Raw genomic sequence first — 72,089 nt, forward strand, 5'->3', positions numbered from 1 at the left:
GTACGTTTTAAGGTAGAAAGGTCAGTGGGCTAGGCCCAACTCGGGCCCAACCGGGTTAGGCCCATGACCCATGTTATATAAGTGATATTTTAGGCCTTCCCTCCTCATTTTAAGATCTGGAACAACCAGAAAATTCTGGAGAGAGATAGAGAAAAAGCCTTGGAGAAGAAAAACTAATTTTGACCAAAATCCGAGCCCCGAATCCCGAAGCCCATGAAGGGAAAAGTGTTGTACGCTGCGTTGTCTTCAATTTGAGCTAAAAATCAACCAAGGAGGAGGATGATAACGTGGTGGCTGAATGATTAAGGTATGGATAAGGTTATTTTTCATTGCTAATAAGTTTATTTAAAGTTTTAACGGATTAGAACGGGGAAAATAGCGATATAAATTCGTCCGTTGGCATTGTGAATTATGGGATGAAATTTGAAGAGAATTTTGGATGAAAATAAATGTAGTTAACTTGTAGAATGTGGAGGATGTTGTTATTGATGTTGTTCATATGAATTTCGACTCCTTTACGGAAATAAAATTATTATATAAGCATAACGCAAATTTGGTGGGTTGAGAAATCTAGAAAATAGTGTGCGGGCTATTTTATGGCATACGTTGGTGTTGGAAATGGTATTAATACTATTGTTATTATTGTTGTTGTTGATTGGTTGCTGAATTATAATTTTGGGCTAGGCATATAAACGGGGGAGATGCTGCCGAAATTTCGGCAGATCATAAGTGAATTTATTTGAAAGACTAAGACAAGTGTGTGTGGAAATGAATCTAATGATTGTGTCGATCTTCTTGAATGTAGACTAACAAGTTGGACGAATAAGCGTAGCTAGTAAGGCGCGACACAGGTATGTTAAGGCTCGTCCCTTTTCTTTTAAAGGCATGATCCTTAGGTTGTAATTTCATAAATATTTCCATGTTTTCCTTATTTTCAAAAGTTAGAAGCTTGTGAGTCTATGGCATGATTTGCTTTCTAATAACCCGTAAGCGTTTTCCAAAATGTCTTTACTTTCCTAAAACAAAGGCTCATGACTTTGTAAACTTTTATGGTTACAACGATGAATATGCTTTTGTAATGATAACGATGATGTCAAAAAAAGAATATGTCTAGGATGGTTATGACAAGAATGATTTCATGTCTAAAAGTCTTAAGTTAAGGAGCCAATACGAATATAAGAACAAAGAGCTAGTCTTGATTTTAATTCTATTCCTTATTATGACTCTATTTTCTAAAGACTCCAAAGGGTATAAATTGATGTTTTATGAGGCTTATGACCTTACTCTACGTGTTCTCTTGACGCTATTCTTCATTGATAGTCTCGCCTTATAATACTAGTCCCTTCAAGGCGAGACATGATGATCCTGATTATTCCATAATGTAATCGGAGGTTACCGACCTTACGTCACTCCGATAGTTATATGACTTTCTTTGGGCTCTCCTGCGTGCTACTATATGATATATGTATACGTATATGTATATTGGGAAAGAGGGGAGAAAGGGTCAGAGCGCTATAGACGCTGATATATGTATATGTATACGTATATGGGGAAGATGGGAAAAAGGGCAGAGCGTTATATACGCGTAGCCACCTGATCAGTTGGTATGATATGATATCGTCCCGGACGCGGGATATGTGGTTAAATGGATCGGCTGCCGACGCCTCGGCAATATGATATGATATGTTCTATTTTCTATATATATATGAAAAAGGAATGAATGTTTTTCAAATAAAGTAAAGTATGATATATATATATATATATATATATATGTGGGGTTAAATGGATCGGAGCCGACGCCTCGGCAATATGACATACCAAGCATGCAGGGTATCCGCCTAAGCGGCACTCAGATGTACAGGTTACTCTTTTACTTCATGATATGCCCTATGTTTCCGTTTTGTTACTGTTCATATTTATATTCCTTACTTTGTTACTATTCATGCCTTACATACTCAGTACATTGCTCGTACTGACCCCTCTTCTTCGGGGGCTGCGTTTCATGCCGCGCAGTTACACCCAGACGAGCAGAAGCTAGTATAGAAGAGGTTCCAGCGAAGTTGGTAGACCCCACTTGTTCCTGGGAATGCTGCCGAGTCAGAGCCTGTATGCTAGGATTTCTGGATTGATGTTAGAGACTTTGCAGACAGAGTCGTGGGTATAGAATGTCGGTATTGTAATCGGCTCCACCAGTCGATATGTCATTTTGTGTTATGTATCAAAGTCCATGAGATTACAGATTCTATTTGAGTTGAGTACGATGGAAAAGAAAGAAAAAAAATTCTGAAAGCTTTATTATGTTTTTCATTTCTTATTGAGGTAAGAGTCTAAGGAGATTAAGTAGGTAATAAGAGTCAGCGGGTTCGTTCGGCTCCGAATATGGGGTCGGGTGCCCATCACACCCTAGTAAGGTCGGGGTGTGACATAGGGTTTATACCCAAAATTAGGGGTTTTACTTGAAATTCGAAATTAGGTGAATCCTTGAGTTAATTAGCAATTAGTTGTTGGGTTATAGTCACCTAGTGCTTAATTTGCTATTTCATTCCCGAATATCCCGTTTTGACCTTGCGCGCCTCGTTTTCCCAAATTCTAGGGTTGGATTTGACCTAAATTGAATGATAGTAATATTAGTATCGTTCTTCATGATTTCTAATCCAGATTTCAAATATGCCTAGACTTCTTTGATCTTGAGGCTCAGCGGAAGGGCAAGGCAAAAGAGTGATTGATTGGTGTTCACTGTTCGGCCATCCAGATAGGTTATGGCTTACCCTTGGTGAGACTTCGTGTAGCGAAACATATATTTAGAAGATATTGTTGACTTACCCTTGGTGAGACTTCATGGCATTAGATTGCATTCATACATTATTGCATTGCATTGCATCATGGGTTATATTGAGATGATTTGGTGTTTTACTTGTGATGTTGGTTTCGGATTGGACATATTGAGACTTGACACAATTGGGTTTAGATGCTCTATTTAGATGATGACGTGTACTTGGTTCTGATTATGTTAGGCTTATACTTGTCAATATGTTAGGCTTATACTTGTCGATTTATCTGCCTATCTTGCTTTATTGTCTGAATTAAGTTACCTATACTTAGTCGGCCGATGATACCTACCAGTACCGTTGTTTGGTACTGACCTACGTTTGTTGCATTTTTTATGGATGCAAAGTATTAGACAGGTTCCACTCGTCCCCTCGTGGCTGATTAATGAGGCTATTGTCGAGTCATTCCAGGGTGAGCACGATGACGGCATGTTCTTTCCTTTACCTACTTGTCTTACTCTTATTTCGAGACAGTTGTATTATGAGACTTTATCATCTTTCAGACTTGTAGTATTTAGTTAGTGCTCTTGTATGAACTAGACCAGATCCGTTGTTCCGCACTTTATCTTGTATGGATGATTTGAGACTTATTCTATATTTATTTCTTCCGCTAATACTTAAATTGGTTATATTGGGATAAGGGTTCGTCTATCGCGGTGGTAATGATAGGTGCCTGCACGACCTAGTAAAATGGGTTGTGACAATCCCATGTTAGTTCATTATAGAGATACGTCTCATCATAAGGAAAAGTCACCATTCGAGATTCCTGCAGATGGAGTTCTTAGATATTGAGGCTGACTATGTGTTCTTGATGTAGCGAGGTTACGTCGCCAGATTTTGGGAGAAGCTCATTGTTCCCGTTATGCTGTTCATCCGGGAGCGACGAAGATGTATCATGATACTAAGTCAATTTATTGGTGGGATGGAATGAAGAAAGACATAGCAGAGTTCATAGCTCAATGTCCTAACTGTCAGCAGGTAAAGATCGAGCATAAGACTCCTGGTGGATTGTTACATGCTATGGAGATTCTGACTTGGAAATGGGAAGTAATTAATATGGATTTCATTACAGGCTTTTCTCGTTCTCAGCGTAAGTATGATTCCATATGGGTAATTGTGGATAGACTTACAAAATCAGCTAATTTCCCGCCTGTCAGAACTACATACTCAGGTGAAGATTATGCAAAGCTCTATATCAAAGAGATAGTACGACTCCATGGTGTTCCAGTATCCATTATCTCCAATAGAGGTGCGCAGTTTACAGCTAATTTCTAGAAGTCTTTCCAAAATGGCTTGGGGACTCAGGTGAGCCTTAGCACAACATTTCATCCCCAGACTGATAGACAGGCTATGCGTACTATTCAGACCCTCAAATATATGTTAAGAGCATGTGTGTTAGACTTCAGAGGCAGCTGGGATGATCATTTTCCACTTATTGAATTTGCATACAACAATAGTTATTATTCCAGTATTCAGATGGCCCCGTATGAAGCTTTATATAAGCGGTAGTGTAGATCATTAATTGGATGGTTCAAAGTGGGTGAGACTAAATTAGTAGGGCTAGATTTTATCCAGCAAGTAGTGGAGAAGGTCAAGCTTGTTCAGGACCGATTATTAACAGCCCAAAGTCGACAGAAGTCTTATGCAGACAATCGTCGACGAGATTTAGAATTCCAAGTCAATGACTAGGTATTCTTGAAGGTGTCACCGATGAAGGGTGTTATGAGATTTGGTAAGAAGGGTAAGCTTAGCCCTCGATACATTGGACCCTACAGGATTGTATGCAAAGTGGTCCAGGTAGCCTATGAGTTAGATCTACCTTCAGACTTCTAGACAGTTCACCCAGTTTTCCAAGTATCAATGCTTCACAAGTGTATTGGAGATCCTTCCAGAGTTGTATCTGTAGATGATGTTAAGGTTACCGAGCAATTATCTTATGAAGAGGTTCCCACTGCTATCCTAGATAGACAAGTTCAGAGATTAAGGACTAAAGATGCAGCTTCAATTAAAGTTTTATGGAGAAACAGGAATAAGAAAGAAATGACTTGGGAAGCTGAAGAACATATGAAGTCCAGGTATCCACACTTGTTTCCACTACCAGAGGAGGTTCAGACAGAGACATTATTGTCTTCAGGTGCGTAGTGCTTTCTTTTTGTGATTTCTTGGTCGTGTGGGGCCATTATTATTCTTGTTGTATTAGCACTGTGAGGCATTGTATATTTTGGGTTGTTGTGATAGGATGGCAGGGGTATAGTTACAAGGGAAACTCTGGCGAAATTTTGTAAAAATCCCTAAGAGTTTAACATTTAGGGACGAATGTTCTTAAGGGGGGAGAATGTTATAGCCCATATTTTATACGCTGAGTTTCGCCGTAAGATAGCTGATGTGAGGATAGTAAGTGAGGTTGTTGTCAAGGTTATAAGAGATTCTACATGATTATTTCACGTATGCGGGAGTTTAAGTTATGTGCAACAGGTATCGGGGAGATTAGAGGCAGAGTGAACCAGAAAAACTGAGTATGGCAGCTGAGCAACTCGACAATTGCAAGTCGACGGATAGTCAAATGGTCAACGGACCGTTAACATGCACCGTCGAATAGCTCTCTGAGAATCAGAGGCTGCCGCCATTCGACGGTTGCGAATCGACGGATCGTTGACTGGTCGACGGACCGTCGACCTTGCCGTCGAATTGTAGGCAGTGGAAATTTTCTGTCTCCTATAAATTAAAAGGGCCACGACTTGGGATCATTATTTACACCAAAAATAAGAATTCTCTAGACTCTTCAAGCTCTCTCTACCCTCTCTACCTATCCATACACATCCTAAGACAAATCAAGTGAGAATCAAGCTTTAAAAACCCTAAGCTAGCTCATAGATGATGATGGTCTTTGCTTTTAGCTAAAGTTGTTATAGTTTTGGTTGCAAACAAGGTTGGATGAGTTAGATTTCTTCAAGATTAAGGTATGTTCTCCCTTTAGTTCTTATATTGAGTTGATTTGGAGATTAGTAAGTCATACAGGTGAAGGAAATTGTGGTAGGAAAAGCTATAAGACATTGTGTTGTAGTTGTTGATTATGAATGGAATTCGGAAGGACGTTTAGGATTGTTTTAGGTGTAAATTGTATATAATTTCTTAAATATGGAATTGTTGACATTGTTGTTGGTATTTGGATGTTGTTATTGTTGTTTGGGAGTTATTTTGGAATTTGGAGGAAGTCGATAAAATAGGGGAAGTGCTGCCCAAATTCTGCTAGCCCATTAGTTACTCTACTTTGAACTTATGAGTGTTTTCAAAACTTAACCTTAGTATGAATCCTCTTAAATGTAGATTTGCAAGCTTGGGAGGAGAACGTTAAGTAGTTAAGGAGCTAAAGGTATGTTAAGGCAGTCCCTTTCTTTCTTATGGCATGATCCTTTGATACAAACCCATTCACATGATGTCCATAATATCCTTATTCCTAAAAATGCTAGAAGCTCATGATTCTCAAGATTCTTATGATATTATTGACAAATGTTCTTCACGATGATGATGATTCTATTTCTAAAGATACTGAAGCTTATAGTTCTTAACGTTCTCATGATATTATTGAGCTGTTCCATGATTATTGATTTTATTTGTTGTTGTTGATCTCATATTATGGTAGTTGTTCTTTCAAGGTGAGACATAGCGATGATGATGATGATTCCACTATGACACATCAGAGGTTTACCGACCTTACGTTACTCCGATTGAGTTGTAACGTTTTATTTGAGCTTTCACGCATGCTTTATATATATATATATATATACACACACCGATCCATGCTATAGTCGGTCGGGTACGGTACGTAGATGTGCACACCACTGCAGTGGATACGTTATGATGTTACCCCAGACGCGGGATGATATGATTTATGAATCAGGCTGCACGTTCCTCAGCACTACCACTTATACTATATATGTATGGGAATGTTTTTTTTAAAAGGCTAAGCACGCATGATATCCGCCTTAAAAAGCAATCAAATGTACAAGTTATTTCTCCTGTCTCATGTTTCTTCAATATTTTCATTATGTTGTTATTCATGCCTTACATACTCAGTACATTATTCGTATTGACGTCCTTTTATTTATGGACGCTCCATTCATGCCCGTAGGTAGGCAGGGAGACGGACCAAACCCCTAGGCTGCTTCATCAGCGATTACATGGGAGTGCTCCATTTGTTCTGAAGCTACTGTTTAGCTGGTACTATTCTTTTGTATACATATGTGCATGGCGGGGTCCCGTCCCATCCTTATGATTCCATGCACTTCATGTAGAGGCTTGTAGACAGGTGTATATAGCTAGATGTTCTATAATCTCATCGGTTTATATTTTTGTATATCATTTTAGTAGCCTTGCTGGCTTGCTTATATGGGTATAGTTGATGATGATTATATAGATGTGTTTATATCTTCTAGACTCATGTCCCTTGCAGATTATGATATTTATGAGTTATCTTGTGATCCACCTAGATATGGTTATGAGATATAAGTTAAGAGGTGCTTGGTAGGTTAGCTCCGGGTACCCGTCATGACCCTCCGGTTGGGTCATGAAAACTCTTGCTACATCCTTTGGGTGTAGATGTGTTTTCAGGTTATTGCTTGAAGGTTTCATAGTGGCGGACATCTTCCTACAACTTTTGTGCATCTCGTTCCAAGGCAGAAGTTGTGTCATTTTATATTAAATTTATTCCTCTGTATTGTGGAAGCTCTTGTACACGTCTAGACTATGTCCAGGGGAAATTGTAAGCTCTAATTTTATAAAGAGTGTCATTCCTATTTTCTCACCTAATGTTTATGATTATTAGTTATTGAATGAAAAAATGAGTGTTAATAATGGGTTGGTTGGTGAGGGTTTGCCTACTAGGAGGTAATCAGGTAGGTGCCCGCACGATCTGTAATTTGGGTCGTGACAATATTACATGTAAGTTCGATCCTGGTTATTTGATTCCGCTATTTATGTCTGTATTCCATCATATAGATCTTTTGATAATTCGGGTAAGATATGCATATATCTTCTTAATTCTTTTATGTGCTTTCAGTTTTATACGGATGTTAAGGCTAAGACATTTAGGATAGTACGAGATAGATTTTACAAAGTTAGAAGCTTCAATGTTAGAATCGATCTAATTAATGCGAACAAGAAGCATTGAAGCTATTTTGATGGTCGGAGATTCTGGACATTCTAAATGTGCCGAAGATATTATTATTGAAACCTAATTTGAATATTTGGTAAGATAAAAGAACTGAATGCTGTTTATTTAGATATGTTTGATGCTTTAGTTTCTTTATATGGTGAAGATATGTGATTCTTTGATTTATTTAATTCCATTTAATGCTATGTTCACATGCGTACCGTCCCTTTTTTTTTTTCTTTTTTAACACCTTTTCGATAATAGGCAGTTTAGGTGGTTAACTGGTGTATGCCATATTATTGTTATATAAAAAAGAAACAAATTAAGAATTAAAATAACAAAAGGAGAAAGATGAGAACTGTCTAACAAATTAAAAAAAGCAATGTAAAATTTTCAGCCTCGGGTATGGTGGAAGCTTGAAAGAGGGAGAAACTATAACACAACGAGATAGAAATTTACTTACACTTATATTTATATTAAGTAGGTGTTTGGCCATGAAAACTAAATATTTTTCACTTTTGTTTTTTTGAATTTTGAAATTGGAGTTGAAAGTGGAATTGTGTTTGGTTATAGTTTTTGCAAAGAGTATTTGGTTGTTTGAATGTAGTGAAAGTGAAGAAAATGAAAACAAGGTTTTAGGTGTTTTCCAAATTCCAAATACTTTTAAGTTGTATTTGGAATTTTCATGGCCAAACACTGATTTCCAAATAAAATAAAATAAAATAATTAGGAAAAAAGTGAAAATTCTCATGGCGAAACGGATCCAAAATTTATGAAAGTATGTAAAAGTGTGTGTGGTGGCAAGGGCATCAAACCAAATGGCAAATAAATAAAATGTTGTTTAACATATTTTGATAATGTCAATAATCAATGTTATACCAAGATGATAATCAAGATTCTCTTAAAGCAATATAATCTAATTTGCAATGACTAATATTCTGTAATATTGGCCGCACGATCTAGTAAAAAGAAAGACGACAAAGTGTAGGAAATCAATCCGTGATCTGTATTGATGTATGAAAGTCATTATATACAAAGTAGGTATCTCACTAGGAGCATAATACTAGGCTAAATTATAGGACCTAATTACTATACATAAGGAAGAGAATATTTACAATATTTACGTAGACTTATTACATAGTATATCACACCCCCGCAGTCGAAGCGGGAGGTTGTCGTACGCTTAGACTGTCCCTGAAATCATCAAAGAGCACGCGCGGAAGACCTTTAGTGAAGATGTTTGCGATCTGGTAACGGGACGGGACGTGAAGAACACGGACTTCTCCACGGGCAACTTTCTCACGTACGAAATGTATGTCCCTCTCAATATGTTTAGTGCGTTGGTGCTGAACTGGGTTACCTGATAGGTATATGGCACTAACATTATCACAATAAACCAATGTAGCTGTCCGGATGGGACAACGGAGCTCCAACAGAAGGTTGCGAAGCCAACAGGACTCAGAGACGACATTAGCGACGCCACGGTATTCGGCCTCGGCACTGGACTTAGACATAGTAGGTTGCCGTTTCGATGACCATGAGAGGAGATTATCGCCAAGGAAAACACAGTAACCGGATGTGGATCGGTGAGTGTACGGACAACCACCCCAATCTGCATCTGTATAAGAAACCAGAGAGGCAATGGAGGATTTGTACAGATGGAGACCAAACTCAATAGTACCTTGAATGTATCGGATTATGCGTTTAAGAGCATGCATATGTGCAACCTTTGGATCATGCATGTGAAGGCATACTTGTTGAACCGCATAGGAGATATCTGGTCTTGTGAATATAAGGTATTGCAACGCGCCGGCCAACTTGCGATATTGTGTGGGATCATCACAAAAAGGTTCAGCCGTGGCACCAAGTTTGGCTTTGGTGTCGACCGGTGTCTGACTCGGCTTATAGGCAGTCTTGCCCGCACGCTCTATAATATCTGCTACATAATTTTTCTGAGAGAGAAACATGTCGTGTGAAGTCCGGGTAACAGCAATACCCAGAAAATATCTTAAAGGACCCAAATCCTTCATAGCAAATTCGGCACTAAGCAGAGACATGATGGATTTTCTGAGGGCATCTGAAGAAGCTGTGAGAATAATATCATCAACATATAGCAGAATGTAAGAAGTGTCAGAACCTCGACAATAAATAAAGAGAGAGTAATCAGATCGGCTAGGTGAAAAACCAATAGTAGAGACATAGTCTGCAAAGCGTTGGAACCATGCACAGGGAGCTTGCTTAAGTCCGTACAGCGATTTCTTCAAAAGACAGACATGATGGGGATGCTTTGGATCCTTAAACCCAATAGGCTGATGCATATAAACAGTCTCATTAAGATTACCATGTAAGAAGGCATTCTTGACGTCCAACTGATGAATGGGCCAAAAGTGTGCGAGTGTAATGCTCAAGACAGCGCGAATAGTAGCCAGTTTGACAACCGGACTGAAAGTCTCATCGCAATCAACTCCAACCTGTTGAGACCTGCCATCACAGACAAGATGGGCTTTGTGCCTCTCAAAAGAACCATCAGATTTCTTTTTATGACGAAAAATCCACATAGAACGAATCAAATTCACATCATGGGACGTGGAACCAACTCCCACGTCTTATTTTTAATTAGAGCATTATATTCATCAACCATGGCAGCTTTCCAATTATGGTCATTTAAAGCACTTATAGGATTTCGTGGGATAGGCGAGATAGTGGCAGTGTTTAAGTTAAATGGTTGTTTGGGCTTGAAAATCCCATGTTGGCTTCTAGTGACCATGCGGGTGGGCTGCTGGGCAGTGGCCGTGCGGGTGGACTGCTGGGCAGTGGGGGGGGGGCTGCTGAGTAGTCACGGGTGGAGCAGGAGGGGGGAGGAGCTGCTGGGCAGTGGGGGGGGGGGGTCGGGTTGTACCGAAGGAATGACGGGTGGAGTAGGCTGCGACAGAAAATGCAGGGTGTATGGATAAATCCCATGGTCCAAAAAATCATAAGAAGTTTGGATTGGGGAGTGCAACTTTGAGAAGGGAAATTGAGTTTCCTCAAAGGTGACATGCCTTGATATAATGATTTTGTTGGTGGATAAATCATAACATTTATATCCTCTATGATTCAACGGATAGCCCAAAAATACACACGGGGTGGATCTTGCTTGCAACTTATGAATTGTTGTAGATGGGAAAAGTGGATAGCATAGACACCCAAAAACCCGAAGATGAGAATAGGAGGGGTTTCGTTGATAGAGAACTTGCGTTGGTGATTTATACCCAAGGACTTTGGTGGGAAGGACATTAAGGAGGTATGTGGCCATTTAGAGAGCATGATGCCAAAAGGAGGGGGGCATGGAGGAGTGGACAAGAAGAGTGCGCACTATGTTGTTAATGGATTTAATTTTTCTTTCCGCTTTGCCGTTTTGAGGAGAGGTATGGGGGCAAGAAAATCGGAAATTTAAACCATTGGAGGCGCAAAATGATTGAAAATGCCCATTGGCGAACTCCCGCCCATTGTCACATTGAATGTTTTTAATGTCTCTTTCGAATTGAGTCTGTATTAATGCCTTAAAAGATAGAACCGTGGAATAGACTTGGGACTTGTTAAAAATTGGAAAAGTCCAAAGAAAATTACTATAATCATCAAGAAAGAAAATATAATAGCGGTGCCCATTAGAACTTAAAACAAGAGATGTCCATAAATCACTATGAATGATATCAAATGGCATAGTAGTAGATGACAATGAATCATAAAATGGCAATTTAACATGTTTCCCCAAAGGACAAGAGGTACAAAAGGAAGTTCGGGCCCTATTACATTCAATTAAGGCATTACTACGAAAGGGAACTAAGGATAGCATTTCCCGGATGGCCGAGTCGGGAATACCACAAACTAGGTGATGCGGCAATGAAGGTGGATGGTGGAGTGGTCCGTTTTGTGGCAGTGATAGGATACAATTCCCCGGTGCTCTCACATCTCATTAGGTGGCTCCCCGTCGATAAATCCTTCACAGAAAACCCAAGAGGATCAAACTCAACAGAAACATTATTGTCCTTAGTGAATTTACGTATGGAAATAAGGTTTTTAATGAGTTTTGGAGCATGCAAGACATGTTGGAGACGTAATTGGGGATTAGGTGGGGGTAGAGATGTATGACCATAGCCACGAATTGGAATAGTGCTACCATTACCAACAATGATTCCAGAATTATTTCTCAAATTAAAATAAGACGTGAGAGTACCTAAGTTGGCAGTCATGTGAGAAGTCACTCCGGTGTCCATGTACCAATTATCATCCGGTTGATGCATGGACAGAGTGTGCATGGCTGCCTCCACGTCTGTTGGAGTGTACCCAGAATACGTCGGACCATGCATGGAATAGGCCTGCTGAGGCCGTGGACCCGCACCGAGAATGCCGCTGCCAGGCCGCGGTGTGGTGGGACGCTGCTGCCACGGTCTGGTCGGATACGGGCAGGGGGGCAGTGGCCACTGCTGGGGCGACCAGGCTGGCCAATAGTATCCCCCTGCCGGTGGCTGTCCTGTCGGCCACTGACCGTGACTGGTCTGTCCGCCGCCACCGCAGCTGGATTTCCCGCGATTGGTGTTGTTGTTGTTCCCCTTTCCCTTGTTCTTGTTGGAATTCCTGCCACGATTATTATCACGAAGGTTAGTTGAATTAGTGTTGCCGCCAGGTGGCGGGGAGGGAGTATCATTATCAACAAGCAGAGCCGCGGGACTAGAATCGCGGGCATGTTTCTTGGCTGCGGCGTCTTCGAGCTTGAGTCTGGAGCACACTTCAGAGAAAGAGGGCAACACATCCTTCTGCTGGATGGTGGTGACAAAGTGTGCATATGTCTCCGGTAAGCCTGCAAGGAGGCACAAGACCAGACGTTGGTCGGACACCGAAGACCCCACGTTGGCAAGCTGATCCGCGAGAGACTTGAGCCTATTATAATAGGCCATAACTGAGCCGAAGTCGGCCATTTTTGTGGTGGTTAACTCGATTTCAAGGTACGCTGCCCTTGAGTGCTTGTTGTCTTGGAAAAGTTGAGCAACTCGATTCCAAGCCTTCTCCGCAACATCATTTGCCAACGAGAATAGAGGTAAGAATATCATGGGATACGATGGCGTATATCCATTGAAGGACCACCGCATCTAGCCGTTTCCAGAGCGGAATATTAGCCGCCTTCGTTGCGTTGTACGCGGTGAGTTCAGTGGTGTCAGTTGGTGGTATGATGTGCTCAAGTACGGAGTGGACACGGGCTAGAACTTTGAATAGTGTCGCCCATTCGTGATAATGGCCAGTTTCCATGTCTAGAGTGATTGGGATTAAAGATTTCACATTCGTGACGGTTAAAGCAGAATGAAAATTTTTGTTGTCAGCCATTGAACAGAGAAGAGGGAAGAGAAAGGAGGAGGGGGGGGGGGGGGGGGGGGGGGGGGGGGGGGAGGGGGGCGGCTACGGCTAGGAGAGAGGGAGGTGGACGGCTAGGGTTTTGGATGCTAGGGTTTTTAGGAGAAACATAGTCTGATACCATGTAGGAAATCAATCCGTGATCTGTATTGATGTATGAAAGTCATTATATACAAAGTAGGTATCTCACTAGGAGCGTAATACTAGGCTAAATTATAGGACTTAATTACTATACATAAGGAAGAGAATATTTACAATATTTACGTAGACTTATTACATAGTCTATCACAAAGAAATTGAGCTTGCGCGCTGAAGAGTTGGCTTGCAAAGCAAAATGGGTTGATCCCTCGCCCCTCATCCCATGCACAAGAAACATACAAGGCCAGATTCAAACTACCTTTTGGGACATTTTTTTTAAACAACCTATTATTTCATTTTGCCTTACCTTGATAAGCTATTTGTTAAGAGTCGCACATCGGTCGGTTAAAGGGTAGATAGTCTTATTATATGGATTTAGGCAATCCTCCCCTTACGAGCTAACTTTTGGTATTGAGTTAGGCTCAAGATCCATTCTTTACATAGTATTAGAGTCATACCCGCCTAATTCATATTTCCAATGTTGGGCCACAATATTAAATATTGCCCTCACACCAGATGTCCTACCAGGCTCTTACTGTTGTTACCTATATATAAAGAGTTCTATTGTATTCATGAGAACTCAACATAAAAATACCTATACACCGATCTTTTTAGAGGTAATAATTTTCATGTCTTTTAGTATCATATTTTCCTACAATTGTATGTGCGAATGTGATGGTTAATAAATTTGCCCACATATTCATTAGCTTTAATTTTTGTTTGTACTTATGCATGCTAGCAAGGGATATGTGTTGATTTAAAGTTTCAAAGGGCGCAGGAATATAATGTCCATTCTCGATCTTCTTTCTTGATTGTTTGTTCATGGGTTTTTTCTTATTCCTTATAGTTGAGGTTGTTTCTAAGCTAATTTCATTTATTTGTCACAAAAGGAGAAGATTTGAAAAGAAAGATATAAATTGACTAATTAGTGGAGAATAGTTCTCGACTTCTCAGTAATGTACTTGTCTTTAGACAATTTTGAGTTTATTTGTTAAGTTATCCCATATATTCTGGATTTCTTCTTTATATAAATATTCAAATATCGGATTTACGAATTATCATACTACAAAACTAGAAGTTTTTTGTTATGATATGAACAACTATGTTTATATTATCCGTATTCCATCAAAGACCAGTAAGAATAAATCAAGGAATTACAATTATTAACAATGTGAAACATCGTCAAAATTAGTCAAGAAATTTGCTCCAAACGAATTCTAATTTGATTTCACAAACTTTATGCCTTTTTATGATGATTTTCTTAAGGAGCGTTAAAGAAGAACTTTTCCGTTTGATAAATATATTTATTTTGAGAGAGGAGAAGAGAAAATGGCTAGTTGAGAAGATCTTGAAGAAGTTCGACTTCTGTGGCGAAATTTGATCAAGCCCACCATTTAGTTATTTGTGAGATGATCTTTGAATATGTTTTCCTTATTTTTATTTCTTCCACCGGATAGGATCAGTCCACAAGAGTAGTAATCAATAAGAAAAGTGTTAAAAATCAAAATAAACAGTTACATTGTTTAATCTAATGAGTATTTATTCCAATGCAAAAGGGAAAGGTCTTATGAAATTTAGGAATTGATCTTTCTTCCTCTGATGTTGAAAAGATAATATAGGACGCATATAACTTGAAAATATGAAATTACTTTCCCTCACATATAAAGTTAAATTCTTTCAGGGTAACAACCAAATATGTCTCATTGAACAATCTGACGTAAAGATGCCATCTTAATGATTCGGTGTGTAAAATGTGGATACAATAAAATTATGGTTTACATTATATTTACTTTTAACTTAAATAGGTTTAAGTTAGAAATTGGAACAAACAATCCAATTCTCTTTGCAAGTTTTGAGCATCTTTTCTTTCATTGCGAATTCCGAAGATCTCTAAAGCACTTGGCCCGGGATAGTTCTTTTCGACTTTTCCCAATAATTTTGTTTAATATTTATTTGGTAGCGTTATTTCATTGAAGGTAAAGAACTAATTCAAAAAAAGAAAAAAAAAGAAAAGATAAGCAATATTTTTTAACCTAATAAAAAAAGATGATTATAGATCCACATCAATGTGAAGGGCAGTTTCGTAAATTTTAAGTAGATTTAGAAGACACATTTTGCAAAATAATAATAGGATAAAATCATACAGTTATTAATATCCCGTTGGTTTTTATTATTTTAGGTGGTTTTCGCCAAAAATTTAATACCCCTTTGGTTTTTATTTTGGGGAAATTTCAATAATGTATAATCTAGGATACGAAATTACATTTGCGTAGCCATATTTTTAAATTACATTTGCGTAGCCATATTTTTAAATTACATTTGCGTAGCCACTTTTTCACAATAGACAACAATGCATAACTTATACATCTGGAGTAGACAATGTATCAAACGTATATAAAAGTGTATAATAATGTATAAAATGGATAATAATATATAAGAGGTGTTTATATCCAGGAAAATTCAATTGTATACAACAATATACAACATTTTTTCAATTGTATTATCACTTTTGTTATATCCAAGGTATCCCCACCCTGATGGAATCATATTTACATGCTTTTGAAGCGAGGGTACAAATTGAACCATTTCGGTTAATATTTTAAACATGGGCTATTTCGGGTAATTATTTTTTCTAAATAGTCATAGAGGGTTATTTCCCCATTTATTATTTTAGGTGGTTTTCACCCAAAATTTAATTTACTATTTCTGTAAAGTTTTATGACCCATTTGATTGATAAAAATGACTATTTAAAACATTTGCAAGGCCAACTTGAATAAAATTCAGCAACTTCAGCTTTTAAAGAATTTTTTATAGAATAACGTCTCTAGAAACTGTTCAATAGATATAATTAAAACAACTATATGAAATTTAATTTTTCCCATGTCAATTGCTTTATAATATTGATGGCTGAAGTGGTTAAAAGACCCCTAAACTTGACGCAGATTATTTCTTCAGTCCCGAAATATGGCTAGTCTTAGAAACACCCCTAAGCTTGGCTAAATGAATTTTAATACACCCCCGAGCTCAAACACCTTAGTGAGTGTAGTTACTCGCGGTTCGACTGGAATTTCTCCACGTGGATAATTTAAAAGCCAAATAATAAAGGAAAAAGACTAACCTACCAAAACACCCAACCCAATAACCCACCTGATTAAATAAATGACCCAACCCATTAAAACCCTCTAGAAATCCCCCTTTCTCTCAGATTCTCTCAAATCGATAAACCCATATCCTTTTATTTCCATAGAAATCTTAGTGTTTTAGCCAAGAAATCTCGATAAACATTGGTCTTAAGGGTCGTATTGTATTGGTTCTTGGGTTATTATGTGTGAATGGTTTCAAGTTCGTGAATTAATTAGCCATTATATAACTTGTCTTCTTCAAATACCCAATTCAAACTTTTTCTTCTCAACTGTATCACTTGTAGAACTTTTGAAGTTTTTTGCAGTCCCCTTCAATGGCTAGAGTTTTAATCAGCTCTTAGACGCATCTACTTCACCCTTTTCAATTGGACCATCTTTTTTGGATAGTAACTTTATACCCACCTCTTTTTTTCCTGCTATCCTAAACTTTAGTATTTATTAAGATAATTGAGAGAGAAACCTACAAATATAACTAAGAACTTTAGTAATTAGAGAAGAAGTTCAAGAAAAAATTGATTTGAACTTGGGTGTGTTGATGGAGTAGCATTTAAATAAAGAAGAAAGGGCCTTTTTAGCTTTTGGGTTGGGATTAAAAATACAGCGTAATGTAAAAAAATGAGTTTTTTTTTTTTTTTTTTTTTTTTATCATTTTGGCTGACTTATCTAGCATGTTATTTATGCTCTCACGCGCGTAGAAGAGACTTAAATCACTTGTTATGCCATGTGGTAGCTTGGTGGTGTTTTTAAACTCACTTAGCCAAGTTTAGGGGCGTTTTTAATACTAGACATAGTTCGGGAACTAAAGCAATAATCCACGCCAAGTTTAGGGGTGTTTTAACCACTACTGGCTTTCAACATATCTATCGTATATGATTTTTCCTAAATTAAGTTTGTTGGTCCTTCATATAAAAAAAATACCTTAACATTTACGTGCAAAGCACGTATATTGATGTTGGTAGATGAAAATATCCCTAAATATTTAATATACTAGATGACCCCTGACCGTGCGATGCACGAGCCGTTTTATAAAAGAGCTCTGACACTAGGAAAGGTAGTCTCACACTTAGTTTAATCATTTTGTAGGATCAGCTAAAACAAAGGAAGCAATACCACTATAAAGTGGAAGGGTGATATTGTACACCTCGAGGTAGACTTATTTCGTATCTTAAGACTCAAAAAATAAACTCAAAGGGGTGTAGTTACCATCTAGTTGCCGTTAATGACACTCAGGCCGTAATACCCTCACTTATTTCTTATCCCAGGTATGTGTTGAACCTTCTGGTTATCAAATTCTCGCGAAAGTGTAGATTAAAGGTATGAATTCCTCCTTTTATGTTTAAGCTTGAATGATGTAGTCCTGGAGGGAATTCTTGTAAGGACAATGTCATTTTATTTGGGTGGTGTTATGTTGTCTTTGGAGTAGATCGTCTTTCAAAAGAACTCTAGAAATTCTGAAAATTGGAGGTTTAGTGAAAATCTTAGGCCATGACTTTCATTCGGGGACGAATGATCCTGAAAGGGGGATAACGTAACACTCCGTAAATCCGAGTTAGGTGTGAATGTGTAGAACGTGTGATATTTTAGCTATATGAATCCCTTCGGGAGGAATTTAGGTGAAAGATAGACGTTATCTGAGCTATATCCCCCCGAGCCAAGTGGAGCAAAGTCAAACCAAATAGTGAAGTTCGTAAGAGTTCTTAATTTCGTCTTAGTGTGGGGTAGTCCTCACTTATGCCCAGTTTTCGGGTAGTTACGTTAGGAATTTGAGAAAACTCAAAAAGGTGCAAGTTGTAAGTCTTTGAAATACCTTTGCAACCATATATGGTGGAGCTCAAATGAAGCTCTGTGCTAGAAGTTATGCACATTTTACTGAACGTCATTAATGTAGTGGAAAATTTAGGCGTGCCCGTCTAGGGGCGCAGCGTACCCGGTAAAATTTTCATAAAACTCAAAAGTTCGACATCGTCGAAAAATATACTGTGTGCAGCGTGGGCTGCGACACCCCACGCGCCGCGCCAGGCCATTGTATACCTGAAGCGATTTTTCCCGAATTTTATAAAAGCCTAACTTTCTAAAACCTTTTCCCACTTTGTTTTGGACGACTTTTTGGAGAGAAAATGCCTTAGGGCTTCCCCAAAACATCTAAGGTAAGTTCTAGATCTATTATGATCATTATTACCTCAATCTAACGAAGATTAATACCAGAAACCTCATCTATTCATAGATTGTGAGAATTCGATTAAAGAGAAGTTGAAGAGGATTGTAGGGAAATCGTCGTGAGGTAAGTTCTCAAATTTACGAATAGTTATGGGGATTGTTTTGGGTTTATATATCACTTAGATACCATTAGAATCCATGGGTGAATCTCATGAAAAAACAAGAGCATGAAATTGACTTAAAAACCCTATATTTCAAAAAGGGTGAAAATTCTAGGGAATGGTGTAAAGTTCTAATCTTTCTCCTCTAAATCAATTGTAGAGTGATCGGAAAACATGTTTGGTAGTGTTATAGAGGCAATTGAGGTATGTCTCTTTTGAAACCTTCTTTTGAAGTATGTCTCTTTTGAAAACCTTCATTTGAAGTATGTCTATTTTTGAAATCTTCTTAAAGTATGTCTCTTTTCCAAACCTACTCTTCAACCTTTAACAAAAAAATGGTTTCTTTGGCAAGGTTTCATGTGTGTGAGGGACAAGCCCTCATGGAACCTTAGGTGTATTATACTATACATTACATTCATGATTTCCTTATCAAAGGGTTATTAGAACTGAATTATAAAGTTTTGGTAACGACCCGGTCGGTCGTTTTGAGAACTGGTGCTGTAGTTTGTGTGTCGTCTATTCCAGAAGCTCAGTTATAATTATTTTGACTTGCTAACCAAATTTGAAGTCAAACGAATATCATTTGGTTCACTCCGAGAGAAGGTTTCACTTTGAAAATTTCGGCATTCAATTATTTGGATAAATTGCTTACTTTGGGAAAACATGCTCTAATTGTCTTTCTAGAGATTCCGTTGGAGTTGAAATATTAGTTATGATATGTGGAAATTGGCGGGGCTAATTTTAGAGTTCGTCTTGTTGGTTTTTGACAATTGAGGTGGTTAATGATTAATATGCCTATTTATGGTGAACAGATGGTCACGGGAAGAAATTAGACTTGGATCTGAGATTTGTTGTTTTTGTTAGCTTTGTTGTAATGTTTATGACTTGTGGGGATAGGTGATCGAATGAGAATCGAAGAAGAAAGTCAAAGTTTTAGAATTTTGAAGGCTTAAGTTTGAGAAGTTTGACCAAAAGTTGACCTTGGAGTAAACGTGCCCGTAATCGAATTCCGACAGTTCTATTAGGTCCAGAATATCATCTATGACCTAGTCGAGTCATTGATTCGGTTCCCGTGAGGTTCGGGTGTGATTTGGGTGGTTGGTTGGGAAACTAGTTTTTGGTATGATTTGGAGTTGACCTCGGTCAACATCGGGTCAAGACGGTCCCGTTTGAATGTTTTGAGAGTTCGAGCAGGTTCGTATGATTGTAGATTTTGGACTTGTCCACAAATTTTGGTTAGATTCTGATGAGCTTCGGATGTGCATGGTGTTTATTTTTGGTTTCAACGCCATTTTGAGCAAAAAGGATACCATAATGAGCAAACAAGCTTTGATTTGTGTTTCGATTGAACTGTTAGATCCGTATCATAATTTCAGACTGTAGCAGCAAGAATTGTGGCGTTTCGCTATCCTATGAGGGAGATATGGGCCTTTTACTAAAATTTTGCTGTGCAGATTTTTCTAGTGAGGTTTTTGTTGAAATTTTATGAAATTGCCATTGAGATTGTCCTTTAAATTTCTGGCTTCTTCCAAAAATTAAAACCACCATAACTCACTCATTTTAAGACCAAATGAGTTGATTCAAAAGCCTAACTTGAGTGAAATTTCGCAAGGAATCTATTGGATTTATCAAAAGTTAGCTTTGGGATTAATAATTTGACCTTATTGAACTCGATATTATTAAGAAATGACCATTTTGTCCCTTGAGGTTGGGAATGGGTTTTGAACTAACTTTTTTATCCGAAATTCTTCTAAAACTATTATGGGTATCCTTCGAATTCCCTCATTTTCCCCATTCCATGAGTTAGGGTTTGGGACTTGATTAGAAATATGGTTGATTGGGTATTTTATTCTTGATTCTAATTTTATATCTGGATATGTTTAGACTTTCATTATCTCGAGGATCAATGGAAAGGGAAGACTAAGGTTTGATTTTGGAGACTTTTGATGTTTGGCTCTCCAAGTAGGTTACGGTGAGACTTCAATTAGCTAAGCATATATTTAGACGATATTGTCGGAGAATGCATGTAAACCTTCGGGTATGAAGTTGAGTTGGATATTGCCTTAGGTTGGGCCTTGTTATATGATTTGGGGCTAGCCACCCCATTGTGTTGTGACTTATCTTGTTCTATTTGTTGTTGGCTCGTTGCCACGTGGAGATAGTAGCTATTGGTGACTAGTGATATATCTTGATGATGATATTGTAGCACCTTTATTGTTTTGAGATGAGGATTGTGATACTATTGTGGCTTATTGTGTAACCTTTTTATTGATATTGTTGGTGTGCCCATGTGTGGTACTGTTGAGATTGATTTGATTATTGACATTGAGCTCATACATTGCAAGCATTCTCATCCTTCATGATATATTATTGATACATTGATGATATACAAGGAAACACTGTTATGAGCTGGGCTCAGTTGGATGAGAGTGACGAGAGAACCGGTGTCCGATATTTATCCCAGAATCGAGGTATGAGTGCTGGTAGCAATTGCCAAGGTCTTTGCCTGAATCGTGAGGAATGGTACATGAACTTTGCGGGTCCCCCATGGATTGTGCTGCCGAGATGTGATGTTCCATCATCGGAGTACATGTGTATCAGTACATATACATTGCATCCATATTGTTGACACCTAATTTTCACCTCATAAACCGCGTATTTTAATTTTCAAAATTTTCAAGTCCAAGACGGAGTAAGGATGCCCTTAAAAAAAATTTAAAATTTAAAAATCCCAAGAAAATTGCAAAAGTTGACGTATAATTATTATTTCATAAAAATTAGAGATTACAAGAAATTACGAGTTATTTAATTTCACAATTTACTTTCACAAACATGATTTGAAAAGAAGATATATATCCCGCTCCGTCTAACCCGGGAAAATTATTAATTAAAACGACGTATGAATTACGGTTCATTTTTTTACCACATTTTTCACATTTTTAAATATTACTCAGAAGTATATCAATATTGGGCTCGTATTTTAAAACAACATATTATAATTTTTATTTTGTCAAAATATTATTTTACGAGAGGCATATTAGACTAATTAACCCAAAACTATATAAAAACTATGCTACAATTTTATAAAAAATAAGAAGGAGATTTTATCCATTTGTACCTTTGTTGGTACTATTCGGATAAGGTCTTTTTGGGGAGGGGGGGGGGGGGGGGGGGGGAAGTACGGGCAAGTAGCCTATTTTTGTCCATAGAATTCTAAATGCTTAGTTGGATGATTTTCAAAATTTGAATAAGGATTTTGGGGGAAAAAGTACGGCCAAGTGGCCTATTTTTGTCCATAGAATTTTAAATGCTTAGTTGGATGATTTTGAAAAAATTGAATAAGGATTTTGTGGGGAAAAGTACGGCCAAGTGGCCTATGTTTTTCCGTACAATTCTAATTGCTTAGTTGGATGATTTTTGAAAATTTGAATAAGGATTTTGGGGGGAAAAGCTATGGCCACATGGCTTATTTTCGTCCATGGAATTCTAAATTGGCTTGCCTACAAATAGAAGGGATGGACATTAAAAAAGGGAGACATTTGTTTTTTTGGGAGATCATTTTTTTTTTTGGGGGAAACGTTTTTGAGAGAGAAAAAAAGGGGAATCTTCTTCTTCTATTTTTGGGAAAAAGAGAAAAAAAAACGAAAGAAAAAGATAAAAAGAGAAAAAAAAAAGAGTTCAAAATTTGGCATCCTAATAGCTAAAGTTTGATTTACATATTCAAAGCTTAGCAACAAAAGATACAAATATAATAGCGTAAGGCATGCCTTAGGCGAATCCCACATCGGTTTAGGCGAATCCCACATCGGTTGGGGAGGAGAACGAAGAGTGCTTTATAAGTGCTTGGATACCTCTCCCATGTAGACGCGTTTTAAAACCGTGAGGGGCAAAGGCTCCAAAGCGGACAATTTCTATATGCGGTGGCCTGGGCTGTTACAATTGGTATCAGAGCCAGTGCCGGGCCGGTGGTGGGGCAAACCTCAGCGAAGACGCCGAGTCCCAAGGAGGGTTAGTGTAAGGCTTGCCTTAGGCGAGACCCACATTAGTTTAGGTGAATCCCACATCGGTTGGGGAGGAGAACGAAGAGTCTTTATAAGTGCTTGGATACCTCTCCCTTGTAGACGCGTTTTAAAACCGTGAGGGGAAAAGGCTCCAAAGCGGAGAATTTCTACATGCGGTGGCCTGGGCTGTTACAATGAACCCGTAGGTCAACCGTAATTTACGAATCCTTAATACTAGGGTGCCTAACACCTTCCCCGGGAGATCACCAGAACCCTTACACGAACTTTTGTTAGATTAGGTTTGTTTTAAAATTTAACCGTTTTGAATGAACCCTTTTCGAACTGGTTTTCCTAATTTCCTAAAAATAAGGTGGCGACTCTAAAATAAAGTCCATTTAGAGCACCATTACGTAGAGGTATATTTTTCCTTTTTTCCGGTACGATTGACAACTGTACTTCCCCGGGACACTTTTCTTTTTAAATGAGGCAAGTGCAAATACGAATTGGAAAAAATGTCGAACCGCTACAGATGGCGACTCCGTTGGGGAAAATTTAAGGTTCTAACCATAAGGGTTTCAATAATTTGTGTGTTTGTATGATATAAATTGTTGATGTGTTTAAATTTTCGCAAAATATAGCTGTCATTTATGCATGCATACTCTGCCACTCCTGGCATTTTATTTTACATTTTTTCAAGGGTGACGACGCGGGATGATCTGTGGTTATTCCTTCACTAAAAACCCTTTGCTATATTCTTTGGAAGTCTCTAAGGTCGAGTGGGCATGCGGTCATCCCACAGCCTTAGAGAGACCACCCCCAGCTTGTCCGCTCGGGTAACCTGTGTCATTTGCTTGAAAAACCACTCTAGAATAACTAGTGTAGAGCGAAGCCAAATCCCTACTGTTATAGCGCATACAGACCATAGACCAGTTTGGGTATCTCAGACTTACCTGAATCAGACAGGAAGACCGCCCGCATCCAACTATGTGAAAAATTGAAGGATGTACATGCAGTTATATGAACCGTTTGCCCATGGGTTGGGTTTTTACTTTTTAGTTTAGGAGTTGTACCCTTGCGCGGGACCGATATTCTGTATACCCCGTTCCCTTATTATGTATTGCCATTCGATATTTATCAATGTTGTATATAAGTCTTAACGGTACCTGCATCCTTCAAACGATAGTATACTTTTGTTGATATATTGATTACATGATATTTATATTGTTTAAATGCTACTTGCTATATACTCTGCTTTGCCATGCCTATTTTTGATTTACGCGTATAAAGACATCTGTTTTGCTTCAAACACGAATAGTCCATAGTTCGGTTCCCAAAATCTTAGAATGTCGTCAAAACGCACCCCAAAGTAACATCTCGAAAACACCACATCAAAAGTCAAGTTGTCTAAAACATCTAAAACATTGTTCGATCATGATCCAATCCACGTGAACCACGTCATTTCTAAAAGCACATTCTTTGCACTCAATATTTCTAAGAGCCACACCCCTGGGTCCTCGCAACCTCTAAAGTTTTAAGACAAATTGCCCAGCCGTCGCAAATTGTCGACAACTACTTCATTCCTAAAAAATCATTCTTATCAGACCCAAAATATCGTTAAGGTCATACTTTGCCCTTTCAAAGTCCAAACACTTCAAGTACAAAATGGTCGAGTCATCATCTAATACTTGTTGACCGTGTCATCCTCAAAGATCACTGTCACATACAAAGATTACCAAAGTCGCACAAAAATCAGTCGAATGGGCAAAATCCTGTCCATCCGGATCATTTCCAAAAATCTCTATGTGAGCCGAAGTTTGGACAATATGTTTCAAGTAAAACAGATGTTACATGTCTTATTATGATTAACGAACTAACACGTTTACCTCTTGAGTTTTTCTTCTTGTTGCTCCCAAACGCACACGCAAGTATACGTGGTCGTACAAGTAATATAGACTGTTAAGTCCAGATATCGATCCCACAGAGACTTAGATTCTACTGTTAAACTAATTCAAATTTGAATGAAACTATTCAAGAAAGTGAAAATCAAGATTGTTTGTGGTACTAACTGAAACTGAAAAGTAAATAATTTGTGATGGGTTTTTTTTATGACTGGGACTACGTTGACAAAGATTGTAAGAAATTTTAGATGAGAGAAAGATTTAGTGTTATGGCTTTCGACAATCCAGATGATCTTCAGACAATTCCACCTATTTTATTTCCTGGGTTACTAGTTGACGGGTTAATTATGCTTTATGATATTCTCTCGAACTACTCACAAGCATGTAGATGTTACTTTAATGCCTATATATCTATGGTCATCAGATGTAACAAGAACGCCTTTATTTTACCGTATTCAACTAAGTAGGGCTAAAGGGTATATCTCTATCCTCAGTAGCGAAACGATTAAATCGAACAAACTCTATTTATTCTTATTACATACGTGAATCCCCTTTCTCAAGTTCAATCCACGCACCACAGATAGTGTCTAACTATTGGCCAGATAATCAAACAATTAAAACCAAGAATAAATAAGCAACCCACAATATGGAAAATCAATAGATAATAATTGTCATCACATCAACTTTCAAGTCTTTCGCCATAACCCTAGAATTAGGAGATTAGCTACTCATGGTTCGATCATAGACAAAAGAAGCCATGAATAAACTAGGGTTGAAGAAAGATGAAAAAGAAAATAAACCTAGAGAGAGAAAAAGGAGAACGGTGGCTTACAAATCCTTCTGTTTTTTAGAATCCCGTTCTCAGCTTATAAAAACGTGTATATATAGGCTAGGGTAAAAATAATAAATAAGGAATCCAAATCCTAGTCTAATCGGGAAAACATCCGCAGATCCCCGCTTTCCTTCCGCATCGCGGAAGGATCGCGCAATGGTCTGAAGGTTCTTGCCTTCTTCACGCGATGCGCCTCGATGGCCTGAATATCTAAAGCTTCTCGCGATCCTTCCGCGATGCGGATGGAAAGCAAAGATCTGTAGTCGATTAACTCTCCTTTTAGTTCGTCCTTTGCGGTCTTCGACTCGTCATCTCAGCCAATCGACATATGCTCCGAATTCCAATCATTTCAAGCACAGTTTCCATCATTTGTCGCCATCGTACCTATACACATGAAATGAAACGACATAAGTTCAAATATGACGGTTTCGTCATGAATTAAGCGATAAAAGTCATAAGAAGAAGCTGTAATACGACACAAAACATGATATTTGTGCCAAATATCACCACCACCCACTTAGACTTTGCTCGCCCTCGAGCAAACACAAGCCAACATCAGACTACACTTCTAGCTCACTCATTCAAACAGTTCTGCAATGGGATTCGGCTAGTATGGCTAACTCTTGAAGCGAGATTTTCAAAAACAAACCAACGACCCAGATTGAGAAAGCCATGCCAAAGGTTTTAAAAGCCTCATTTTCAGCACCAAGTACTTCTTTTCAATGAAAACATTTCGAATTTCAAAACAGTTGACTCAACGACAGCACTTTAACGCATATAGGTAACCTTATGATCAAGAAATCAACACTTCACCACTCTATTGCTAATTATGTGCCCTCACCTCAACAAAGTAGTCCATATCTCATTATGAATCACATGTTTAACTCAATGGACCTGACATCAATAAATGCACTCACTCTCACAAAGAACGTCACATGTAATGTACGACATACCATATGCTTACCCGTAGTGTAACCACTCTACTAATACAAGTAAGACGAGCCTAGAATCAAGTAGGACTTCGAGGGTTGTAATGTAGGTTACGGGACGGGTAAGAATTATTTGGATAATAGTGACTAACCTCCCTAAGCACTTTAATACTTATACATTCGTCATTCTTGCACAATTTCTTTATTAGCTCTTATTCAACACCGACCAACCTTTAAATTTCTCCCAATTCACCCATTTTCTTTGTTTAAGCACCACTCTTTTTAAAATCACATAAATTAGAAGGGAAATGTTTTCGCTACATTTTTTTTTCTTTTTCAGATTTCTTTCTTTTTTCAATTCCCAACTAACACGTGAATTAGTTTTGTTCATTCGGTGTTCCCATTGTCTTCCTAGATTACAGTTAACAACCATTTCCCCTCTTTTCGCCTCCCAACTCCCATTATGCATGTAAATTGATTAAAGTGCTTCTGGAGTGTTTTGGATCAAACATCGAGTGCTATAGAACGAAGGGGTAAGGCTAATTAACTGCTATCAAAGAAAAGGCTAAAGGCTCAACGGGGTTAACTAGGGTGTTATTTGCACGCTGGTAGGATAACTTTTTAGGATTTTTAGTGACTAATCAAAGAAATGCCCCTATCACTTTCTAGGCTCAACTAAACTTCATTTCGCTTTGTGAACACACAGGGCAAGTTCTAGATGTCAATACCAAACATGAATTCAAATACGAAACCTTACTCACAAATGGCACACAATCAACGCAAGAGGGATCCGGTTGTCCCTTGAAACAATCAAACACAATGGAAATCAACAATGCCAAGTGGGTCATACGAGTCAACACAAAAAACATTTTCAAGTGCTTCCAAGAAAAGTGATACAATTTCACGGCATGCTTTCACAAAGATTTCAAGATCAGTCATAGGTCACTACTTCACCTATCCCGTGCACCTAGCATTTGAATGCACCTAGCCTACAGACTAATTTTCCCTCAAGCAGGTTGTCATCCACCCGTCATCAGGAACAACCCTTCTTATGACTATAAAAGAAAAAATCTACCTACGCTCGGTTCAAAGGCCCCCCCTCGGGAAAGAACCGAGGCCATAAGAAAACCAAAGGGGGTGGATGATGAATGCCTACTAATGGGGGACTTAAGAAATTATCAAAGAAAAATAAAATCTTTTTGAAATGTTTCCAGCTTTTTCCAAATTTATTTTTTTCGATACTAAGATGCAAAACTAAAAAAAAAATCCTACGGCATACTAATCATCATCCGCAACCTCAAAACATGGTGTTACAAACCAGGGACGTATTTTCCCACCCCACACTTAAAATTATGCAATGCCCTCAATGCATCTAGATTTGAAATCAAATAAAGCGCAAGCGAGGTAAGAAATACTCCCTGGGGCCCACTGGGGCCTAGCTAGCAACATGCTCTCATCATCAAGGGGAGAATGACCCCACACTTAAAACTCTGGCATGCTCCTCAGCTTTCAACTTTGGGTACTCAGACTTCCCCTAATCGTCATGGCATGACATGAATCAACTTTTTCCTCCACCTCGAACTTATGAATTTCACCCCTAATTTTGCATCCAATTTTCTATCACGCTTCTGGGGCGGTGGTGTGAAAATAAAAGAACCAATCAATAGATATCGTTTCTTGAACTTCTTGGCCCTTAAGTGAGGAATGTCGCTTTGTCTTTTCGGTGTGGCAAATTTCAGGATGTAAGACTCTTGTTTCTCATCTCTACAATTCTTCATCGGCGTGGAGGGATCGATTTCCATGTCGCCAACCAAACATAATGTAGAAAAGTGTTTAGAATGAGGACCAACACGCCCCAACTCTAAAACTGCATTATTTTTGACATCCTCACTTTTGTACACTTCCTCAACAATGACATCATCAACAAAGATCCGATCGAATGGTTGGAGTTCCTCTATCTGCTCCATATGCAGGCCACTATCCAAGGTAATATGTAGTTGGGCATCAGACACCTCAACCTTTTTATTCATTTGTGCCTGCAAGCCATGGATATCTGAGCCAAATTGGTCTATCTCTTGTCCGAGCTCAGTTCTACCTTCTATCAGTTGTGTAGCCATATTTGTAAGACAATCACGGAGAAACCCATGAAATTTCATTTGTTGAGCTTGTTCTGTTAGCCAAGATTGGCTCACTATCTTTGCTTCTTCAAAGCTATCTACTTGTGGGAACTCGCTCTCTTCTTCTGTTTGAGGTTCGTCTTGAGTATTGGCTAAGCCTATAACTTGTAGATCATTACAAGTTTCGGCCTCGGCCTGCATCTCTGTGAGGTTGGCACGAATCCTCTCTATGGCTTTCCACATTTCTGCGTTTTTCTCTCTCATTAATGCATCATGCTCCATCATTTGCTCCCCTATTTGCTTCATCATATCGCTAACCCGAGCAAGACTTTCCGCATCCTCCACTTCGTTACTACTGTCAACATCACAAATAACAGGAGAATCATAATATGGGCTCGGGGATGGGGAGTGAGAGTTAGGACAACCATTCCAATGACCGTCTTGACCACCACATATATTACAAATATTCCACTGAAAAGATTGGAAAGGTGCACACAACCCATTCCCGGAAATATTTTGACAGTGTTGCCACAAGTGGGGTCCCCCACAAATCAAACAAGGATCACCAAAATAGGAACAACCAATATTCGACCAATTTTTACTCCAAGATGCCATATCAAGCAAACTAACCAAAATATTAAATTAAAAATAAAATAAAATAATAATAAATAAATAAAAACTTGAATAGAAATTCTAAAATCCAAATTAGAAAAACAGTAATATTGCTAAGTCCCCGGCAGCGGCGCCAAAAACCTGTTGCTCCCAAACGCACACGCAAGTATACGTGGTCGTACAAGTAATATAGACTGTTAAGTCCAGATATCGATCCCACAGAGACTTAGATTCTACTGTTAAACTAATTCAAATTCGAATGAAACTATTCAAGAAAGTGAAAATCAAGATTGTTTGTGGTACTAACTGAAATTGAAAAGTAAATAATTTGTGATGGGTGTTTTTATGACTGGGACTACGTTGACAAAGATTGTAAGAAATTTCAGATGAGAGAAAGATCTAGGGTTATGGCTTTCGACAATCCAGATGATCTTCAGACAATTCCACCTATTTTATTTCCTGGGTTACTAGTTGACGGGTTAATTATGCTTTATGATATTCTCTCGAACTACTCACAAGCCTGTAGATGTTACTTTAATGCCTATATCTCTATGGTCATCAGATGTAACAAGAACGCCTTTATTTTACCGTATTCAACTAAGTAGGGCTAAAGGGTATATCTCTATCCTCAGTAGCGAAACGATTAAATCGAACAAACTCTATTTATTCTTATTACGTACGTGAATCCCCTTTCTCAAGTTCAATCCACGCACCACAGATAGTGTCTAACTATTGGCCAGATAATCAAACAATTAAAACCAAGAATAAAAAAGCAACCCACAATATGGAAAATCAATAGATAATAATTGTCATCACATCAACTTTCAAGTCTTTTGCCACAACCCTAGAATTAGGAGATTAGCTACTCATGGTTCGATCATAAGAAGAAGCTGTAATACGACACAAAACATGATATTTGTGCTAAATATCACTTCTCTTTTGATTGACCCGTGGGGACCACCGAGAGGTTTTGGTAATGAAACTTAAGTCGTGATCCGTTTTAGCCCATCTATGTGCTATGCTATCGTGATCTCACAAAATTCAAATCACAACCTTTTTCAGCTCACCCATGCGCTACACTATCGTGATATTACAAAATCCAAATCACAACTTTTTTTAGCTCATCCATGCGCTACACTATCGTGATATTACAAAATCCAATTCACAACTCCTAAAAAAATTCAAGATTACGACCTTTTTTAGACCACCCATGCGCTACGCTAAAATGTCCGACATCCAAAAATGACAAGCCTATGCTTATTCAGATAGACAAGCCCAACACGTCAGTTTTGAATTTCGAACTACGTCAGACATGATTCTTGTTCCAGCAAGATACGTAGGCAATCCTGTATAAGGGTGCGGTCTCCCCACTGTTTCAAACCACAAACCCCGATAAGGAATCGGGGTGTGTCTTTGATCCAGTCTTCCAAAACTTCATTCTTCCATTGTTTCAAAATATGGACTCTCCGAGCAGATTTGGGGCATGTCTTTTAATCAGTAAAGCTATTCAAATTTTCAAGCACAAACATCTCAAACTAAGTGCCCTAAGACTGGAAGCTAGGGCGACTGGCTCAAAACAGTTCGACAATTCTGATATCTTCATTCATTAGAGTTGCCCAATCAAACGAACAACTCCTTCCCTTATGAGAATCCAAAATAAGAACGTAAGTGGCTTCTTTCGAACGAACGATTTGTCCATTTACAGAAATAAAAAAAAATGGAACGTGCCTTACGTGACGTCCTATATCGGTTATTTAGCCTTCGACTCACTTAATACTTATCCCAGGGTCACATTCCCGTTTCCTTCAGTCTATCATGACTTACTCGGTGAGGTCAGCACGAGTCAATCACTTTTATTCTAAAGAAATTTTCTTTGAGCACAGGGACAAGGAAGATACAAAACAACGAGCCTCAAGTCGACATCAAGTCCAACCAAAGGCATTATTGAGCCTACCATCGCCTCAACTCTATAAGCCAAAAACGACTTCATTTCTAACTCAGACTTCAAATTGCATTCTTTTCACTTCGTTATGTCCACTGACACTTGCTCTTAGAATATTGTAGGTTACGACATTATGCAAAGTTGAACTCAGGAATCAAGATTATGAGACGCTGGCTGGATCCTCACCAATCCACATAAGCCAAGACGGCTTCGTCACTAACCTTTTGCGTTATCCTTATCAAAACAATACTATGATTTTACTGACAATAAAGTCGAATCTCGCAGGGATCATGCATCAACACTGCCAAAGCCCGGCACATCAAGACTAAAGGATCAACAACGTCACTTTCCCGAGCATAAACATCACAAAACAAGCAAAACAAACATCAAGCCTTCAAAGACGACTGAAAATCTCAAAAGCCTATTTAATGGCCCAGGCCGAATGGCGGCATCTCTAATTCTTCTCAAAAATTTTAAAGGCTACTTTCAACGACTTTGCTTTAAAATTTTGCAGAGTCAACTTCAAGTCATCAATGACTCCCATCGACCCCAAAACGGGACAACTTGCTGTCACGACCCATTTTAGTCTAGGTCATGCGGGCACCTACTATTCCCACCTCGGTAGGCGAACTCTTAACTCAACGTTCACAATCAATAAATATAATAGTGGAAGAAGTAAAATGACGTAATTCTCACAATACAATATAGATAAGTGCCAAAGTAAATGAATCCACCCCAGTATCTAGTCTGGACATACAAGAGCATCTAAATCCAAATAACTCTGGTCTGAATAATAATACATAAAATGTCTCAAATCATGTCTTGAAAGAAAAGTAAGACATAAACAATAGAAGAGTCTTCGAGGTCAGCAGACGCCATGCTCACCCTGAAAAACTCAAGTAGAAGTTGAGGAGTCGATCAACCACGAGTCAGAGTAGTAGATCCGACCTAATACTCTGCATTCATAAAAGAATGCAGCAAGTGAAGGTCAGTACAAACAACAGTACTGGTAGGCATCATAAGTCGACTAAGCATAGTTAACACAATTCAGAAAGTAACACAGATATATAAGTAAACCGATCACGCATGGGACAATATAATCGTAACCGAGTATCCATCAACACCTATGTAAGTATCTAACCCCAATATAATGTTTGCTTCAAAAAGGTTGTAAGGTCTAATATTGAATTTGTGTGTATTTGGTCTGTGAATTTGCACCCTGTTACCATCTGTATGTAGCCAAGAGTGAGAAACTATTTAAATTTAAGTATAAGTGTGCTATTCTGATGAGGGGTGTTACTTAATGTGTGGACGAGTGTGAATGTGACTTACCCAGGACTTAGAAGAAGAAGGCAAAGCTTGGAGTTTCTAGCTAACTCAGCCTAACTCTTCTATTCTATGGTTGCTGGGGTTCTCACAAACATTCACACTTCATGAGACCATCCAATTAACTTAAAAGGATTTAGCTTAAGGAATCTAACTCCAAATAAGTATGAACCAACACAGGATGTTGTCTTTTTCTAGGATTTATAGATATATTAAGAAAACTGTTTATATACTCTAAGCGTCTAGCTCAGTAACGTATTATGAGGTACATATGTGTCACGACCCGACTAGGGGGCCGTGACAGGTATCCGGAGCTGACTACCGAGCACCACTCATTATGCTAATCATCATACCCAACCTAAACACACATAATCTCCAAGGCAATATATATATATATATATATATATATATATATATATATACACACATATATAAGCCCTCACGACTGAAAAAATGATATACAAAATATACACAGATGTATTAATGAGACATCTACTACCCACGCATACGTATCTACGAGCCTCTACTAGAGTACTGAGACATAAGGACGGGACAGGATCCCATCGTACCCAAATATGTACACAAAGAATGTATCAACAAATGGCACCTCCGGAGTAGTGGAGTGCCCCTGTGAATCTGCTGAGTAGCTCCTAAGAATCTGAGCCGCCTCCCTACCGACCTGTGGGCATGAACACAACGTCCATAGAAAGAAAAGGACGTCAGTACGAACAATGTACTGAGTATGTAAGGCATACACAATAACATGATAAAGAGATGCAAAAATATAAGGTAGAGGGGTAACCTGTAATTAATTGCCTCTTAAGGCAAAGTCATGCATGCTAACTCATATAATAAACAACATCATGTTATGTAAGCATATGTATGCAACTTCCCGACCATATAGGTACGGTGTGATCATCATTAGCCCGCGTCCGGGCCTCCCGCATCCAGGGTAAACATCTCATGCCGCCCACTAGTGGTGTCTGCCCATGCCTTCTAGACATGGTGTATATGCCGCCCGCCTTAGCAGTGTCTGCCCGGCCATGTAGGCACGGTGTATTCTCATCATTTTATACTTATCATAAAGCATGCATAAGAACCCAAGTAAACGCTATAACTCTATCGGGGTGATGTAAGGTCGAGAACCCCCGATGCCTTTATGGAGTAGTCATAATCATCATGTCTCACCTTGAAAGAACTAGTATCATAAGGTGAGTCTAACAACAATGAATCACATTAAGGAATCATATAAGGATCATTAGCTTCATAATACTATCATATCATAAACTTTAGAGTCTTTAGATTTAGTTTCACCGTCATCATTATCACATTCATAACACGTCTCTTATCATTATCTTGTGAGTAGCTTTTAATAATCAGACTTATAATTTCCGGAATATGAGAAAGTCATGGAAAGATAAAGGAAGTCATATTATAGGAATCATGCCTTAGAAAAAAGAAGGGACTAGCCTCACATACCTTTACGTCGCTCTAACTTTACCGACTAAGTGCTCTCCTCTACATACAATTCTACATTCAAGAGAATTCGTACTAAAATTAGATAACCGGAAACATACTTGAAGCTAAACTAAGGCGACTAAGGGCTAACGAAAATTGGGCAACACTTCCTTTGTTTCTACGACTTTCTCCATATAATATAACAAGTCCCAAACATCAATAACAACATCCATAATATCATAGTCAATAAACTTTGTTAAGCTAGACATTATTCAATTCTCAAAATGCCCTCTCAAGGTCATCCATAACCATAGTTATCACCCAACGTCGCATTCATTCATATATAATGTTTCTTCAACATCCTTAACATCATTCATAACAAGATTATACTCATTTCATACTAAGAATCATAACTCAATTGAACTTACTACTAAAGATACCATTACTACCATATTTGAGCTCATATTATACCTTCTTCTCTAATCCAAGTCTTTCAACCACTCAATACCTTTAATAACATGAAACAAGTGTAAAAACTCACCTTTGATTTTGTAGGAATGGGTTTTGGATGGAAATTCTCCAATTGGAGAAAGCCCCAACATCAATTCCCAAAGAAATTTCTAGCTTCTATCAACCCTAGTTAGCATTCTTGCACTTCACTCTACTACTTTTTGGTATTTGATTTTTGATCCCTCTTGGATTTGTGTTAGTAAGATGTGTAGAGGCTTCTAGAGGTTTCAAGAAGTGTGGAGGGAATGAGAAATGAGAAATAAGACTTTGGGGTCATCTTTATAAAAAAAACAAAAGCTGCCCGACGTGGATTATACAGACCCTTATACAGTCCGTATAAGTGGCCGTTAAATACCTCCAGTGAAAGACCCCTCACTGGACAGGCTATACAGTACCTTATATGGACCGTATAAGTTATACGGGCCGTATAATTGGCCGTACAACTCAAACAACAACAACAACAACAACATACCCAGTTGAATCCCATAGTGTGGGATCTGGGGAGGGTTAAATGTATGCAGACCTTACCCTCACCTTTTGTTGCTCTTTTACTTGATTTGGGCCTGATTATTTCTTTGAATATCCTATTGTTATATTACATGCTAATATCTATTTATATAGGCTTTAGTCTTAGACCTATACTAATCCTTTTTCTCATGACTATGTGATAACCTCCAGGCCACTTGGGCCATTTCTTCCTGCTTGAAACCAGCTGGGCCTAAGGCCTAGTTTCCCTTCATTTGATCGAGTCCGGTATAAATTTTGAAAGGGAAGTTAATATAATTTGAAGGCCCAATCATGGGTGAAAATGATGAAGGCCTAGCTATGGCTGAAAATAGCCAACTGCTGAGCTTAGGTAGACCCACCAGCCTAAACCCCCTTTCTATTTGTGCTGTTATGTGTAAAACTGTATTTGTAAAAACGCTTTGTAAATTATTGGAACTCTCATAGATGTAGAATTTAGGAAATAAGCTAGTATTTTAGGAAAGTCGACTTAAAAATCAATTTTTCAAACACGGTCAGTTATTTAACTTTGGTATAAAAAGTAGAAATTTTCTTTTGCTTGATTTTAAGATTGAGACCACTTTAATGGTATAGAAAAAAAGAAAGAAAGTGGGATTTTGCTAAGTATCAAAAATCAAAATTTGATAAAGGATAAGTTTTGGACTCTAAGTCCGTGACAAAAAAATGATGATAAAATTTAACTTGGTTTGCATTAAGTACTGGAACGAAGTTGGAGAATAAATTGATCTCAAAAACTGGCATTTTTATACTCAAGCGATTTTCTGGACTAAGTTAAGTTTATTGAATAAAATGGAAGACTTGGACAATTTTGTGAGATGGAAAACTGACCTTTTTTTGGACTTGGATAAATTCTGGAAATTGGACCAAGGACTTCTTTGGGCCTGGAAGCCCAACATTGAAACTGGACTGAAAACAAGACTATTTATTGGACCAGTTTGAGACTGAGTTGGATTTGAACGTGGAGTATGGACTGATTCTACGGGCTTCAAATCATAAAAATTGGACTTGATAAAAAACACTTGTATATATATATATATATATATATATAATTTTATAACTAGGTTTATATAATTCTGAACAAGTGTTGATAAATCTAATGTATGCCTTATGAATATAATGTTTATATATATTATGAGTTACATCCATTTGCATGACTGCAACTGGTTTATCTAGAACTTTTATTAGGTTTGGTGGGACTATTCGTTTATTTATTATACATTTCGTACATCCCGAATCTACTAATGCTAATGTTTCCATTTCATAGTCATCTATTTTGATTCTGGCGAATATTTTTATTGTTCCTAATTTTTTGTCTTCATTACACACTAAGGCTCCATGGTCTTCTATGCTCATTAGTTCTGCTGTTGAATCTTCTGGTATTGTTCTTAGCGGTTGTATATTAGATAAACCTATTTCTTCATCTTCGCTATCTAAAAAGAATGATATTTTTGCGTAAAAATTTAAACGAGTCTTAAGAAAATAATTACAAAATCACACATTGAAGCTCATAGGTCAACCGTATTCTACGGATCCTTAATATTAGGATGCTTAAAACCTTTCCTAGGGGATCACCAGAACCCTTATCTCGAACTCTGGTCCAAAAGACGTTTTCTCGTGTTTGAAAAACTCTTTAAACCTAGTTTTCCTAGTTGTACTTTAATAAATTAGGTGGTGACTCTAAAAACTAAATATCCAATTTAGAGTACCAACAACCTCGTAGTAACTTTTATGCCTTAATCAGCGTAAAAGCGAACCGTAACAGACTGCGACTCTACTGGAGATTTTTCTAGGTTCTAACCATAAGGGTTTTCAATATAATGTGATTTTTGCTGTATTTATTTTCTTATGTATTTAAATACCACAATTATAACTGTCATTCATTTCATATCATAAACTCCGCCACTCCTGGAAAAAAGCATGGTTTCAAAGGGGACTCGCGAGATCACGATTTAGCCTTCACTAAAAAATTTGAAACACCTTTTTCTTTGGAACACGTTGAAAGTTAAGTTGGTGTGCGGTCACCCAACGACCGATAATCGTTCACCTCAAGTAGTCCGCTCGGGTCCACGGTCAATTCGAAAAACTCACTCTTGCACATGCGTAGGTTAGAGCTAAGCCAAATCCAAATATGAAATAGACCGAGTGGTTTGGATATTTTAGATGTATCCAAATCCGATAGGATTCGAAAAATGCCTCATCTCATATTATGTGCTATTAGGAAACATGTAATGTGCCTATAAATGGAACCATTGCTTAGTTTGGGGGGGGGGGGGGATTTAACCTTGACTTTTGTTTTGTAGATGTCAATCAACTTGAATTTCGACATGGTTTTGACTACACCGAAGTTGATGTGCATTTGGTTGGGCCAAATGTCCCCGGAAGAGAAAAAGGGAATTTCAAGGCATTTAGGAAATCTGACATCCGTCATGACTATGACTGGTTGTACAGATTGATAGAGGTAATTACCGGGTTTTGGGACATATATAAGATGGTTTTTCGATTTGGGGGCGACGTCGAAATGACGCCAACTTTAGAGGAGTTCAGGGATGTGTTGACTAGTGTAGGCTCGGGATTGAAAAGAAGAAAGAAACCCGACCAAAATGCCTTAATCCCAGAAAAACCCACCTACTCCCAAATTTTCAAAATGCTTTCCTTGAACTTCGCCAATTGGGCCCATGGCCCCACCATACCTTTTAGAGAGTTATACAAAAGGTATGGAAGCCCAAATGGATTTGTGGAGCATCCCGGGGAGTTCAAGACCTATGCTGAATGGACAGCCACTAGACTTTTACCTTTTTCTATTTGCTTTCAGGGAACTATGGTTTTTCTCAAAGATTGATCCTTAGCCATAGACACCCGAGTCATTTTGGTCACCCATGCCATCTTTTACAGTATAATCCAACAAGAAGAAACTAAATACTTTGACATAACCCAATCATCTTAGCTGATTGTACCAAGGCTTGAGCCTCTACTGAAACCATTACAAATACTTCCAAGATTGTAACTTACTCCTACAATGGCGGATCCTCAAGCATATGATCAAAGTTAGGGTGAACAACACTTAAGTAAGCCAGCCGAAAGGGATGGCTTTCTGAATTTTTGTCCAAACTTCGGGGAACAAAATAGGCAAAGTTGGACATTCACCTTTTGTAGGTTGAAAGAGGAAAGCATTCAATGGATGCTCCACGACTCCGTGTCCAATGAAGTTGTGGTTAAGGGTAGAAAGTGTCCATTCTTACCACTTATGGGGATCCGCCCTTATGCGCCTGCTAGGGTCTTGAGATAGTTTGGGAGGATATAAGTCGTGCCCCAGATCAGAGGCATGGGAGATTTTATCATTGACTATAACATTGATAGACCGTCGAGGGATTTGGATTGCATTCGAGAATGGAAGGGTCGCATGATTTGGTGGTCCCGATACCTTAGCCGAAGATAAGTTTCGTCCGGGTTGTGTTGTGGAGTATAAAGATTGGTTAAGGGCTGACTTACAAGGTACACTTCCTCTTAGACCTATTCTCTACAGTTGTGTACAAGATAAGGATTCGCAAGCTGAGATTCGAGCTCGTTTGGTTCAGAGGAGGGTTGACGATAGAGACGCCAAGTATTTAGAGAATATTGAGCATGACAAAGCCATCATAGAGAGTCTGAGACATGAATTAGAGCTTACTAATGATTGTTTGGTTGAGTTCGATGATCGGATGAAGAAGACTTTAGATGATGTTGCTCCATTGAATTTCACACAGAAGGGATTTCTGATGGAGGCCACTTTGACATCGGCCTATCTTCATATCCAGACTACCCTTTGAAAGGCAAAGAAGGCCAAGCCCGATTGAGATCGGGCTTTATCATCCACCACCGGAGGACGATTTTGCTGATTTACTTTATGCACTGTCTTTACTTTATCTTTTGTACCCGTTCGGGAAGAATATTATTATTATTGACACCCAATTTTTGCCATCCAAAATTTCAAATTAACTAGTCAAGCTTCTTGAATTGCAAATAGAGTGAAATATTTATTCAAAAAATAAAAAAATACTTGCTAAACTAATTTTTGGTGATATTTAGCCATTTCTATTGACAAAATATCCTAATATATATTATGTATATTTTAAGTATTAATTATGTCTATTTTATCAATTTGAAAATCCAGTTATATGAAGAACAAGTAGTGTAATTAAGTACCATTATCAAATTAAGGTAATTTAATTTGTTAAGTCAAGAAGCTTAATTAGGTAATTGAATAATTAATTCATATCAGTCTCTTAATTATTTGGCTATTTTATTAACCTTTGAAGTACAAGAAGGGCTATGTTTTAAAGCTAAATTTTGGCGACAAAACAACCCCCTCAACAGATCACATTTTTCAGCCCAAACAATTAGCATGACCCGGCCCAATCCTTAAATCCCCTAAAAATCACCCCTCTGTCTTTCACTTCTCACAGAAAGCATAAGCCAAACGAGCCCTAAGCATAATCCTAGCTGTTTTCAGCTATTTTTGGCTAAAGTTCAAGCGAGTTTTTGCATTCTCATCATTTGCTTGTTGATTTTTGTCAAAGAATTTATTAATCCTTGTTTTCTTTCTTCGGATGAAACGGTAATATGCTCCAGCCTTTTCCTTTTTATTGTTTCTTTTGAAATTCAACGGATTTCAAGCAAAACCAAAACGAATTTTAGTTCAAATTTGGATTCCAAAGCAATTGGAGAAGTTAGAAACCACAAAGGATTTTTACACCCTCAAGAGTTTGAACACTCAGAAACTCAGCTTAGCCGTGAGTTTCGAGGAAGTTCTCACTCACAGTTTAATTTTTGGATCTTTTTTCAATTCGTCAGAGTAGTTGTCGCGTGGGTTCAAAGGTGATTCGCAACCCTTGTTGCCCCCGTCTCTGCTTGGCAAAAAGGTAATTTTTTTCTTTGTCTTAGTTTATTTTCATTTTTAGTTTTGTTGTTCGCAAATTCGTGTAGACTAGTTTAGTTTTGGTCTTGTTTAAATTGATAAGAATTCTTTGGTTTTTTTTTTTAATCCATGCTATATTGACTGATTGTGAATTAGACGTTTTAAGTTCCTTTGCCTCCCTGTATGTTTATTTAATCTAGTTTAATTTTAGTTTTTATTTTTATTTTTTATATAGGAATCTTCTTGTTTCTTTTTTGAGCAGGCATGATTTTGTATGGTCAAATAATAGCTTTTTAAATAGATAATATGAAAGTTCTTTGTGTGATTTACTTGCTTTCATATGTTTCGCTTAAATGCTTAATTTATCTCAAGTAACGCCCACTCACCCAAAGAAAAAATGAAGAAAAATACCCGTACTAGGTCTAGCAACCTTCTCAGAATCTGAAGATGAACACCAAGAACGCACCAGAGCTGGAAGTTATGAGAAAGAATGAGGTCTCGCTTCGCCGAAAAATTCAAAATCTCGAAAAGAAAATCCGAGTAGTCAAGGTCAAGATCAAAGAGGCTGATGAGTTAATGGATTCGGCGAAAAGTCCGCCCAAGGAACCAATTGAAGCTCAAGGAGAGTACATCCTGGACAAGGGAAAAATGATCCTTCCCGAATACATCCCGATAATGGAGGAACTTCTGTTGAGCCATCAAGTTCAAGGGGAGAGCCTGAGGAAAGAATAGAGTATCTTCGACCAGCCTCGCTCGAATGGTGGGCCATTGCACTTAAGGCATTGGATTGTCCCTACCGTGCCTCACCTAAGCACATAACGAGCGAGGAGATGATGATCAAGTTTCGAAGCAAAGGAATAGTCAGTATCAGCTTCGACATGTTGCCACCGTGTGCTCCAGTCTTCGCGTACAAGAGATGCTCTTATCACCGGGATTAGGCAGGGCACACTATCAACCAATGTTTGGCCGTTAAGAGAAGGCTCATTGAGCTGATAGATAAGAAAAGCATCACCAAGATATGGGGCCCACATTCACTTTTGGTCCATGACAACATCGCCCCAATCGAAGGAATTACGCTGAATACTCATATTTGGAGTTATGACTTTATGGTATTTAAGGACTCTTACGACAGCATCTTCCAAAAGTCGGTCAGCATTGGGAAGATTAGCCCTATCAAAACTAGAAGGGCTCAAACTGAAGGAGTTGGCCGCTTCAAAATATGTTTGTACCATTTTGGAGCGTTGGGCCACGACATAAAAGAGTGCGACGCATTCAAGTTTGAGGTGGAGAACCTAGTCTAGAAAGGTACTATTTGGTTGGTGCTCCCACCTCAGTATTAGGATTTAAAGCATTCAGGGCTGGAAAAGGGTTGAACAGACAAACAAACTGTTTTGACCTAAAAAGAAAGGTAACCTTTTGGGATCCCATTTTGTGTACTTAATACGAATTTGTCCCCCCTATTTTTGTGTAAATGGAAATGTGACGACCAAATGTCCCGAGAAGGGATATGCAGGAAACCCCTATTGGGCCTGGTCACGGGTAGGTTTTAAGGTAGGGAGTCTTATCTTAAGTAAACCGAACTACGGAAGGGCCTGACTTCCCGCGGAGGGATACGTAGGCAGTCAACGTAAGACTCGGTCCCTATATATTATAAATATTATATTCCCCTCACTTAACAAAGCCCAAGTACCCAAAACCCTGTACAAGAGATCGATTAAGCATTTAAATTAAACATATGGCTCATTATGTGCTAATTGTTTAAATTACTTTCCTATGTGCGATATCTTGCTTTATCTCCCTTTTCTAACGTACTAACTTCTTTAGCTTTGAGTTATTCTTTTCTTATAGAAAGAGAAGTTGATTTGTGTTCACGCTGGTATACTTCACCCGATTCAAAGCAGAAATAGCATCCCTGTCCCAACAAGAAAAAGGCAAGCAAAAGATGACTGATACTTCAGGAAATGAGACTACTCTTACTGGCATTGCTTTCCGTGAATCGCCATTGCGCAAATTGCCAAAAGCTTCTCCTACTGAGGACATCATGAAAATGATGTTTGAGAATATTGCTATCCTCCAAGAAGAGGTGGCTTGCAACAAAGCTGTTAATGCTGCCCGAGAGGCACCTATTGGAAGAAGAAGGCCTCCACCTTTCTTTTCATCTCTGAACTCCCCATTACCCGATCACTTCCCCACTCAGTCCACTGTGACTACTATACCATTTACTCCAATCCCCGAGGGGCACATTGGTACATCTCACCATACCCTGACACCAATGAACACCACCCAAATTACTGGAACCACTCACTCTGTTCCATCCTTCCAAGCACCACAAAATGCCCAATCGAGTATCACTACGCTGCCAAGCACTATCTCACTACCCACTACCAAAAATACCTCCACCACACCAAACCGCCCCACTGTTTCTTTCCATACCCCTACCACCCCAAATCCTTCTCTCTCGATCGAGAAATTGACCACTATGAAGAGATGGAGAAAGCGTGGAAGGCTGAACAGGAGAAACAAGAAGAAAGGCTCGAGCGGAAGATGACTGCTTTGTTGGAGCGTACTATGAGAACCACTCCCACGGGGACGGTTCTCAGCTATGACGACCTGTGTATGCATCTAAACCTGGATTTACCTGAGGGCTTCAAAGTACCCCGTTTTGAGTTGTTCAATGGAACAGGTAATCCAAAGGCACATCTACGAGCTTATTGCGACCAGTTGGTCGGTGTTCGAGACAATCAGGCCCTTATCATGAGGTTGTTTAGCTGAAGCTTGACTGGAGAGACTTCAGAATGGTTCACGATGCAAGACATACGCCGTTGGGTTACTTGGGAAGACATGGCTATGACATTTATGGAAAGATTCCATTTTAACATGGAAACAGTACTAGACAGGTATTATTTGGAAAAAGTGAAACAACAATCCACCGAAAAGTTTCGCGAGTATGTGAGTAGGTGGAGAACAGAGGCTGCTCGGGTACAACCCCCTATGGGTGAAGAGGAACTTGTATCGATTTTCATGCGTTCACAAGAAATGGATTTCTATGATAGAATGCTCTCAATAGCAGGAAGACCTTTCTCTAAATTGGTCAAAATGGGTGAGGCCATAGAAGATGGTCTCAAAACTGGCCGAATCATAAGTATGACCGGAAAATTCGCTGGGTCAAGCTCAACTGGGTTCATACGCAAGAAGAATGAAGACGTGGCTAGCATATCCCACACCCTAGCCCCAAAACCAAAAGGAGGGAATATTTCCCAATGGAAGCATATGCTTCGCCTCCCCCAAATACCTACACTCCCACTCATAACACGGTGCCCGTATATTACACGCAACCGACTTTCCAATCTCTACCCCTAAATTACCAATCTCCACAAAGTACCTTCTAGTCGCCTCCCTTGAACTACCAAGCTCCACAGCTAAATTATCAAACTCCTCCACCTATTTACCGCCCTCCACAAAGTAACCAAGCTAATACCTACCAAAATGAGCCACCAGCAAATACCTATAATGCGCCACGTCAGAACTTTGAAAAGAAGCCTGCCCGCGTGTTCATTCAATTAATGGAATCACAAACTGATTTATTCAAAAGATTAAGCGTAGCTGGGATGATCCAGGCACTCCCTCCAAATGTGGTTGACCCCAAGAATCGATTTTACCGAGCTGACCAGACATATGCCTACCATTCCAATGGCATAGGGCACTATACTAAAGATTGCATTAATCTTAAGTACCAAATACAGGACTTGGTTGACCGAAAAGAGAATGTGCTGCAAACAATCCCTCCAAATGTGAACACCAATCCCTTGCCAAACCATGGCAACAACGTGATTCACATGATTGAGAGAGAAGAAGACTGGGTCACAGGAAGGCCCACAATCCGCGATTCTGTGAAAGAACTTGAGCGTACAGTAGCGTCATTGTCTTCACAAGAACGCCCGTAATTCAAAGTATTAATCCCTGCGTCAGTGACATCGCATGTGGCTCAAGTGACTCCGGCACCACCTCGCAAAGACTTAGTAGTCCAAGTTGCTACTGTACATGGAATTACAAGATCGAGGAGATGCTACACTCCTGAAGACTTAGCCTAAAGGTTACCCCGAAGGGAGGGGAATCAGAAAAGGGTTATCACCAAAGGTGAAGCTGAAGATTTCTAGCGCCGAATGAAGCCAAAGGACTACTCCATTGTGGAGCACTTGAAGAAAACGCCAACCCAAATATCAGTGTTGGTATTGTTGCAAAGTTCACCTCAACATTGTCTGGCTTTATAAAGGTGTTGGAGGAACCTCACGCCCCAACATGAACAAGCAGTGAAAACCTGACCGAAATGGTCGATCATATTATGGAGGAACATCAACTTGCCTTCACAGAGAAAGAGTTGCACAAAGAAGGCATAGATCACAACAAAACGCTGTACATCATTGTTATGTGTCGCAATAAAGTGGTAACCCAAGTATTAATTGGCAATGGTGCGGGACTTAATATTTGTCCCAAATCTACTTTGGTTCAGCTAGGGTACGACCTTGGGGAAGTACGTCAGAGCCATACCAACATAAGAGCATTCGACGGAGAACGTTGTGATGCTACTGGGGCGGTTGACTTGGACATTCAAATAGGTCCAGCTGAATTTACCACTGAATTCCAAGTCATGGAAATACCCGCCAATTATATTTTGCTTCTGGGAAGGCCATGGATCCACATGGCAGGGGCAGTACCATCCTCGCTCCATTAATCTTTAAAATTTGTCTGGGAAGGGGAAGAAGCGGTGATCCACGAAGAAGCTAGCATGCACAATTACCCAATTAACTATGTACTCGTCATTGAAGCTGCACTTAAGGGAATAGATTTCCATGTCACGTAGTTAGTGGGAGCTGCCCATAAGATAGACTCCCCAGAAGTTCCTATGGTGGCAGTTTACAAAATGATTGCTTCTACTATGCTCTTAAATGGGTTTGAACCCGGGAAAGGTCTGGGAAAGAATCGACATGGCATCATAGAGCCAATTCCCATTCCCTAAGACAATTTTCGCTTTGGACTTGGTTACGTCTCAGCAGAAGAAGAGATACCTACCAAGAAAAGGCGAGAAGTTGCGGATCACTGCAAGCCCATTCCGGATCTGTACCAGTCATTTCCCCATCAAATGCTTATGCCTGGAGATGCTGACATTGAAGAAGGAATAGAGATAATATTCCAAAAAGAAGATTGCACTGTGATTTTGGAGGAATGTGCTGAAGCGCCCACCATCAAAAAGGCAGAACCGGGTGAGCAACTGTTCAACTGGACCTCTACCCTGCTACTGTCTCTTTGGTAGAGAAAGATGAATTTATTTTTAAAAAAATAGGGAAAATTGGTCGAGGCCCAATTGCTCACCCTTTTATCACTTATGTACCTCGTAATATTTTCAAAAATGAAAATGGCTTGATGTGGATCCAAGCCAGGACCACAATTTGTACTTTTGATTAATTTAAATCAATGAAAGCCTCGGTTTATCAAAACTATATTATTTACTTATTTTTTGCATGCATGTTTTATACTAACATATGTTGCCTTGAATTTTAGTAATAAAAATGATAAAATAACCCTAAATGTCATGACATTTTATGAAACGAATGAGTCGAGCTGTGTAGAGGAAAAAGAGTACAAGGAATATGAGACCACAATGTTACCCGACGGTCTCACGAAAGAGGTAGAGCAGTTAGAAAGTGAGTGGAAACCAAACATGGATGAAACAGAAGTCATAAATCTAGGTGACAAAGAGAATGTCAACGAAACAAGGATAAGTGCGCACCTAGAAGCACCTTTAAAAAAAGAATTGATAAACCTACTGAAGGAGTACGTGGATATCTTCGCATGGTCATACGCTGACATGCCAAGATTAAGTACCAGCGTAGTATTCCACAAGTTACCTATCAATACGGGTATCGCTCCTGTAAAACAGAAAACCTGACAATTCGAGCCAGACCTCAGTATCCGCATCAAGGACGAGGTAGAAAAAAAATCAAGTCCGAGGTAGTAGAAGTGACCTCATACCCCACCTGGTTGGCCAACATAGTTTCGGTACCCAAAAAGGATGGAGAGATAAGGATCTGTGTGGATTATCGGGATCTCAACAAAGCCAGTCCAAAAGATAATTTCCCACTAGAAAACATCCACATACTCATATATAATTGTGCCAAGCACGAGCCACAGTCATTTGTGGATTATTTCGCCGGTTAGCATCAAATCCTAATGGATAGAGAAGATGCACAGAAAACAGCCTTCATCACTCCATAGGGAGTATGCTATTACAGAGTGATGCTCATCGGCCTTAAAAATGCCGGCACAACCTACATGAGATCTATGACCACCATTTTCCACGACATGATTCATAGAGAAATTGAATCATTATCAAGTCAAGGGAAAATTCGAAGCATACTACTCATTTGAGGAAATTCTTCGATAGGCTCTGAAAGTTTAACTTGAAATTGAACCCGGCTAAATGTGCGTTTGGAGTACCGGCCGAAAAATTATTGGGGTCCATAGTCAGCCGAAGGGGCATAGAGCTAGACCCAATGAAGATCAAAGCAATAGAAGAATTACATCCTCCCAAAATCAAGAAAGAAGTCTTGAGTTTCTTGGGAAGGTTAAATTACATTGGACGATTCATAGCTCAATCCACCATCATTGTAGAGCCCATACTCAAGCTTTTAAAGAAAGACGCTCCCACAAAATGGACAGAAGAGTTCCAAGATGCATTTGATACTATCAAGAGATACCTATCCAATCCACTAGTCTTGGTACCGCTAAGGCCTAGGAGCCCACTGTTGCTATATTTATCGGTTGCGTGTTAGGACAACACGATGAAGAAGAGAAAAAGGAAAATGCCATTTACTACCTGGGCAAAAAATTCATTGCCTGTGAGACAAGATACACACTAGTGGAGAAATTCTGCTGCCCTTTAACTTGGGTGGCCCAGAAATTGAGACATTATTTGTCTTCCTACACTACTCCTCATATCCAAGATGGATCCATTCAGATATGTCTTCAGCCAGCCTATGCCCATTGGTAAGTTGGCCAAGTGGCAAATGCTGTTGAGCGCATTCGACATTGTATACATTACACAGAAGGCCGTTAAAGGACAAGCCTTGGCCGATTTTCTAGCTAAAAGTCTTGTGGACGAAGAGCTTGAACCCCTCTACACTCATTTCCCAAATGAGTGGGTATTGGCCTTAGAAGAGGAAGCAACAGAACTATACATAGGCTAGAAATTGTTCTTCGATGGAGCAGTCATCTGCAAAGGTTTCGGAATAGGAGCAGTTCTAATATAAAAAATGGGAAACATTACCCAATGGCCGCGAAGCTCAAGTTTCGTTTTACCAGTAATATGGCTGAATACGAGGCCTGCATTCTAGGTCTCAGAATGGCACTGGATATAGAAATCAACGAATTGTTGGTTATTGGAGATTCTAACCTGCTAATTCATCAAGTGTAAGGCGAATGAGCCATCAAAAATGAAAATATCTCTCCATACGTGAACTTGGCAAAGAATATGCAAGAAATTCAGAAAAATTGAATTCCGACATACTCCAAGATCTCAGAATGAGTTTTCCAACGCGCTGGCCACAATAATGTCAATGATCCAGCATCCTGAATGCAGTCACATCGACCCGTTTAAGATAAGCTTAAAAGAAGAGCATGCTCATTGTTGACATGTAGAAGCAGAGCTAGATGGCAAGCCATAGTACAATGACATCAAAATATACTTGGAGAAACGGGAATAACCCGAGGGAGTCACGAGCTGACAAAAGAAGACCAACAGAAGAATGGAAAATGGTTTCTTTCTGAACAAAGAAGTGCTATACAAACGGATGCCGGATTTGGGTATGCTTTGATGTGTAGATGCCGGCGAAGCCACCAAACTTCTTGAAAAAGTACATGCTGGGACATGTAGACCCCATATGAATGAATTTGTACTAGCAAAGAAGATTCTACGAGCTGGATACTATTGGATGACCATGGAAAGTGATTGCTGCAAATATGTGAAAATGTGCCATCAATGCCAAATCCACAGTGATCTAATTAAGGTTCCTCCGAGTGAGCTTAATGCTATGAGCTCACCGTGGCATTCCCTTGCTTGGGGCATGGACATCATTAGGCCCATCGAACCCGCAACCTCAAACTGGCATCGATTCATTTTAGTCGCCATCGACTACTTCACCAAATCGGTAGAAGCAACGTCACACAAGTCAATAACAAAGAAAGTGGTAGCCGATTTCATACGAAACAATGTCATATGCCGATCCATACCTGAGTCCATTATAACTGACAATAGGGCCAGTCTGAATAGCCATCTGATGAAGGATATCTGTGAGCAATTCAAGATCACTCACCAAAACTCAACGGCCTACCGGCCACAACTGAACAGAGCCGTAAAAGCAGCCAACAAGAATATCAAGAGGATATTGAGGAAAATGACAGACAATTACAAAGGTTGGCATGAGCAGTTTCCTTATGCGTTGCTCGGATACCGTACTATGGCTAGAACTTCAATAGGAGAAACTCTATACCTACTGGTCTATGGTACTGAAGCGGTTATACCTGTCGAGGTCGAGATCCCTTTCTTAAGGATCATCCAAGAAGCAGAATTGGACAACACTGAATGGGTCCAAGCTCGATATGAGCAACTGGCTTTAATTGACGAGAAAACAATGGTTGTGATATGTCACAGTCAACTATACCGACAAAGGATGGCAAGAGCCTTCAACAAGTGAGTCAGGACTCGACTTTTCCAAATTGGGCAGCTGGTGCTGAAAAGAATTTTCCCACATCAAGAAGAATACAAAAGGATATTTGCTCCTAACTGGCAAGGTCGTTATGTGGTTCGCAAAATACTCTCCGGAGGAGCAGTAGTACTGGCAGAAATGGACGGACAAAAGCAGCCAAAGCCAATCAACTCAGACGCAATCAAGCGTTACTATGCATGAAGACAAGATTTTCAGTCTGTAATAGTACTTCTTGCTTGTAATCGTTATTTTATTCTTGCCTGTATTAGCTATTCCTTTTTGCTTGTAACTATTTGTAATACATGGGAAAAACAAAACAACTTTGTAATATGAACTACGCAATGACCTGACTTCCCCATAGTGGAATACGTAGGCGGTCCATTTGGGACCCGGTCGCATTATTAGCAAAATCAAAAACTCATTGACTTTTATTCCGAACTACGTTCAACTTGATTCCTGCTGTGACAGGATATGTAGGTGCTCTTTGAGCTTGCTCGCACCAAAAGAAAAAACCAAGAAACCCCTAGGAAGCCTTAGAGATTGAGATACCGCAAGGAACATTAAGATTTCTCTATGCCCGATAGCTCATTACCAAGAGTCAGCCAACCCAGAGTTTCAAAGTGGGGCAGACGTTTTGAGAAAGATCTCAAAATTTCTCGCATATCACCGTACTGGAAGCTGGGGCAGAAATTTTAAGGGGACCTCAAAATTTCCTTGATGAAGAAGATTCAGCTAGAGTTCGTTGGTCAAGATTTAAATTGGGGCAGAATTTTTGAGAAAAGGTCTCAAAAATTCTGCATAAGAAAGCGAAGACCTCGGTCTCTGAAAAGGGGATTCCCCTCGTTCGAAAACACATGTCATGACATTTAACCCTTATAAACCTAAGGGAAAAGTGTTCAAAACACACTTAAACTATGGCCAAAGTTGCCATAACACACCTAAACTTTGCGGGGGTCCTATGACCCCCCTGAACTTATTTTTTGTGTATTATCTACGCTTTCAAATGGACAAAGTCACCCAAACTTGTTTGAGTGTATGCACGCACTCCACTACAGGAAATTTGATATTTAGCGACCACTTCTTAACGAAGGGAGATGAATCCGGTCGTTATAAGTGCACTTATAGTGACCAAATTGTTTTACAGTCGTTAGAGCTAATTTGTCTTTCAATTATCATGCCTTTTGCTTTGTGCCTTTTGTGTTGAGTTTGTGACTGTTCAAGAATTTTTGCCTTTTTGCTTTCCTTTGTGTTGAGTTTAAAAGATTTAATTATTCTTCAATTGGGTATTTTTCATTTCTCCACTTGCCAAAATTTCAAACCCAAAAAAACTCCATTGTAACGACCAAATCAAACGGGTCTTTTTCGATATTATATAGGATTTGTGACATTGTCGACATTGAAAACATGATTAATCATAGTGGATTAAGATAGTAGAACCAGTAAACAAAAACTCCATTAGGGACGTTGAGTTTCGACTTGAAGCTTTCAGATCTGGGTCTTCAAATTTCGGATTTGATGAATAAAATTCTTCGTTGCTGATTGTTTGAAGCTGAAATCGAGCTTAGAAGACGTCTGGAACGTGAAGAAGAACTGAACGACTCCATGACTGCCATGAACAAACCTTGAAGCTTCGAACTCGAATTTTCGGGTTGTCGCAAATGAGCTCCATTTCGAGTGGGTGATATATCAAAAGAACCGGAACGTCGAGAAGAATTCGAATATGAAATTTGGTGATATTTGGTTGAGATTTGAAGTGCATTAGGATCAAATTTCAGTCGAGTTCTCTATGAAGAAGATGAACAGTAATTTGTTGACCAGATTTTGCCAAAGTTGCCATAACACACCTGAACTTTGCTGGGGTCCTATGACCCCCCTGAACTTATTTTTTATGTATTATTTACACTTTTATATGGAATCTTACGCGCTCAAAGAGAGTAGATACAATCGCTTGTACAGGTCACCATATAAAAGCGTACAAAATACACAAAAAATAAGTACAGGGGGTCATAGGACCCCCGTTAAGTTCAGGTGTGTTATGGCAACTTTGGCCATAGTTTGAGTGTGTTTTGAACCTTTTTCCCTAAATCTAAAATAGTGAATTTATTTTATCATAAATAGGCATCAATACATTTTTCGTAAAAATGATTTTTTCACATAATAAAATTCATCTTTCGATACCAAGGCCGAAGAGCCCCAGATCCAGAAAGCCAAAGCTGCAAGGCGCCAGCAACACGGTTCAACTTAAAATAGGAAAAAACTAATTTATTTCTGATGTAGGTCTCCAGGACGTCGGGAGGACGATCCCTTTTTCTAACTTTATTTTATGTGCACGGAATGGTTCGCCAAAAAAAGGCCTAGATAGCAACAGAGAGCAGAGCACGAGATAGATAAAAGATTTAAAATGCCAAAAGGGCGAATATTTAGCCACGAGGGCTATAAAGAGATGAAAAAATGCCAAAAGGGCGAATATTTGGACACAAGGGCTATAAAAGGACGAAAATACCATAAAGGCGAATACCAGTCAAGAGGGCTATGAAATGATGAAAAATTCCACGAGGGAAAAATATTAAGCCACAAGGGCTACAAAATGACTAAAATTGCCACAAAGGCAAACATTTGGCCAAAAGGGTCGCAACAAGAATGAACCGTACATGTGACCACGAGGGTCATAGCCGACATAAAGGATGAAAGAAAGACGATCTAGCCGAACAGGCCATATCTGTCATTACATTTTCATGAGGGACATTGCATATCTACTTTCTTGCTGCCGCGAGGGCCGTTGCACGTTTACCTTCCTGCTGCAGTGAGGGCCATTGCACGTTTATCTTCCTTCCGCCGAGAGGGCTATTCATACAAATATGCCTAGAGGGCCATCCATACAAATATTCCTAGAGAGACATTCATACAAACATGCCGAGAGGGTCGCTCATACAAACATGCCAAGAGGGCCATTCATACAAACATTCCTAGACGGCCATTCATACGAACGTACCGAGAGGGACATTCATTCAAATTGCCAAAAAGGCCATGCATACAAGCTATCAGATATAATCAAGACAACAAAGTGATGTAAAACCGGTCAGGAGATGGCAGTATTAGCTCAAAAAAGACAAAGTGAGGTAAAATCGATCAAGAGATCGCAGTATTCGCTAAAAAAGACAAGACGATGTAAATCCGATCAAATGAGCAAAGTTAAGTCGTTAAGACAGAATATGCCAGTAATTCAGTCTGGTAAGAAATTCAAATCCCAATCCATATAAGTAATTCGTATCCCAGTCCAGGTAAGTAATTCGTATCCCAGTCCAGGTAAGTAATTCAGTTTTCCTAGTTAGGACAATTACTCAGAAGTGAGTCAAACGATGAGTCATCGATAATGTAAAGTACGAAAGAAGACGATAAGTGTTATTGTGTATGTGTACACCAAACACAGTATGGAGGGACCTGGTTATGTACCAATTCCTTTATGTAATGCAGTATGTAAAGGACACAGGATGCTACTATAGAAAACTCCTTGCTCAAGGGATTAAAAATCATGACCTACCCCAGTAGGATTTCAACTCCACTACACGAGTAACTTCAGATTACAATCGATTGAAGCTAGGAATTAACTCCCATAACCCCTTACCCTTACAATGACTCTTTTTAACCTAGGAACTAACCCTCGTAGTCCCTCACCACTTGTAATACTACTCTGATTGCAACCAAACTCCACTTGACTAACTCTAGCCAAGGACCACTAATACACCTAGACTAACTCTAGCCTAGTGTACCACTCAAAAGCTTGTGGAAACACACTTCCAGCAAGTACACTTTGAGACTTTTCAAAACACCTACAAGAAGCTTCTTAACACAGAAGAGTAAGTTTACAATTTAAGGACAAATGAACAAAGACTCGCAACAATATAAAGAACTTAGACTAAATCTTGTATCTGGATCAGGTTATTCAACTGGTAGGTAACTTTGTTCTTGAGAGATCTTGAGAAATTGTGTCGACAGCTTTGCACGATTTAGATTAGCTTTTCAAGTCTACTCAATATATTGCCATCATATTGTATATATAGTGGGAGCAAGTGGGATGGATAGAGACCACTCATTCACTTTGACCTAAAGCATGGACCAACTCACCACTGTACTTGTGTGCAACAAGTGGCTTGGCTTTACATTTGTTCTCTACTGATGGTGCAAGGTGCACAGAGAGCAGGTTACATACCAAGTCTCTATCTGGTTCTGAAATAGTTTGACAATCATCAAAACAAAAGGCATTTGGACTTATCAATTTCACCCTTTTTGATGTTGACAAACTCATAGACTATGTTCCCCCTGAGAACCAACTTCCCACTTGTTCCCATAATGAAGCAGACCATCATTGTCAAGGCACCTGCAACATGTTAGCAACATAATACCATTTTCAACTGGAAGACAAAAATTGCCACAATATCATCACAAATCAGTCTTCCAGTTCTTCCTCCTTGCTCAGCACATTTTCCCACAGTTGTGAATTGACATCATATCATCACATATCAATCTTCCAGTTCTTCCCCCTTGTTCAGCACATCTTCTCACAGTTGTGAATTGACAGCATCACAATCATTTATTCAACATGTCTTCCCCCTTAATCATCGCATGTTCAGTTTAGTTCATTTTTAACTACACAATTATATCTTCCCCTTTTTGGCATCATAAAAAAGATTAAAGCACAGGCAACAAGAAGTTCATATATGTTTACTCAGAGCCACAGGGACAGCATAATCATGAGTAAGATAGAGGAAAGCAAGCTAGCCATAATGCACAGGAACACATCAATATGCCAATAGATAGATCAGTATAATGCAGATAGTAATCAATTCAGTATAGATAAATGATAGTTAAACTGCAAATCTGCCAAAATTCAGGAAAAGGTGACTTCAATTTTATGCAAAAATGATGGAGGTTAGGAAGGATTTTCTGGATAGTTTAGAGATTTGAAGGGGCTGAACAAGTGTAGGTTAATTTCTATGGACTTCGCGATCCTTCATCATCTCATCTCTGAGTGCGTCCACTTAAGTTCTTAACTGATCCCTCTCTTCCTATAGTTTCTCAACTTCTTCTTCTGCTTCTCGACCAGAACCCGATTCTTTCAGTCGCTCAGCCAGTTGGGCTTTCAGAAGGGCATTTTCCTCCCTGATCTGTTTGATCTCTGCATTTGCCGCTTCTTGGGCTTCAATTAGAAGTAAGAGGGTGGATGGACTATCAGCACCTGGTCCCTGTGGCACAAACTCACACTTCTTCAAGGTAGCTAGAGAGAACACATGGTCCTTAGTTCCCAAGGAGGCTCTACCAGTTCTTACATTAAAGTGCGCAAGGACTTTCATTAAGAAAAATCCATAAGGGATACCAAGTCCTCCTTGCATGATTCGTGCTACCTTACTCATTCTCTCGATCATGATGACCAACAAGTTGATTGGTTCAAAAGATGTCAAGGCTTACATCAGAACCAGGTCTGTCACTATGATGGTAGTTCGTCCCTCCATCCTTGGCAAAATCACTTTGCTGACAAACTCAAAGACTAGTTGATGTTCAGGCTTAAGCTCATTGTTACAGAGACTAGCTTTTGCTGCTGACTTTGCAACTTTGACGATGACCTTTTTGAAGTCTGGAGATCTTTTGTCTTCTATAACTCTCAGTCCCGCTGTCTTTACTCCCAATATTTCCCCAAGTATCAACTTAGTACACACAAACTATCTCAGATTCACTGTTAGGGCCAGAGCATTATCATTTATACAGAGTAAATTCTCACAAAATTCAATCACTTCGGCTTCATATACACATGGTGGTGGTTGAGTAAAGAGATGGATCCACTTCTGGAACTCCACCAATTCCATCAAATCTTTCATAACAGACTCCTCTTTCATGATATCAAAGACTCTTCCAAAGAGAACCTTTTGTTTTTGTAGGTTCTATTTATTCTTTCTTCCTTCTACTTCACTACTTATCCTCTTGGAGGAACCTGGTCTCTCATTGTACTCATCTTTCTATTCTTGAGTAACGATAGGGCACTGGGTTCCTCTTTTCTCTCCTCTTCTTGGGTTTGAAGACCCACATTTTCACTCAGATCACCTTCTAACTTTGGGTCAAGCAAATGCTTATTTTCACTCACCATTTCTTTCTTTGAATTTTTTCGTATCAAAGGTGTCTTCTCTTCCTCTTCAGAGTCTTCAACACTCAGCATCTCTGTGGTACAACGAGAGCTTCAGTCATCGGATCCAGTTAAATCACTACCGAGTGACCTCAATTTCCTTTTCTTAGCCCATTGCCTTCCGGCATCATACTTTCCCCTTTTTGTTTTCACTGATTTTCCATTCTTGCCACCCCTATGATCATATGCTTTCTTTTGACCAAAGATAGCCGACATGATGCAAATTTCCTAGTCGTTCTATGCTTGTTGGGTTTTGAAGGAACGAGTATAAGGAAGGCTGAAGTTGCTTCATTTATGCCATGATCAGAGAAAGTGGAGTACCTTGAGGGTGATGATTTGGACTTCATTTGCTCAGGCTTGACGAGGATTGGTGATGTTTGATAAGCACTTGGTGATAGGACAGAAATGTGAATAGTTTAGGCGAGTATTGTACAAGAAAGATGTACAAATGAAGTCCTGAAGTTCAAAGAATTGGGAAAGTGAAGAGAGAGAAGGATGAGGGGAAATGTATTTTAAGGATACAGAGGTGGTACTTTAGGATAGGTGTAAGAGGGAACAACTATTTTGTTGTAAGAGGGAACAACTATTTTGTGCAAGAAGGAAGTGACGATTTGGCACGAACACTCTTTTGAAATTTCTTGGAAGAGAAAACGACACATGACATATCTGGAAATTTTCGCTATCCAAATACAGTTATGAGGACTAAAAGAATTACTGCCCTGAGATATAGAGACCTAGTTTCTGATCAGAATTTTTGAAGTATCAGGCCATCACTGTGACTTGTGTAGAATTGCTTATGCTTGAATTCTCCTGATCCTTCCATGAATGTATACCTGTAATGGTACAGAAGTGAGTCAGATATAGCCAAAAACACTTGTCAGCAGTGTTCCTTTACACTTATTGTAGCCTTTTTGAGTTATGCCTTTCTACAGCATTGTTCATCACAGATCCTTCCTTTTATCATCACACCACACACATCCTACTATAAGGGCTTTGAGGGGAGACTTCTTAACCATGTTGCACCTTGGAGGTATCACAGATCATCAGTTTATGTTGACTGCTCCTTCTATCTCCCATCCTGTTAAGCGATGCTACTGATTGTATTTGGGAACTCGAACCAGCTTGGGTCCTCTGTACTTATAGAAGCGGTGAATCAAACTCCTTTTATCCTATACATGAATCACATTCCTTCTCTTCTTCAAATATCCTTTCTTTTGTGGACCTGCTCCTTTCAATCTGGTTCTCTTCTTGACATTCTTTTGAACAAAGTCAACCTTTATCTTGTAGGACTATTGGTGACGACTTGTTTGCCCACAAGGAGGAAATGGCTATTCTTTAGTTGTGGGAACATGTTTGCTGTAGATATTATAGGGCATCTTCTCCTTCTCAAAGCGAAGTCCTCTTCTGCCATTTCCATTTTTATCGTTTTTGGAGGAAATTCTATCAGAAGACCAAGTCCACTTGAGAGTTTTATCAAGGTCGAACTTAGACCTTTCCATATATTTTCTTAGCAGTTTGTTCTTCTCAATTTCAGCAGTAAGACTTGATTTTACTTTCTTTAGTTCAGCTTCAAGCTCTAAGGAAGTCTCACTTGCTACTCCTCTTCTTTTGGATGAGATTTCCATCTTTTTTCTCACTTGACATTCAAACAAGATATTTTGTTGGTTTGTCTCAAACACATGTTCCTCCTTTCTTTTGTTATCACGCACAATTTCCATCATGGACAAGTCCCCTTTGTCATTTTCATCCTCAGACTCACTTAAGGAGTCTCCCCAGGTTGCAAGTGCTTGCTTCACAATCTCATCAGCAGCCTCTTTCCTTCTGAAACTCTTGTCGGGGACCTGGTTCCTCTTGGCAGTTTTGTCATAATTATCCTGCCTGTTTTGAGGACAATCCTTCATGAAATGACTAGGTTTCCACACTTGTGACAGAAGTATAGTTTTTGCTGGGGTTTCCTGTTTAGGGGAACATGCCATTTTTCTTTATCATCTTATGAAACCTCTGTGTGAGATAAGACATTTCGGAGTCATCAGCACTGGACTATCCCTTTGCAGCTTTGAAGGCCAGGCTCTTCACCTTCTTCACCTCATTGTGTTCTGCCTTCTTCATGGTCATCTTCATATCATACGTCTTGATGTTTCCAATAAGCTCATCGACAGTCAACCTATCTAGATCTTTGGCTTCGGAGATAGCATTTACCTTGCTATCCTAGGAGTCAGGTAATACACCAAGCATTTTTCTTGCGAGCTTGGTAGTTGTGATGACTTCTCCGAGAGAGTGAAGCTCATTAATTATGAAGGTGAATCTGGTGTGCATCTCATGAATGGATTCACTCTCTTTCATCTTGAACATCTCATGCTCAGTGGTGAGCATTCTCAGAGTTTTTTACCTGAGTTGTTCATTCATGATCGTTTGGAGAGCTTCCTAGATCTCTTTTGCTGATGAATAAGCTGAGACTCGATTGCACTCATCCCGTCCTATTCCACACACAAGAATCTTCTTGGCTTTATAGTTCTTCTCCACTTTCTTCTTGTCAGTTTCATTGTATTCTTTTCTTATTTTGGCAGTGGTCTTTTTACCGTCTTCGCTTGTGTGAGCTAGGATATAGGGACTATCACAGATGATAGCCTAAAGCACTGAATCTTCGGCCATAATGAAGTCGTGCATTCCTCTCTTCCACCACTCATAATATTTTCCATTAAATCTGGGTTGCCTTGTGAAAGACTGTCCTTCTTCCATTTTTGGTGGGGCTACCATTTTATAGATTCTTTCTAGGTGTTAACCTTTTAGAAAGCACCTGCTCTGATATCAACTATTATTGGCTATGCGTCCACCAAACATAGTATGGAGGGACCTGATTGTGTACTAGTTCCCTTATGCAATGTAGTATGTAAAGGACACAAGATGTTACTGTGGAAAACTCCTTCTCAAGGGATTAAAAACTATGACCTAACCCTATAGGGTTTCAACTCCACTACACGAGCAACTTCAGATTACAATCGATTGTAAGCTAGGAATTAACTCCTATAACCCGTCACCCTTACAATGACTCTTTTGTAACCTAAGAATTAACCCTCATAGTCCCTCACCACTTGCAATACCCCAAATGCAACCAAACTCCACTTGACTAACTCTAGCCAGGGACCATTAATACACCTAAACTAACTCTAGCCTAGTGTACCACTCAAAAGCTTATGGAGACACACTTCTAGAAAGTACACTTTAAGACTTTTCAAAATACCTACAAGCAACTTTTTAACACAGAAGAGTAGGTTTACAATTTAAGCACAAACGAACGAAGACTCACAACAATATAAAGAACTTAGACTAAATCTTTTGTCTAGATCAGGTTCTTCAACTTGTAGGTGACTTTGTTCTTGAGAGATCATGAGAACTTGTTCGGTGTTTGTAAACATTGATTTCTTGTTTGGTTCTCGATTTGAGATCGTCTTGGGCCTGATTAGGATATATTTGAAAAAGGATGGATTCAAGGAGTAAAGACTTTCTCTTAGGATAAAACTTGAGGTTTTAGGTAATATTGTCGGTGGTACTAGTGTTTTGATTATTCTGAGAAATTGTGGAAAACTTTGCAGGACTTGAGTTTAGAAGCTTCAATATAGGATTGATCTGATATAACTCACTGAGGGCTTCTTGGATATTTTGATTCTGGAATTGTTATTCTTGAATATGGGTGTATGCCTTATATTCTAATTGAAAGCATGTCTATTCTTCAGCCTCTTCCCCTATATATGTTCACTAACTATTATTGACCTACGATGCCTACTCGGTACGTGTTGTTTGTACTGATGCTACCTTGTCACACTCCTTTTCGGGGTGTAGACTTTGAGACAAGTTCCACTTCCATTCCTCGAGACTGATTCTGTGGCTTGGCTTGCGATTATCCAGGGAGAGCATCTAGTGAGTCACTACCCGGAGGCTCATCTATCCTGTCTTTATTTTCCTTCATTCAGACAGTCATTTTAGCATTTGATACTTGTATTTTCTAGACATTCACTTAGTTGCTCTTGTACGAGTCAGAACAGTTCCTTGGGGGTTGTATTTTTATTCCGCACTTATGGTTATTATGATTCAAATTTCTATTACTGCTGTCTTATGCACTTTATTGTGGTTGAATTGATGATTTGGGAAAGGGTTTGCCTACCCAGGTGGGGAATGCTAGGTGCCCGCGTGACTTAGCGATTTTGGATCGTGACAAGTTGGTATCAGAGCCCTAGGTTATCCGGTCTATAAGTAAAAGAGGATGTCTAGTAGTCTTACGGATCAGTATGATGAGCTCCGTACCTATCTGCGAGAGACTATAGGGCATTTAGGAAACCTCCAATTCTTTCTTTCCTTCATGCTACTTCATTCGAATTGATATCTAGTCGATTCCAATTGGTATCTGAGTGTCTTTATCTCAATCACCCGCGGAGGGTGGAAACTTGTGCTTAAATTCTTATGCGAGCGGTTTCATTATGACGTGGCTTGGTATGGTACGGGATGTGTCATCCTGATTCGGACGCGTGACCAAGTTTAGATCTAGCTATAGCTTGAAGTTTTAGTTGTGTGGGATTGTGGTTACGACTCATTTATTCTGAAGGTTTGTTGAGAAATGGGAAAGATGGTATAGAGAGTTAAATTGTTACACCTTGAAAAAATTTCGCTTCGTTTGCGTCGTAAGTAAACCAAAGTAAGCTCGGAGAGGTCATGGAACCCTTATAAGGTTAATGAATACTCTTAACAAGTGTCAAGCAAGTTCCTAAAGGTTCCGAGACCAAGCAAATCGAAGAAAATAAATTTGTCGAAAAATTTGGAAAAAAATGTTGGTTGGGCAGATTTTTAGTCAGCTTTGGAGGGGTATATCTCCTAGTATATTAGAAGTTTTAAGGTGTTTCAAAAGCCTAAAGTTATGTTCGTCGAGTCTAGTTTCCAACACAACAAACCGCTCGTCGATACGATATCGGAATATAAAATTATGGATGTTACAAGGTAGGCTGATAGAGCAGAAATGTGTGCTACAATAACCGACTTTAGAACTCTAGAAAAAGGGTTTACCCTTATTTTTCATCCAACATCTCTAAAATATTTCCCAACCCTCTAGAATATTTTTCCAAACTTCCACCCACTAAATATCAACCCAAATCAAGTGGAAACAACCCACCTTTCTATCAAGAAAGTTAGAAACTACGAGAGTAGCAAACCTACGGTGTTGTCTAGTGATTGAGGGTGAAGTTGAACTTATCCAGCCGTGATTCTTTGGTCATGTGCTAGTTTAAAATTGATGTTGATAAAGTTGTTTGAGGCTAAACACCGCAAGACTACGTCGAAATAAGTTAAGTTAAGCCACTGTCTTGTAGCAGCTTTTCAAATGTTTAGATATGACTTCTAATAGTTGTAAATTGTGGATTATAACATGAATATATATGATCACTACGGTTATTGGGATTATCACGTGTTAGTTGGAAAAATGGATAAGAATATATATGAAATCTACGAATAGAAAGTAAAGGACGAGGCGTAGGAGTATAGATTGTTTTGGAATACATTTAAGGATATTTTGAGCTTAATATGATATGGTAAATATATGCGTATTGTTATGAAGGGTGTGGACGGAATTATAAAAGGAGAGTTAGGGTTGAATGACATTTGTTATTCGTTAAACGAGCTTGCCGCTCGATATAATTCTTAAAGTAATCGAAGAGGGTTATATTGGATTATATTGTAGTTGTTGCCATTGTTTATTGTTGTTGTTGTTAGGATGTTTGATGACCCTTAGTGGTCTTTGGGATGTAGTATAAACAAGGGAGATGCTACCCGAATTTCGGCAGATTCTCAACGGAATTAAATCGAAGGCTTAAGATGAGCGTATGACATTGAGCCTAACCATAGTATGAATGGTTTATATGTAGATTTACGAGCTTGGAAGGATAAACGTTGAGTGGCAAAGGAGATCGAAAGGTATGCTAAGGCTAGTCCCTTTCTTTCCAAAGGCATGATTCTTTTCTTATGAACCCATACATGTTTTCCATAATATCCTTACTTCCAAAACCCATACATGTTTTCCATAATATCCTTACTTCCAAAAGTTGGAAGTTCATGATTCTTAAAAGCTTCTTATGAAGCTAAAGATGAGATGTTTTTATGATGAACATGATGATGATGATGATTCTAATTCTAGAAATTCCAAAGCTTACGATTTTAATGCTCTTATGAGATTATTGAGTTATTTCATGATTTTCTCGATTTTATTCATTGTTGTTGATCTCACCTTATAATAATTGTTCCTTCAAGGTGAGATAAAGCGATAATAATTGTTCCATAATATAAATCGGAGGTTACCGACCTTACGTCAATCCGATGTATTTATAGCTTTTATTTGGCTCTCATGCATGCTTTGTATATATATATATATATATATATATATATATATATATATATATATATATATATATATATATATGTATGTATGTATTTTCTCACACCGAGCCGCGCTATAGTCGGCCGGGTATGGCACCTATTGTGCAATCAATGATCAGTTTGTATTACACACCGAGTTTCGAAAGGGCGGGGTACGTTACAGACCGAGTCCCGAAAGGGCCGGTTACGTTACACACCGAGTCCTGAAAAAGTCAGGTACGTTATGATAATAATATTATATATATATATATATATATATATATATATATATATATATATATATATATATATATATATATATATATATATATATATACGTATGTATGAAAAAGTTTTTTTTAAAAGCTAAGCATGCATGACATCCGCCTTATGAGGCATCCGGATGTATAGGTTATCTCTTTTATTCCATGTTACCTTTCATATCTATATTATGTTGTTTTTCATGCCTTACATACTCAGTACATTATTCGTGCTGACGTCCCTTCTTGTGGACGCTGCGCTCATGCCCGCAGGATCAGGTAGTCAGGCAAGCAGCCTAGCGTAGTAGGATTTTCTCTCAGCTGCAGTCAGTGCGCTCCACTTGGTCCAGAGCCATAGTCTTTTGGTATGATATTTTGATTTGCACACATAGGTATGAAGAAGCCTTGTCCCGTCCTTCCTACAGTTTATATTCCATACAAGTCTATAGGCATTTGTATGTAGTTAGCAAGTTATGTAGCCTTGCTGGCTCTATGATACTCGTGACGTTATAGCGAACTTGTTGGTCCGCATATGCACATATATGTTGGATTACCGGATATTTTTATGTTGGGCCCTTTCTGCGTGCAGGTATTCTTGGAGTTATGTTATATGTTGTTCAAGGTAACTGTTAATTTAGGTGGTTCCCGGCCTATGGGTCGAGCCCGTCATGCCCCTCGTTGGGGTGTGACATAAATGATCTCCGTGTTTTCAGTGTTGGGTTGCTCGGAAGAAGAAAAAGTGTATTATGGCTTAGCCAGAGTGATTTGTTCGATGATATGATTGTTTCTAGGTCTCCAACTAGGATAGATACATGAATAAGGGCATCAAGAAAATCACAGAACAAAACAAGACCCATAGAGAAGTATGTAGACACATAAGAGAATGTAAAACCTGAATCAAATAACACAGAAGCCATTCGGTGATAGACTGAGAGGTTACATGTAATGACTGCATCTGAACCCTTGGCCTCTGATCTGCCAGAAAAAGCATAGCAATGAACCTGTCCGACATTAGCCTGCGAACCTGCACGATCACCCTATCCTGGCTGAGCTCCGCCCCTATCGGGCTGATGTCCACCTCTGCCTGACAGTGATCCGCCTCTGCTGGGCTGGGTGCCACCTCTACCAGCTGTGTGGCCACCACACCCAGTCTGAGCATGGTCCTTACCATACGATCCTCCCCCTTTAGCTGCTGAAACTGGAGCCCTAAGAGGCTGATACTAAACACGGTGGCCACCCTGTCTAAGTTTGGCACAATTCCTGTTGAAGTGCCTCTGCTCACCACAATTAAAAATCCCTGATTTAGCGTGGCCCGCTAAACTGAAACAGATGAAGCCGAATAACCACCATGGTCTGAAAATCGGGGCTGTGAACCCGTTGGCTGACTGGAAGAGTATTGACCGGCCTCTGAGGGGCGTCCAACAGAAACCTGCATAGCTGACTGAATAGGATGACCCGAATAAACCTGGGAAATCTGTCCTTAGGAGAATGAACCACTGAAACTACCACCATTGCGGGCCTTTTTCTCTGTATACTTGTTATAACCATCTTGCCTAACGCCTTCGATAGTCCTAACAAGATCTACCACCTCTTAGAAAGAAGAACCTGAAGCCAGAAACTAAAGAGTTGACAACTAAAGAGCAGTGTTCAACCCTTTCACAAATCTCCTAACTCTCTCCTTCTTAGTATGTAATAGCTGGAGAGCATAATGGGATAAGGAATGGAACCGGGCCTCATAAACAACAACTGACGAATTACCTTGCTCAATGTTACTAAACTCATCACGTCTCCTATCTATCAAAGTACATGGTACTTCTACAAGAATACTGAATAGAACAGAGTCCAAGTCAACGAAGGCAACCCAGCTGGTCTACACTCCACATAATCCCTCCACCACAACTAGGCATCACCAAAGATCTAGAAGGTCACGAACTCAACACCATGCTTATAAACTGCCCCTCACTTATGGAGCCTCTCCTGACAGTCAATAATGAACTCATAATCATCCTCAACTTTAGTGTCACAGAAAACTGCAGTCTTCATCTTAGTAAATCTCCAAAACAAATCATGCTCCTCACAGGTCGTCACCGAACCTACCACTGGTCTAGGAAATAACTCAAGTCCTGGAGCCTCATCTAAACGTGGGGCCATAGCTGCAGCGTGCTGTGCCCTAGAAGCACGAACTCTGTTTGGAGCCGGATTACTTGATCTACACCCTGGCCAGCTGGAGCGGCTGGTAACATACCTGCCTCAGTCAAACCGTTCAACAGGTTCAACACTCGACCCATAACGTCTGTAAATACTGGAGCGGCCACAACGTCTGGCTGAGCTAGTGCCGCTGCAAACTCTGTTGCCTCATCTGGAACTAACTAAGCACGGGGATCTAGCCGTAGCCTGACTAGCTGCAGGAGTACTGCCCCTAGCTGGTGCTGCTCATCAGCCTCTACTTCGACGACCTTCTCTAGCCTGACCTTTGCCACGAGCTGCCGCCCCAGCGGCCTGCTTGGGTACCTCATCTATTGCTGCCCTCGCACGAGTCCTCACCATCTGTGAGAGAATAGAATAAAAATTGAGATATCAATTTGAATCATCTAGATACAAATTGGAATCAAGTACCATGAAAGAAAGAAAGAACTTGAATTTTCTTAGTGTCCAATAGCCTGTCGAAGATAAGTACAAACGTCTCAGTACCGATCAGCAAGACTCTACTAGACATGTCCTTATACAATGAGATCGACGAACCTAGGGCTCTGATACCAACTTTTTTTACGACCCAACCCGTCGTGATGGCACCCACACTAACCCCCTAGTGGGCAAACCATGCCCTTAACGAAATTCTCATTCATTTAACCAACTATAAATCAGTAACAGTAGAGATAATCATAAACTATCTAGTCATGCCATAATAAAATAAAAGTGCAGAAATCTAAACTATTAAAACCCCAAAGATCTGTACGTCATCGTACAAGGACTCTGAAACATAAGCTGTCTAAAGAATAAATAACTATTTGAAATAGCATAAGTGTCTAGAAATAAAATAGACATCAATAAGGAAAGATCTTCAGGCGACATGGAATAGATAGGAGCTCACCGTCTGATCTGAATGGGAAATGGCCTCAGGCTAAATGTGAGGTCTGGACGAAGTCTCTGGCACACAATCTGCACTCAAAAAGGGGTGTAACAAGGTAGTATCAGTACAAACACTATGTACCGGTAGATATCATAGGCCGACTAAGATAAATATCATGCATACACTTGTAAAATCAATAAAATAGGTAGATAGGCACTACAACACACAACCAAATAAATTAAACAACAATCATCAACCAGTCACAAGAATAAGATAAGCCCAATGCAATTCAATGCAACCAATGATTGTATCTCAACCGTACACACATGCTAAAGGCATTTTTCGCACAATAGTCATGACTTGCAAGGCACCCATAGTGTCCATTTACCACTCGCTTTGGAGCTGACCTCGGATTGCAAGCCAATAACTATGCCACCTCCTCACCCCCTATCAAATATATATATATATATTATCTGATCACATGATGAATCTCAATATACTTCCAGTTCAATACTCAGTATGAAATATGATCAGTCAATAATATCAATGTTAAGGAATACAGGGCACCATGCCAAGTCACAACCATCCTCAGATAGATCAACTCAAAAACAACATAAATGCATAGGTCATCTCAATCAACAAGAAAAGTATATATGTTACCTCCTGCCTTCCCATATCACAATAATTACACCTCAGATTTCAGTGCATAAAGTAATGGTGACAAGCCCACATAATCAGCAATCATACCAACCTAAAGAATATCCAAACCGACATCATGTCCTAAGAGCTAATCATGCTTTCTCTCATCAATTCAACTACATATACGATCACCTAATCAAAGTCTAACTCAAGTAAACCATAACCTACCTCGGATGCAGAACTGGAACAATGCAAGCTACATCGCTAGAGTTTTCCCCTTTCGTAATGCCTCGGAATGCTCAAAGTCTAGCAATATAACGCTATGTAAGCAACAAACCATGAAATCAACATAGAACTCAATATTGGGAAAGAGTACCCCAAACTAACCACAACCATTCGAATGGGCGAAACCAGCATTTAAGGGTGAATTTATCCTACCCTCAGTCCCAAGAATCATAATCCTCCAATTTATAGGTTCCTAATCAATTTAACCCTTTCAAATAAGATTTTAGGCACAAATTTCCATTTTGGGTGGAACCCTAAACCTTAATATATAATTCTCACAATAATTAAGCAATTCCAATCCTAGAAAGTGGTAACATACACTTCTAGATCATAGAGCAGTAATATAATCAACAATCCATAATTTATTCAATGGTTTACTGATTCTAGGGTTCTAGGACTTTCATCCACCATTAAAGAACCTTAAACTATTCATAGAGCTTAACGGAGGAATGGAAGTGAACAAGATGATAGTTAGAACTTACCCTCAAAGAAGAATCCACTGAAGCTTTAGAATAATCTCATTTTCCCTCTTGGAAACTGTTTTTGGAGTTATATGACTAATGGCTCATACTTAGCAATATAAAAGTGGGTTTCTGCTTCTTGTCGATCGCTGCAGCGGCCAGAACCTCTGCTGCGATAGAGTTCATTTATCGCCACTACTCGCCATAGCGGCCCCTCTATGGCGGTCCGCCACCCGTTATGTCGGACTCCTCCCTAAATCCCAATTTTCGCGGTGGCGCCCAGCGCCCAATTGTAATGGCTCTACAGCAGCAGCCCTATGCCCGCTGGGACGATCGCACCAGAACCAGAATCCTCTGGTTTTTCACCAAGTTTGTCCTAAAATCCCGACATCAATCCGAGGACCCACATGCAAAAACTAGATATGTACACATATGTAAAAACACGCTACGAACTCACCCGTGGCCTGGAAATTCCCAACGGAGGTCTAATTTACTAAGTGAACCCCCAAATGATATAAAATAAGTTATTAAACAAGCGCACAAAATACAATCAAATGCCTTCGTTTTAGAATTCTATATCTTTAAGTTTTTACTAGACTCCCTCCTAGTCTTGAAATTGAACTAGTAGGGTTAAAATGGTCAAAATGCATATAACGACCTTGCGGGTCGTTACATTAGATACCAATTAAACAATCATTCGTCCTCGAATAGACAAGGGAATAAATAAGAGGAAAGGTACCTGACTGGGTGAAAAACTGGGGATACTTATTACGCATATCGGACTCGATCTCCCAAGTAGCTTCCTCAATTGGACGATTCTTTCACTGGACCTTCACTGATGCTATCTCCTCAGAACTCAACTTACGAACCTCTCTATCTAAGATAGCAATAGGCTCCTCCTCATAGGACAAGTTCTCATCCAATAAGACTGAATCCCAACGAATAATGTAAGAATCGTCATCATGATATTTCTTCAACATAGAGACATGAAACACCGGGTGAACACCCAACAAACATGGAGGCAAAGTCAACTCATAGGCTACCTCCCCCACATGACTAAGAATGTCAAACGGATCGATGAACCTAGGATTGAGCTTGCCCTTCTTCCCAAATCTCATCACAGCCTTCATGGGTGAGACCTTTAACAAAACATGCTCCTTAACTTGAACTAAAGATCTCGGACCTTTCAGTCCGCATATTCCTTATGTCTGCTCTGAGGCGCTAAGAGTTTATCCTGAATCACCTTAACCTTATCTAATAACTATCTTAAAAGATCAGTACCCCGTGGCTTTGCCTCAAATGCATCAAACCATCCAATATGAGACCTGCATCTTCTCCCATAAAGAGCCTCAACGGAGCCGTATCAATGCTCGAGTGCTAATTATTATTATAAGCAAACTCTGCCAACGGTAAGAAGTGGTCCCAATGACCACCAGTCAATCACACAGGCTCAAAGCATATCCTTGAGAACCTAAATTGTCCGCTCAGACTGCCTATCTATCTGAGGGTGAAAAACTGTACTGAGATCTAATCGGGTACCTAACTCAGCCTGTAAAGTCCTCCAAAATCGGGACGTAAACTGCGGGCCTCTATCATATATGATGGAAATATAGACCTTATGTAACCAAAAAATCTCACGGATATAAATTTGGGCCAATTTATGAGCAGTGTAGGTAATCTGAACCAGTATAAAATGAGCAGACTTAGTCAACTTATCAACAATGACCCAAATCGAATCAAGCCCAAGTCTTTTGAAGACCAATGATAAAATCCATGGCTATCCTGTCACGACCCAACCTGAGGGCCATGACGGGCACCCGGATACTGAGCACCACAAAAACTATATGCTTTGCACAACTAAATCCTAGTGTGGGCCATGTTACTAACTGATAGATGTCATAAGCTGTAAGGGGACATAACCCAAAAGATATATATATGCGTCATCATGCTAAACTCAAATATACCAGCCGACAAGGCTATCAACATATACTGATATAACAATATATAGACCGTGAATTTCATCGAACGTCTAACTGTACACATCTATCTATGAGCCTTTACTGGAGTGCATAACATAATAAGGACAGGGAAGGACACCTCCATGCCCATATGTACACAAAAGAATCATACCAACCTAAACCCCAACTCCGGGCCAAGTGGAGTGCTCCTGTACAATCACTGATAAGGCAGCCTAAAGGTCTGATCCGTCTCCTTATCTACCTGCGGGCATGAACACAGCGTCCACAAACAAAAGGATGTCAGTACGAACAATGTACTGAGTATGTAAGACATGAGAGTAATAAGAAAGAGACCTAAAAGAATATAGGATGTACTGAATACAATCTGTATATCTGACCTGCCTCTGTAGACCAATGATGTATATAAATGTTGTGCATGCATGCATGAGGTCATACATACATATATATATATATATATATATATATATATATATATATATATATATATATATATATATATATATATATATATATAACGCCTGTCAAGCCTCTGTGGGCATCCCATCGTCATGATGATAATGATGATGATCATTATCATCGTAATCATCATATGGCTAGCTAATCAGGTAGTAGTGCGTACATACACACACACAGACACACACACACATATTATGCATGCATATAGCGCCTGAAGGGTCACAGGTCTGTATATGCATATGTATATATAAATGCAATGCAATGTAAAACATGATAAGAGTACAAGTAACTCTAGAGACCACACTGGATCTAAAGAAAGACTTTCTAAAGATAACATTATGGAACATGAATCAAATGGATCATACCTAACTCTAAGAGTAGAATCATTATGGATTAACGTTATGTGTACGTCTTGTTGATAAGAATCATGCCACAAAGAAAGAAAGGAAAAACCTTAACATACCTCAAGTCGTCCAAGTAACCCGACAACAAGCTTATCACCATTAAGGCGTCACTCCTATAACCAAGAATACATATACGACTTTGATGACACTTATAGATCATGTATATTAATGATAACTCGATTCTAAAGTGAAATGGGCAGCCTTATTTCTTATTCATTACCACAAAGTCCATAACCAACAATTTACACAACAACTCCATAGGATCTTCTTTAACCTCATATTCTCCATATTTAAAAATATACCATTGAGCAGCTCCATCTACACTTGTATACCACACTTCCTCAACATTATTATTATTCCTCATAACCAAATTATGCTAAAAAACATGCTAACAATCATGGCTCAAGTAAGTTTACAACTCAAAATATCATTAAATTCATATCTGAACTTTTGCTCCAATTTCTTCTCTTCAAATCTTAAGATATTTATCACATAAAATCATAAACATGAAATAAAATGAATTCTTACCTCAAAACACAAAAACTCTCCAATTCCAAAATCACCTCACCTTAAAATATCCTCCAAAGCTTCTATAAGAAGAAGACAAGTTTTAACCTCACTTTGAAACCCTAAGCACTTTAATCTTCACTTTGATCTTTGATTTAGGGTTGGGGAAATGTTTGAATATGTTTGGAGAGGTTTCTAGAGTCTTCTTGAACTTGGGGTTATGTTTAAAATGACTTAAAATGAAGAGGGGTCGTATTATATAAAATCAGCAAAATTCACCGACATTACAAAATGTGGCCCGTATCTTGGGCCATATAACATTATACGGCTAACTTTCTGGCCATATAAAATTATACGGTCCGTATAGTTGGCCGTATAATACCACCTCCAATACTGCCTTCTCTGAAATTTTTTAAAATCCTTAAATACGGTCCATATAGTTGGACCATATCTCGTTTATACGGTCCATATTCTATATTTTTCAGAAACAACTTTTGACGAACCTTTTCGCTTCGATTCACTAATTCTCTAATCCTTCTGTAACTTACCAAACATGAATTTAAACACATATAAGCATAAGTTGAGCATTTCCAACCTCATATAACATTGAAGGTAATCCTGGTGTCCAAAACTAAGACAACTAACGTACGACGAATCTTAATATATAAAACTTCAAGGTGTAACATTCCTCCTTCCTCAGAAATATTCGACAGAGTTTCCCCTGTAACTGCACCACTACCAACCTGTTACACTAACCTAAAATATACAACACCACACAGGGCCACAACAAGCAATAACAATAATGGCCTCACACAACTAGTAATCATAAGGAATGAAACACTATGCACCTGAACTTAATGGTGTCTCCATCTGGATCTCCTCTGGGAGTGGAAAAAAATGCGGACACTTGGATCTCATATCTTCCTCTACTTCCCAAGTCATCTCCTCGATATTCCTGTTCCTCCAAAGGACTTTAACTGAAGCTACATCATTAATCCTCAATCTTCGAACCTGTCTATTTAAAATGGCAATGGGAAACTCTTCATATAATAGCTGCTCGGTAGCCTGAAATCATCAATGGACACGACTCCTGAAGGATCTCTAATACAGTTATGAAGCATCGATACATGGAAGACCGAATAGATTGATTATAGCTCTGAAGGTAGATCTAACTCATAGGCCGCTTGGCCCACTCTACATATATCTGTAAGGCCCAATGTACCGAGGGCTAAGCTTACCCTTCTTGACAAATCTTAACTCCTTTCATAGGTGATACCTTTAAGAATATCCAGTCATCAACTTGGAATTCTAAGTCTCATCGACAATTGTTCGCATAGGACTTCTGGCGACTCTGGACTGCCAATAATCGATCCTGAATAAGCTTGACCTTCTCCACTGCTTGGTGAATCAATTCTGGCTCTACTAACTTAGTTTCCCCTACTTCAAACTATGCGATAGACAACCTACACTTCTGTCCATATAAGGCTTCATATGGGGCCATTTGAATACTGAAATGATAGCTATTATTATACGCAAACTCAATAAGCGGCAAATGATAATCCTAGTTACCTATGAAGTCTAACACATATGGCCGTAGCATATCCTTGAGGGTCTGAATAGTACGCTCAGCCTGCCCGTCTGTCTGGGGATGAAATGTCGTATAAGATTTACTTGAGTCCCCGAACCCTTCTGGAAAGATTTCCAGAAGCTAGCTGTAAACTGCGCACCTCTATCCGAAATAATAGATACCAGAATGCCATGAAGTCGCACTATCTCCTTAATATATAGTCTCTCATAACCTTCTGCTGAACAGGTAGTCCTGACGGGCAGAAAATTGGTTGATTTTATAAGTCTATCAACAATCACCCATATCGAATTAAACTTATGTTGGGAACGGGGCAAGCCTGTAATGAAATCCATATTAATTGGTTCCCATTTCCCCGTTTCAATCTCGATAGCCTGCAGTAATTGACCGGGCTTCTGATGCTTAGTATTCACATGTTGACAGATAGGACACTGGGCTACAAACTCTGCTATGTCTTTCTTCATTCCGTCCCACTAATAAACCTCCTTAATATCATGATACATCTCCGTCATCCCTAGATGAACAGAATAATGGGAGTAATGAGCCTCTCCTAAAATCTGACTATGTAATTCTGCAACATTAGGAACACACAGTCTACTTCGATATCTCAGAAATCCATCTGCAAAAATCTCAAATAGTGACTTTTTCTTCTGAGGGGTTGTATCTCTATAATAAAATAACGTGAGATCTTAGTATTGGCGCTCCTTCACCTTAGCTACTAAAGATAAGATTGCCAAATCCTGAATAATAAACCTTGTATTGCATGATTCCAACAATCGAACTCTTAGGCTAGCTAACTGATGAAGCTCATGATCTAATTCCCGCTTTTCTGGCCGTAAATAAGATAGACTGCCCATGGATCTGCGGCTAAGGGTATCAGCTACTACGTTCGCCATCCCTGGATGGTATAGAATGTCGGCATCGTAATCTTTCAACAGTTCTAACCATCGCCTCTGACGCAAATTTAACTCCTTCTGCTTGAAAATATATTGAAGACTCTTATGATCGGTATGTATGTCATATGCACACCATATAAGTAATGCTTCCACATTTTCAACGTATGAATTACTGTAGCTAACTCCAAATCATGTGTTGGGT

The sequence above is a fragment of the Lycium barbarum genome, chromosome 12 (genome assembly GCF_019175385.1).
Source record: "Lycium barbarum isolate Lr01 chromosome 12, ASM1917538v2, whole genome shotgun sequence".
Lineage (NCBI taxonomy): Eukaryota > Viridiplantae > Streptophyta > Magnoliopsida > Solanales > Solanaceae > Lycium > Lycium barbarum.